The 70,590-nt window shown below is 51.3% G+C and overlaps 1 protein-coding gene across 3 annotated transcripts; it reads left to right on the forward strand.

Annotated features, from left to right (window-relative positions):
- Positions 1-15,548: 15,548 nt before the first annotated feature.
- Positions 15,549-47,387, forward strand: LHX2 (LIM homeobox 2). Of its 3 annotated transcripts, none has more exons than XM_081103773.1 (5): positions 15,549-15,618; positions 30,215-30,417; positions 31,322-31,725; positions 37,274-37,479; positions 46,491-47,387. In XM_081103773.1, exons 2-5 carry the CDS (start codon positions 30,218-30,220, stop codon positions 46,776-46,778), a joined length of 1,098 nt encoding a protein of 365 aa, XP_080959899.1. In that variant the 5' UTR covers positions 15,549-15,618; positions 30,215-30,217; the 3' UTR covers positions 46,779-47,387. The 3 variants fall into 3 exon arrangements, with proteins under 3 accessions (XP_080959899.1, XP_080959900.1, XP_080959898.1); XM_081103774.1 differs by lacking the exon at positions 15,549-15,618 and adding an exon at positions 16,465-16,545; XM_081103772.1 differs by lacking the exon at positions 15,549-15,618 and adding an exon at positions 28,553-28,774.
- Positions 47,388-70,590: the final 23,203 nt, after the last annotated feature.

The following is a 70,590-nucleotide window of genomic DNA, read 5'->3' on the forward strand; positions in this document are numbered from 1 at the left end:
CCATAAAATTATTTTCATTGCTACTTCATAACTGTAAATTTGCTACTGTTATGATCGTAATGTAAATATCTGATATGCAGGATGTATTTTCATTGTTACAAATTGAACATAATTAAAGCATAGTGATTAATTACAAAAACAATATGTAATTATATATGTGTTTTCCGATGGTCTTAGGCAACCCCTGTGAAAGGGTCGTTCGACCCCCAAAGGGGTCGTGACCCACAGATTGAGAACCACTGACTTAGTATAATCTCACCTGAGGAATTCTGTGAATGGCTGTTGGACATTTCTCTCCCACTCAGCTCTGAGGTTTTTAAGGGCACCCAAGGGATCATGTCATGTGTTCATGAGACTATCTCGATGCTTAGCTCATAGTAGGACCTGGCACATAGAAGGAACTCAGTATTGTTTTGTAGGAGCAACTAGAGGAACAAATTACTGAACGGATCAATGCATGCTTGTGTTGGCTTCTGCTGGGCATACTCCTAAAGAGAAATGCTATGTCCCAGGGCGTGCATTTTCAAAGCTGTCAACGGGCTGCAAGGCTGCCCTCTGGAAAAAGTGAACCGGTGTGAGAAAATGAGAGGATCGGTCTCCTGCAAGGAAGACACTTTGGGGGCACATGAGAGCACAGTCGTATTCCATTTAGTCTCATTTACGGTGCGGGGAACCCATTGATGAGTCTTTCCCATCTGCCCTTAAGGAGCTCTCACCTGCTACTGAGAGAAGAAAGGCACCATGAACCGGCTTGGTCCTAACCCCAGCATGTGCTCCAGGTCAGCTCCACCCTGCCTCCAGCCCCTTTGCCTCCCAGCTTGCTGGCAGCCAGCAGTTAAAGACACAGCCTTTGAAATCTCTATCTGACCTGCCACTTTGCTATGGCTGCCCCATGCCCTCTCCTCAAAGGTAGAACAGAAGCAACATCCAATCGTGCTGTAAAACAGGATTATGCCACAGCCACATGGCACTGGGAGCTCAGGCAGCCAGCAGCAACGCCGCCCTGAGCCAGGAGTGAGGTGAGCAAGGAGACAGCCCGCAGGACCTCTCTGCTCATGCCAAGGGATGGCTCGTGCTAAGGGCCAGCTCTGTAGGGTTCCATATGTATGCATGGGTTGAGAAAGCCAGTGTCCTAGATGTATATGCACCTCGTGGCCTGCCCTGCAGTCACCCACCTCTAAGAACACATGACATATTTGAGCTGACTCTTGAAATACCAAGCACCCTGCTGCCATACCTGCAACCTTAAAGGAAGCAATGGGAAGGCCAAGGGCGTCAAAGCCTATGGCTTGGTTGGCGGGCAGGAAACAGATGAATTCCCCCCTCATTTAGGCTGTATCCCTCTCAGATAGTGCATCACATGTTACCTTTCACTTGTTCACTCAACAATGACATGAGCACCTGCTATGTGCCAGGCACTGCTTAGGGCTCCAGTGGCAGAGGACAGATAAGGACTCTGCTCTCATGAACTTTATATTGTGGAAGGAGGGAGCTCATGATAGGGGCATAAGCAAATAAATGAGCTAACTAACTTCAGGTGGAAAGTGAACAGAATGAAACAGGCGTTATTCTACAAAGAGCAGTGGGAGTGCCTTTAGACTGGGTGGTCAGGGGAAGTCTCCCTAGGAAGTAACTTTGGAGCTGGGGCTGGACTGAGGAGAGGGAGCAAGCCCAATGATGAAGGAAACAAAGTTCCAGGAGGAGGAGGAGGGCATGACAGGTGCAAAGGTCCTGAGGCCAAAATGAACTTGGTTTATTGATGCTCTGAAAGATGAACAGAAGTGGAATATTGTGGGCCAGGCACAGATCAGGCAGGCCCTTGGAGTCTGTGGGAAAAGGTTTGGATTATAGTTTAAATACAGCGGGAAGTCATTTCCTACCTTGAATGCAAATTATTGTTGAACAACCATTCATCCATTCGCTCATTCATTCAATCAGTCAGTTGTCCGGTTACTTATTTATTTTCTGCACACAAGTGCAGGCACTGAGGATATAGAAATCAATGACAGACATTCCTCATCCTTGCAAAGCTCATAAGCCTGGCGGGCAAAAACAGTGTGGACACTGAAACTTGCCACCCAAAGGGACAAACTGAGGGATGTTCAAAGTGCTGGGTACCCAGAGCAGGGGCATTTGTTTCTTAAGCTGGAGAATTGGGAAGGCTTCCAAGAGCACATGACGTATTTGAGCTGAATCTTGAAATACCACGCACCCTGCTGCCACATCAAGGTGCTTATTATATATTTATTTAATAAGAGAAAGAAGGAATGGAGGAAGAGAAAGGAGAAGGATTGATGGGGACTTACCAAGTACTGAGGAGAAAAAGAGCATTTGAAGCAGAAATTGAGAGAAAGGGCACTTGAAGCATTTGTGCAGTTTGGGACACGAAACCAAGTGGAGAAGGGGTAATGGAGCCTTGCCAGAAGTCATAGGAGACGTCCCAGAGGTAACATGTGAGCAGAACACATCCCACCTGCTGTTCTGGAACTCCTATTATGCATGCCACATAGTAGGACCACAGTAAACATTGCTGGGTGTGGTGGTATTTAATGCTAGTTGCTACATACTTTGCTTTCTCTTCTTTTGAAGCTTGTGCTAGGATTGCATTTCTCTGCCATGGGTAACGTTAGGTTTGATTATGTGACGTGTCGTGGCCGGAGAAATATGAGCAGAAGTGACATGCATCACCTCTGAACAGAAGCTTTCGAGCTGGTGAGTGATCTGTAGTGTCCCTTTTCCCTCCTCAGCAATCCTAGAAGCACAGAGAAGGAGCCTCCCTCAGCGTGGGTCCCTGCGGAAGGACAGTGAACAGTAGAGGTCCCCAGCCAACCTGCATGTGCTTACAGAGTGGGCCACCGGGGTTCCAGACTGGTTGCTCCCACTGCAGAGCCTACTTGATCCTGACTGGTCGAACGAGTGAGTGAACTGAACCAAGGGAACATTTCTGAGTTAAAGCTGGGCAATGACAGCCTCCTCAGAAGTGACGCACATGGTGAAACTGTCAAGGAATGAATCACCCTGAAGCCAATTAAAAATATTTCTTAAAAAAGAATCTTTGGAACTCACTCTTAATTTAAGCCAGTCAAAGCGAGCTGGAGTATCCCTCTAGCCAAGCTGGCCTCTCCCGCAGGCCTTTGCTTCTCTTCTTTCCCAGGGGCAGCATTTGGAGCCTCCTATGATCATATCTGTAGCCTCTGTCCATTCCATTGGGTTATTCATTCATCCCACAACATTGCTTGTGACCTCGTCTGTGCTGGACCTTGTGCTCAGGGCAGAGAGATGGAGATGGAGAGGGACAGGGATGGGGCGGGGCGGGGGGTGGGGGAGAGAGAGAGAGAGAGAGAGAGAGAGAGAGAGAGAGAGAGAGAATCCAGAGCTCACATATCTGGATTCAAGTCCCAGTCCACCAGTTTTCAGCTGGTGATGTAACTTCTGTGAGCCTGAGTTTCTTTGTCTGTAAAATGGGACCGGCAGTTGTATACACCTGACAATGTTGTAAAGAGAAACAGTCCAAGGAAAGAACTTAGCAAGGTGCTTGGCACATGGGAAGGTTCAACAAATGGTAGATGTGATGGTTATTAACACAGTGTGACATCATCGGGGACAAGAGTGATGAGGGAGGAGGGAGGGAAGGAGGGAATGTTACTTTTCCCAGCTACACTGTAAACTCTTTGGACTCTTAGAGCCTATACGCAGTATGCTTTGGATCTCCTCAAAGGCCCTCATCTCGTGTCCTGGGGGGTGGACTAGCCAGGTAGGTGGAAGGTTTGCATCAGGAATGTCTCTCTGAACACAGGGTCTTGGGTCTATGTCACTGTCACTCTGGCTATAAACCCTGGAACCAGGGATGGGCAGCTTTGAAGTGCAGCTACAAAGGTCCACCTGCCCCTGCCTGAGATGGCCAGGTCTGTACAGGTGACAACAGCCCACCCATTTCAGAGGATGTCTTTAATAAGGGTGTTGGAGATACCCAGTGTGCTCTGGAATGAGTCTGGTTAATGTGGCCACAGAACAGAGGATAATTAGAATAAATTTCTCTTTAGGCCCAAGGAGAAAGGAGCTAGCCTTGGTTATATGCCTACTGTGTGCAGGGCACTGGCACATCCAGAATCTCAAAAATCCTCTCAGCACCCTTGTGAATCAGTCTTCTTCCTTTTTTTTAAAGAGAAAGTAAGATATATATTTTATTTATTTTTAAATATGTTTTTATTATGTTTTTTAGAGGGAAGAAGGAAGAGGGAGAGAGAAACATTGATATAAGAAGGAAACATCCTCAGCTGCCTCTTGCACATCCTCTACCAGGGATTGAGCCTGCAACCTGAGCATGTGCCCTGACCTGGAATTGAACCAGCAACCTTCCGGTGCACGACACTCAACCAACTGAGCCACACCGGCCAAGGCATGAGTCAGTCCTCTTGTCCCTGACTTACAGATGAGGACTGGAGGCTCAGAAGGGGCCAGCCACTGTCACACAGCTCCTAGAAGAGGAGCCAGAGAAGAAGCAAGGTCTACCTGACCCCCAAACCCGATGACTTTTATTTCTATGAACTTGTGGGGAGCATGTTTTGATGGCCTCCGAGGGGATCTCTTCTGCCAGGCGAAGCCCTGTTCACACTCTCTTTCAGAGGATAAATCTGATGACGTCACCCTCCAATCCTTACTCCCAATCTGCTTGAAATCTTGCCAAGGCCTCCCTTGGCCTGCAGATCAAAGCTTTCTTAGGATGGAGGCTCCCTACACCCTTCACTGATGGCCCCACCCTCCCCCAGCCACTCAGCCTCCACCAGGCACCTGGTCCTGATGGATTCACCATTTTCCAGGAATACCTCCAGGCCTTTGCTCACGTTTTCCCTCTGCCTGCAGGACTTCCCTCCACCTAACTCTCTGCATGGGAAACTCTTACGTTTTGCCTTTCCTTTGGCCTCACCTTGCCTGGGAAGCCACCCTTGGGGCTCCCACAAGAACCCCCTCTATCACACAGCCCTCTCATGCTCTCTGTCATTGGCTATTTAGGGCCTTTCTCCTCCACTAGACCATAAAGCCCTTGAAGGTCAAGGTGCTTATCTGCCTCAAACTTCTAGTTCAGGAGCTCATGGATATCCTAAACAGATTTTAATCTCTGTGCATATTATGATTCTCAATAGGGGAGGTTTGAGGGCTATGGGGAGGGCACATTCTTCCAGGCATAGTGGTACCGAACATTCACTAAGGCCCTGCCATGACTTGGGTCATAGCCAAGCACTTTCCTCTCTCATGACTCCATATACTTTGTGAGGAAGGTTCTTTTTTCAATACAAATTTTAACCCCGAGAAACTGAGTCCTGGAGAGCTGAAGAATCTTGTCCAAGGCCTCTCCAGCTGCCAAGTGGCAAATCCAGGACTGTTAACTGAATCTGAATGTATCCTTTTTATGTACTTATTCAATCTATCTAAATTTACTGAGGGCCTGCTCTGTGCCAGGTGGTGTTTTAGGCACTGGAGGTATAGCCAGGAACACCAGATAAGGGTGTGTGTGTGTGCGTGTGTGCGTGTGTGTGTGTGTGTAGCATGAGTGTGCATGAGTGTGAGAATGACTATAAATGTGTGAGTGTGTAGGAGTGAGTGTGTGCGTGTGCATGTGTAGTGGAGGGTGCAGGTAGTGAGCTGTGAGCTGGGTAGGATGGGCAAGACTTCCCAGAAGTGATGCTCAAGCTGAGACCTGAGAATGAGTGGTTATTAGCTCAACATTATTAGCTCAACATTAGGGGGTGGGTGAGTCTCTGGGATGGGGAGCAGGAAGCAGGGGTCTCCTCATGGAGGGCTTTTCCAAGAAGTCACCTTCATGACTTTTTAATGACTTAGCAATCCAGTGCCCTTCAGGGCAGGGAAGAGGATTTCTGGGGGTTCAATACCATAGGGATTTCCTGCACCCACAACCCTGCTACGTGTTCCTCTGTTACAAAACCAGAGAAGTTGGACCCAGAGGCTGGGAGGGAGGCAGCCCCAGCTCTCAGACAGCTCCACAGCGAAGTGAGGTATCTGCTGGGTCCTGGACCAGAAGCCAGGACCTTGGGGGCTGACCTCCTATGCGGGCCTGGCCAAGTCACTTTACCTCTGAGCCAAAGGCTATTCTGTGTGAAATAGAAACCAATCCCCATGCAGGTGCCTAAGAAATGCTTGCCTCTTTATTTCTTCCTGGAGAAAGGAGCTTGTTTGGCCCAAGAGGGTCAGCTCAGAATGGAATAAAACACGTGTTAAACATGCTCTGGTTCTTTGCGACTCCCTTCAGGCAGTAAAGGTGGAGAAGCTGTCCTGGGGTCTTTCCAGGGTGAAAGGGGTCCTTCATAAGGACGGGCTCCCCACTGGCTTCCTGGGGACCCTCTCTGCTAGCCTCTGGCATGCTCTCCCTCTGCCCACTGGTCAAGCAGGCCCCAGCCTTCTGTCTTTCCCCACGTTTCACTCTGCCTCTGCTCCCAGGAGAGCTTGCCAAGCAGGAGCTGCCATTTCTGGCTGTGTGCTCCTGGACAAGTCTCTTTCCCCGTCTGAGAATAGCGGTTAAGGGCGTCGGCTCAAGTTACTTCTTGGCTGTGAGGCCTGGGATGAGGCTCTCTGATACTCGGTTTCCTCATGTGGAAAATGGGGAAATAATTACCACTGTGATTGCTGCCAAGGACCAAATAGATGACAAACGGAATGCAGTCCGCAGGATGTCTGGCACACGGTGAGCCCTCAATGAACAGTGTGTCGCATGTTTTTGTGGTTGTTGTTAGTTTGTTTTGTCTTTGACTTTTAGGATAGGAAGAGCTTTGATTAGAAGTAGGGGAATTGTCAGCTTTGGGGTTTTTTATTGTGGTAAAATATGTGCAACATAAGATTTACCTTTTTAACCATTTTTAAGTGTACAATTCAGTGGCGTTAAGTACATTCTCATTGCTGTGCAAACATCACCCCCCTCCCTCACCACTTCTTCGTCTTCTCAGCCTGAAACTCTACTCATTAAACACTAACTCCCCATTCTCTCTCCTCGCAGCCCCTGACAACCACCATTCTCTTTTTTGTCTCTAGGAATCTGCCCATTCCAGGGACTTCATATAAGTGGAATCATAGAGTACTGGTCCTTTTGTAACTGGCTTAATTCACTTAGCATAATGCCCTCAAGGTTCAACCATGTTGTAACATATGTCAGAATTTCTTTTCTTTTTAAGGCTGAATAATATTCCACTATATGTATCTACCACATTTTGTTTATCTACACACCCATCAACGGACACTGGGTTGTTTCTACATTTTGGCTACTGCAAATAATGCTGCTATGAGCATGGGTGTGCAGACATCTGTTTGGGTCTCTGCCTTTGATTCTTTAAAAATATATATGTTTTCATTGACTTGAGAGAGAGAGGGAGAAAGAGAGAGAGAGAGAGAGAGAGAGAGAGAGAGAGAGAGAGAGAGAGAGAGAAACATTCGTGTGAAAGAAAAACATTGATTAGTTGCCTCCCACATGGACCTGGACCAGAAATTGAACCCGCAACGTGGGCATGTGCCCTGACTGGGAACCAGGGACCTTTCAGTGCATGGGAAGATGCTCCACCAACTGAGCCACAGCAGCCAGTATGCTGCTTTCAGCGCTTTTGGCTATAGACCTAAGAGTGAAATTGCTGGACCATATGGCAAGTCTATGTTTAATTTTTATATAGAGTGTTTTAAGGCCTTCATTTCCTCAGCTTAAACAGGAACACCATGGCCAGATATGGGCTCCTTCTCCACCCCTCCTCCCTTGCCCAGCACAGGGTTGATACAGACTCTGCTCACCAGGCTTTGGTGCCCAGTCCAAGGCTCTACTGAGGAGGGGGTCGTTGGTGTTTTCCTGGCCCTCCACAGCCATCCCTTGTGGGGCAGGTCCCTCCTCTGGTTCCAAGAAGAATTTAGGAGCCACCTCCTGTTTCATGAAGCTCCCTAGCTGAAGCGGAAGCACTGCTGCTTGGAGCACCACCACCTGGGAGGGCTACCTTTTCCTGCTCCAGCCCAGGGGACCCCAGCCTAGGGCATCCTTGTCTTCCCAGCCCCACTGGCCCTCCAGGGTCTGCACCCAAGCAGGTTAGTGTCCTGGTTACAACATTGACTTTGGAATCAGACAGATCGTAAGACCTGGCTCAGGCAGCAGCTGGCTGTGTGACTTTGAGAAAGCCACTTCTTCGCTCTGAGACTCAGTTTTCTCATCTATAAAAGGGGATAATAATAGACTCTGTTAACAGGAAATTGAGCTAATGCATGAACATCCCTGAGCCTTCTGCCTGGCACAGAGCAAGTGGTCAGTCAACAGAGCTGTCATGGCCTGGTCAGCATGAGGCGGAGGGAGCTTTGAGACAGAGGGGAGCTGGGACGGTGAGGTGCTTCTGAGCAGAATCCTCAGGGTCCCAGCTGAGGATTCTTGGGAGGAGATTCCAGGTTGGCCAAGCCAAACCCCTCTCTTCCCCACAAGTCTAGCTCCACTTAAATTCCTTTTCCTTATCATGAGTCGAAGGAGGGAATAGAAGTCCATATTTATGGAATATCATTGGTAGGCCTTATTGTAGTGCAAAGAAAAAGTGTCCATTCTTACCATTTAATTTATCTTTCTTTAATTGAATAGAAGAACTTTTATGAGGAAATTGGTCCTGTTTTCTGCCACTTATATTTACTAAAAGGGCATGTACAGGAGACAGCAATGTGGGGATTGGTTTCCTACCTTCCTTTAAACCCCTGTATCGGAACAAGGCTTCAGTGTCCGCACAGTTCTGTCACATTGTGTGTTGGTCACCTTGACCCACTTTACAGATGGTGAAACTGAGGCTCTGAGAAGTGAAATGGGTGCCATAGTGAATTGGAGATGGAAAGGGCTCTTCCTGTTTTAGGCAATCCCCACTAAGCACATGCTGTGTGCCAGGCATTGAGCTAGGCACAGGGCCTGGGGGATGATGATGCTGTGGTGCAAACCTCTTCCTCCCTCTGTCCTTGGGAGTGGACAAGTTTCCCAAGAGTCAGCGACTTGGCTCTAAATCCAATGACAAGTGTCCTTATGTAGACAGAAGAGAAGACACACACAAGAGGAGGAGGCCATGGGAAGATGGAAGCAGAGATGGAAATTATGCAGCCACAAACCCAGGAATGCCTGGAGCCAGCGGAAGCCCGAAGAGGCAAGGAAGAATTCTCCCCTATGGCCTTCGGAGGGAACCTGGCCCTGCCGACACATTGACTTCAGACTTCTAGCCTCCAGAATGTGAGAGAATACGTTTCTGTTGTTTTAAGCCACCCAGCGCTTGTTGGCTTGTTACGGCAGCACTCAGAAACTAGTGTACTGGTGGGGACCAAAGCCCTGAGCTCCGCCTGCTCTTCATCATAAGCCCTCTGTGTGAGGATCACTCCACCTTCCCTCTGGCCTCCTTGCCTCCGAGCCCACTCACTTCCATCCCTCTGCTACACTGTGACTGCCAGAGAGATGTTACTAAGATACACCACGGTGTTGCATTTCTGTTTGAAGCCTATCCGCCAGAACTTTCTGTTCCAAGGGACAAAAAATTCAACCTATACTGACTTACGTGCAAAGGAATTTATTGGCTCATGAAACCAAAAAGGCCAGGGGCTAGGGCTAGCTTCACCTCAGCTGGATTTAAGGCTCAAGCAATGTCTCTGGAACTCTTTTTGTTCCGTCATGCTGCCTTCTGCTCTGTTGGCTTTGGTTTCAAGCTCTGCATAGCAGTGAGATGGTGATGGCAGCCCTGGCCCCTATGTCCTTTCAGCTTAGACACCAGCAGAAAGGTTCAAAGACTTCTCCCAGGTCCTCAAGCCAAAGCCCTGGATTGGCTCCCATTGGGCCAGATTACCCATTTCTCAACCAATCACTATGGCCACAGGAATGGAATGTGCTGATTGGCTTAGGTCACATGCTCCTTCCCCTGGAGTCGTGGTGGAGTTGTATCTACCACATGGCCTGAGCGGGAAGAAGGGGAAAAAAGGGGGAAGACATAATCTCAAAAGAAAAGTCCCACCTCGATTATAGCAAATAATCGAGCAGCCCCACCCCCCCACCAAAAAAATCAGTAAGGGTTCGCATAGATGCTCTTTAATGGTTCCTACCAAGAAGCATCAAGATCTGAGTCCCTGGTCTCCAGCCTCACCTTAATTCCACTTTGCTTGACATCCCTACACATGTCCTGCCATTTCTTGCCCACATGCTTTTATTTACATGGTTCCCTTTACCCAGAATATTTTCCCCTTTCCCCCTACCTGCATCTGACTAATTCCCACTATTCCTCCAGACTGCTCACCGGGAGGCTCTGTCTCCAGTTTGGATGGACTCCCAAAGCATCCTGAAGTGCATGTATAATGGCCTTTACCCCTTTGGACTGAACTTGACTGCTAATGAGTCCGTCTCCTCTGTTGATCTCTGCACTCCACAAGGGCAGGGATTTATTTTATTTTTATTTAACAAACACATAAAGCCCTTTCCAAGGGCCAACCACCACTCTAAGCTCTTTACAAATATTAACTCATTTAATCCCCATAATAAATGCATGAAGTAGGTTCTATCAACTCTACTTGAAAGATAGGGAAATTGAGGTAGGTTACATCAGGTTTACCTCTGCATTTCTCAGGCCCAGCCTAGGGCTAGGTACATGGTAGGTACTCAAAAAACACAGGGTGGGGCAAAAGTAAGTTCACAGTTGTGAGTACATGAAACACAAACGTTATTCTTGCATTATTATTTATCAATTATTGTATTATTTTCCATACAAACAGCTGTAAACCTACTTTTGCCTCACTCTGTACTAGTATATCTTTCAGGTTGTCTCTCTTGATTGTCCAATCTTACCCAGATGGCTACGTCCTCAGATTTTCCACTTTCCCAAAGTTGCCCACACTCTGGATCTTCCCAGCCTGGAAAGGGGGTTTTGTTGGGCAGCCTCAGCCAGCAGCCAGGCTGGCATCTCTCTGGTTCTGTATCTGGTGTCCAGGCCAGCAACCCAAGGGCTGCTGTGGCACAGGGAAGGAACTCCAATCTGGACCCTTTAGGCCCATGAAACCTCTATGATTAGAGGATGAGCCCCAAAGACCCTCAGGTGGCCCTCTATCCCCTCCCCCACCCCACAGTACCCTCCCTCTCTCCGTATTCCCAGAGCCCAGTCCAGGGGTCCCTCTCTGATAGGCACTTACCTGAACAGACTCCCGAGGACCACTTTGTGGCTCAGAGTTTGAATGTGCATGTCTTGTTTTCCCAAAAGAGACTATTTCATTAAGACCAACAAGCTTCCACTTCTGCAGACCCACCTGGTTCTGTCTCTTTGGTCTCCTCCTCACTCAGCTTGTCCCATCCCTCCTCCATTGCCCTGTTCAAGCCGCCCCTCCTCACAGCTCTTTACTCTGTCCATCCTGCCTGACTGTCCACCCTTGGCCTTGCTCTGCAGCTCTATCCCTTGGTCTCTCACCGTGGTCTCGTTCTGTCTGCCTGTCTCTCTTTCTCCTTGTCTTTCTGCTGGACTCCTCTCCTGTGTCCCTTGGCGTGTGTCTGGCAGTCTGTGTCCTCTGGATATCTGTCTGTCTGTTTCTCTCCAGGCCTCTCTCTCTCCCCCATCTTTGGTTACTTAGGATGTCCTGAAATGGGCCTGGGACCCCTCACTTTCCCATGAGAGTTGGAAGAACCCCTCTGTAGCAGCCTCAGAACCCATACCCAAGACTCTCTCCCATTCTAAGAGCCTCCTCTCTGCTCTCCTTCCTTCTCAGGGCCCCTGTGCCCAGCCCAGGCGACAGGAACCCTCAGGACCACATGGGCAGCGTGGCTGTCTGCGCCCTGAGGACCCAGGCCACGATGGCTTCCCTTAATGAGCACGCCTTCAGTGACACATTCATTATTCCTGTTCCGTCTCTTGGAGTCAAAACTGATTAGTTACACTTACCGCCACAAAGATGTAATGATTTTATTGTTTATCTTCAATTTATTTTGATTAACATCTCCGTTCTTTTCATTGCAAGTGCAATTAGGTGCAATCTAACAGCGACTACTTTAATTTTGTTGAAATTAAGATGAATAAGTGACGGTTTATGGTGCTTTGTTTAACAAATAAATCATAGTTAAGAGGAGTGTATTAGTAATAAATGAAAAAAGACAGCTTAATTAAAATGCATGGAGCCAGCCTCTTGATGTACATCCAAAATCCAAACCGGAATTCCAAAAATCAGAGGGAGCTGAGGGTTAGGGAGACCCTTGCCGCCTCTCACCGTGGTGATCAGAAAATGACAGACAGGATGGTTTGGTTTGGAGGCTGCTATGCAGAGAAGGGCAAGAAGCACTTTATGACCCTCGTGAGATGGTCACCCCTTGTCAGCAAATGCCACTGGGAACCCAGGTAGAAAGCAGATTGGGGAGGACACAGGAAGAGTGTCCCCCCCCCCCCGGGGGACCAGCTGGCAAGGCCACACCCTGAATTCTTCCTGGGAACCCACTGAGGACAGGGGGCAGGTTCCCCACCCCCCATGATTGCCCTGGGAGGTGGGGAGCCCCACAACAAGCCTGGAACCTCAGGACAAGCCCCTCATTGAGATCTCCTCCCCGCTGGGCTGAGAGGGACTTCCCATCTCTTGATTTGGAAACAAAGTGCAAAAAGTCAGCCCTGGAAAGTTTCCCGTGTGAAGTTTAAAAGCGCCTGGACTGAAGAGGCCGGCTTTGAAGCGCGCGCTGGGGCCCCTGGCAGGCTCCGGGGAGTCAGAGGGCGGGCCTCGCCTCAGATCCGCCAGCCAGCCAGCCGCTGCAGGGCTGGGGAATGGGAATCATTTTTTTAAGCTGAAAAATTACTAGTGGAGCCCACTCCTTTGCCACCGCTCTTCCTTTGTTCCCGGGCATCTCCTTCCTCTGCCTTCTCCTCCTCTTTTGCTTCCTTCTTTTAGTGAAGAGGAGCAGGCAGACCTGGGTTCAAATCTAGGTGAAGGCTTTTACTAGCTGTGTGACCTCAGGCCAGTGATTTAACCTCTCTGGACTCCAGCGCTTATTCAAAAAAGGGAGGACAGGGGTGCCCACAAGGCAGGGATGCTGTGAAGGTTGGCCAAGATCTCTGCACAGAAGTGCCCAGCCCCTGCCTGGGTGCAGGAGGAGCTCAATAATCATTAGCTCCCTTCCTCTGTACAGACCCTCTTGTGTCCTCCTGTCTGCATTGCAACTAACCAGATCTTCATAGGCAAGTCTCTTCATCTTTTCCTTTGACTCACTTTAACTCCTACTATCCTTCATCTTCCTGCATTTAAACTTCACTTTTCTTTTCCAACCTCTCAACACATGATACCAAGTGCCCACCTTGTGTCAGGCGCTGTACTGCACCCTGAAGACTATCTTGAGTGAGCAAACCCAGGATAGACCTGCCCTCAAAGAGCTTCCAGGTCTATGCCCCATGTCCCCATGGTACTGTGTCATCACAGTTCTGTGTGTTCAGAAGTGTCTTTCCCACATAACCAGTGCTTTGCGAAGGCAGGGGCAATGCCAGCACAGTCTGATACAGCTGACCCAATGACTACTTACTGTCCAATCAAACAACAAATGCCAGCTGAGGGCATCCCTGTGGGCTGACTGAAAAGGTATAGAGCAGGGGTGGGCAAACTTTCTGACTCGAGGGCCACAATGGGTTCTTAAACTGGACCGGAGGGCCGGAACAAAAGCATGGATGGAGTGTTTGTGTGAACTAATATAAATTCAAAGGAAACATCATTACCTAAAAGGGCACGGTCTTTTTTTTTTTTTTTTTAGTTTTATTCATTTCAAACGGGCCGGATCGGGCCCGCGGGCCGTAGTTTGCCCACGGCTGGTATAGAGAGAACTGAACCTAGTGTGTGCTGTCAGGGGGCCACACTCAGGTGGGTTAAAGCTGCTAAATAGGCAATGCCACTGTGGGGTGGACAGTGCTGTGTCAGAGCAGAAGAGGGGACAAGAGATGACAACTCCCGAGAAGGACAGAAGGCAAAGGATATGAATGGGAACTGAATGTGGCTTCCTCCTTCCAGTTAAGAAATGGTAAAAGCAGGACTCAGGTGGTTCCCACGTGCTGATGCTATGGCTCCGCCCCCTCCATGCCTGGCTCCTCCCACCTCTCAGCCTCGTTCCCCTCCTTCCTTCTGCTCAGCTGTACTGGCACATGCTCCTCACTCTGCCAGGAACACTCTCCCATTAGCAGCCTCTTCCCAATTCATGCCAACCGCAACCCTGGCCCCACACCTGACCTAGGTCTCACCTTGAGAAAGCCCTCCCTGAGCCCCCAGTCCAGGTCAGTTTTTCTGGATATGTGGTCTCACTGCACTCTCTCCTCAATGGTACTTGTACAACTGTCATGTAACAGTTGTAGAATAGCTGTTCACAGCCTGTCTCCCCAGCTAGACTGCAAATTGCTTGAAGGCAGAGACCACACCTGCCTTGTGAATTGCTGTATCCTCAGAGCCCAGCACAAAGCATGGACAACAGCCCTGGCCAGTGGGGCTCAGTTGGCTGGAGCATCATCCTGTGCACCAAAGGGTTGAGGGCTTGATTCCCAGTCAGGGCACATACCCAGGTTTCAGGTTCGATCCCTGGTCAGGACATATCTAGAAGGCAACAGATTATGTTTCTCTGGAGCGTCAATGTCTCTAAATCAATTAAAAAACAAAAAAAGACATGTCCTCAGGTGAGGATTAAAAAGCATGGACAACAAATGCTTGTTGAATAAAATCTGGACAGAATGAATAACCTCCTAGGCATGGGCTCTTCATCCATGTCATGGTTGAACTGAACCACAATCTGTAAAGGAAGGTGGTTACTCTTCTCCTTTTGCAAATGAGGGAACTGAAGCTTTGAGCTGTACGGCTTGCCCAAGGCAAGCCATGGTCTTGAACCCACATCTGTCTGATTCTGAAGCCACACTGCACCCCGGAAGCATCTTTGAAGCTTTTAAGCCGATCACAGGGTGTGTGTGTGTGTGTGTGTGTGTGTGTGTGTGTGTGTGTGAAGCCCAGAAGACTAGGCTTTCTCCTGCTTGTGTCTAAGGACAGGAGTGAGCTATGGCCCCTCCGATTGCTGTCAGTGAAGGGAAGAAACAGCAGGTGGCAGGGCCTGAGACCTCAGACCCAGGCCAGGGATCTGCCCTGGGGTAGGGGTGGGGGCACCACAGATGTTTTTCAGGAGAAACTTTAGGAACCCCAGAAGAAACTGCCCTCGACCTTTCTTGCTGACCTGGCCTTTTGGTACTTGTGTGGCCCTGGAGGCTGGTGACTGGTTTTATGAGGCACACAGGGCACCTGTGAGCCCTGGTAGCCAAGCAGCTGCCGCAGGGACTGCTGCACTGGAGTGAGCATGGCCACCAAGAGGGGGAACCTGAGTCATTTCGCACCTCTGGCCCCCCTCCTCCCAGGACCCCTCCCCACCCCACCACCTGGAGCCGGCAATTGACTATTTTTAGAGATAAGGGAGGGCGTGACCGTGACTCCTCCGAAGTCTCAGGGCAGAGAAAGGGCTAAAGTTGGATTCTGGGGCTGCTGTTGCAAGGAGGGAGAGAGGAAGAGACAGCGGGACTCCTGAGAAAGGGGTGGAGAGTACAGGGAGGTAGAAAGAAAGAAGAGGGGAAGGGAGAACATGGTGAGAGCGACGGAGGGGTAAGAGTGGGCGCCAGGGATCCAAAGAGAGAAAAAGAGGCTCAGTGAGCAGAGGAGCTGTGGACACAGGGAGAGACGGAGAGAGAAGATGAGAGAGAGGGAGGGAGGGAGGGAGGAAGGAGGCAGAGGTGGAGGAGGGGGGAGAGAGAGGGAGAGGGAGAGAAAGAGAGAGAGGCGCTACCGAGACTGGGAGATGGAGAGTGACAGAGGGAGGCAGGCAGAGACGGACAGACCACGGACCGAGGGCCAGAGTAGTGACAGCGACGGAGGGGCGGGCGGCGGGGGAAGCGCGCGGAGCGGGCGCGGGACGGCGGCGGGCGGGGGAGGCCGAGGGATGCGGCCGCCTCCTCCGGGCGCCGCGCCGCCCCCGCCCCGGCCACACGCGCCCGCAGCCTAATGACCGCAGCGCAGCCTGCGACGCGCGGCCCGCGCGGACCCGGGGCGGCCGGCAGCTGGCAGCGCGGGGCCCGCCCGGGAGCCCGAGCGCCGCAGCGAGGGCGGCAGCCCCCCGGCCCGGCGGCCCCGATTGATTCGCCAGCCCCGGCGACCGAACAGCCCCTCTGAGCCGCACGCCCCGTCTTCGCTCCCGGGCGCGGGGCCTCTCTCCCGGCGCCCGGCCCGGCTCCCGGCCGGCCCAGGAGGCTGGAGCGCCCCGCCGGCTCGAGGAGGGAGCCCCCCGCCCCACGGCCCGGGACCCGGCGACCCTACCCGGCTCCCCACATCGCACACCTCCTCCGGCTCGGCCGGACCTGCCCTCGGGCCCTGGGGCTGCCCACGGCCCCGTCGCCCCCTCTGGGCACCGTGCCAGCCCCCGCAGCCCTCACCCTGCCGCTCCCCCCCAGCCCCGCACCCCCGCCCCCCGCCCCCCGGCCCTGGCCCGGGGCCGCCCGCAGAGCCGGCCACACCCGCTTCGGAGGACGCGGAAAGGTAAGGAGGCCCCCGGTCTCGCTCGGAGGGGCCAGGGGGCTGCGCGGGGGGCGCGCCCAGGGACAGGGGGCACCCCGGGACCCAGACCTGGGACTGCGGCTCCCACCGAGCCGGGGACCCGCGAGAGCCCCGCGGCCGGGACGGCTCTGAGGAGTTGCGATCACATAGGGAGGACCTGGCGGGACTTGGGTGAGGCAGTCACCCGTCCTGTCCCAGGACCGCGGGGGATTTCGCGCTCAGGCGCAGATCTCAGACCCATCGTTCATCCTCTGGGAATCCTCCTCGCTCTCCTCCATCCGAGTCTCTCGCAGGACCGTTTGCCTGTGTCTCCTTGAGGAATCACTTCTTTGCCTCCCCCTCTCTCAGCCAGGAGTCTTCTTGCTTCCCCCAATTAAGCATATCCTCTCCCCGCCCCAGTTTAGAAGGATTTTCTTCCTCCTCACTCCCCAAGGTAGAAGGAAATGCTCTCTCCTTACAATTTACAACCATCTTCTTTCTCGCTTTCCCACTGGGAAGGCAGGCGCCCCTTCTCTGCCACCCTTTTCCTGCACTTCATTCTGAGCGCAAATGCCATTTGAGGTTTCAACGATGGGGTGTGCTTTCCTGGTGCAGGGGCCGGCCATGGGGCTTCTCCCCGAAGGCAGGGTACCGGACATCACGTTCGCCTCCAGGCAAAGGGCAGCTGCCCAGGTGGACGGGGCATTTGCTCCCAGGGGCAAGGAAGGAAGACTTTACCCTGAAACAAAGAATTGAGGCCAACCTAGACTGGCCAGCCTCTTCAGAGGTCGGAGAATCCCAGCTCCTGGGCTGAAGGGCCACAGTGAGCCTCCCTCCCGCCGCCACCCCTTTAACTTTAAAATAGTTTAATGAACACAGAGAGAGAAATCATTTTTTCCCCTCTTCGTGGTGAGCAGTCTACAAAGAGAAAGGGGAAAGGAGGGAGAGAGCTTTAACTCTGATCCCCGCAATTAGTTCCCTGGGATTGGGAAGGGGGGGGGCGGGCAGCCTCAGTTCTTCAGATACAAAAGCATTTAGATCGCTTTAGACCGGTTAATCCTGAGTCTGGCTCGGGTCTCTTTTGTTTCCCAACTCCATTGTGGGTTTTGTGCAGTTTCTCTCTGTTCGCGTGATTGACTAGCCAATGGATGGTAATTATCCAAATGTCCCCTCTGTCCTTTGACTGACTTCTCCGTATTATGGGCAACTGTCATGCTTTCTGTCATTCCATATCATATTACACGTATTATCATATGAGGTCTCCCTCCCCCGATATAAAGGAGGGCGCCTCAGCCCAGATGCTGCTGCATTTAGAAGGAAGGGCCCCCCTGAGAAATTTGTCCTGGGCACAGATTCGGAACACAGAGCAGGGGACTCCCGAAATGGGAGGTTCTGCAGGTAATTTGTTTTGCTGACTGGGGGAGGTCTCTGGGGTTGGGGTTAAAAAGATTGTCTTGGGGGCTTGGAGCAGGCTTGCCAGCTGGTATTATTCCTCTGGCCGGACCTTGGAGCAGTTGGGACAGATCTGGCATGCCTTATGGAGAAACGTAGAGCCAGCCTTTTGACCCCAAAATATCAGAAAAGTCTGCAGGACCGGGTCCTTTTGGGGGTACTGGAGCTTAGTGGCACGTGCTCGGGACACCAGCCATGGGATCTCAAAATACACCTCACTACCTGTGGCCTTTCACAGGACAAGTCCTTTGGACTCTTGTCCCTGTTTGCTGCCATGCAGACTGGGGATGGAGGAACCAGCTGTGTCTATTTCAAACCCTCCACTAGCTGATGCTGAAGCTCTGAGGATGCACAAGCTTTTCCAGTGCTTTTGCACAGATAAACTTAGTACCCCTTGGTGCAATTGTGCGTGCCATCACTTAAGAGGGAGGCAGGATTTATAACAAGGAGGCTTTGCAGACAGAGACTCTGGGGTCCTCTGAATCTGTGGGCAGGACTAGCCTTTCTTCTGCTAAAATGGGGAAAAAGTGTTTTATTATTGCAATGAATATGAAGTACCGACCAGATGTACAGCCTCACAGTTAATTACCTTGTTCTTCATCAAATATATGAGCAATAAATTCCCCAGGAAGGGAATGGGTGTGTGTGTCTGTGTGTGTGTGTGTGTGTGTGTGTGTGTGTGTGTAGATAGATGGACAGATAGATGAATACAGGGGACAGAAAAATTCACACTCTTTTCAAGATCACAGAAAAAGACTATTTTGTAGGAAGCTTGATAGACTGCTTCAAGATGCTTTTAATTTTTTCATGATCAAATATACATGATCAAGCTGTGCAAGTTAGGGTGTGAGGTGCACTGACAGTCAATGGCTATTGATCAGGCGGTTAAGTATTCTGCTGTTTTATAAATATAGATAGATCCCAGGTGATTTAAAGAATCGGCTAGTTAAGAAACTGGCATTCTACATTTCTTTGGAGAAGGGGAAATGTCTGGTCCATTACAAAATACCCAAATCATTGTTTATTCCCCCACCCCACCCCACCCCACCCCCCAAGAATCTTAGAAAATGTGAACTTCATTTGTGGGGGTTTTCAAGAATAGAGTAAAAATATGCCAAATATTTTGTTTGAGGTCTGCCCAAAACAGTTAATTTACGTGTGTTCTTCCCAGGCTGGGAGTTTACTTCTCTCTGTTTCTCTGTCTGTCTCTCTCACACACACACTGAAAACCATAATTTTGACCCAGACTGTCGTGCTGCTGAAGAGCCGGGGAGGGTGTCATTTCTGGGAGTGGGGTCTAAGGTCCTGAAAAACCCTTCTGGTTAGAATGAGGGTGAACTGGCCACATGGCCTTTCCCAACTAACTAATTTCTCACTAATCTAAAGATCTATTTAGAAAGGTGTGGAGGGGCTGGGGGATAGAGATTTAAAGATAACCTCTAATTGGTGTGGAAAAATTCACTTGACACCTAGAAAACCTCTCTATTTCTCTTTTCTTCTTCCCCCACCCCTATCACTCTTCTCCTACACTCTTCCTTATCTCTTTCTCTCATTTTTTTTTTCCTTCTAGAAATTTAAAGTGGACTTTGAAAGGAAGAAGCAATGAGAAACAGTTGGGAAAAGGGAGGAGAGAAAGCGAACTTTCAATTTTTTTTATTGTGTTGCATGGCAATCTCATTTGTAATCGCCTAATTAGCTATTCTTTAGAAAGATCCTGTTCAGGAAAATCAGCCTTTATCCTGATAGGAGAAATGTAAGCCTGCAGACAATTTATAGTTATGTTTCTGTTTCACATCTCAAAAAGACAGAAAGTGTAGATTTTAGATTTATTAATTTGCAAAAAAGTCTTTTCTATTTAAAGTCCTTCAGTGGAGGAGGTGAGGCATTCCCATGGATAAGTCCCCCCTGGAAATGAAACTGAAATTGGCATCCCTCAAAAAAAAGTTGATCCACGTAGAAATGGATGAATCAGACCTGATTGGATGGACATGCCCTTTCACCTCATTGTCTCTGACCTATCACTTAATTAATCTCTCCCAGATGCAGAGCTGTTGACAATGGCAAAGATAAGCAGTATTTTGAACAAAGCAGGAAGCTCATGAAAGAACAAGACACAGTGAGGTTTGAGGCTCTTAAAAATGTATAAATCATCAGCATGTAGATGGAGTGTTTGTTAAAACACAACTGGATCTCAGAGATGGTTCCATTTTTGCTATAAACTTTGCCTTTCTTTAACCATTAATTTCTATCTACATTCATTTTCTGCCTCTCCCCTCCCTGTCTCTGATTTCCTTCCTTCTGCCACTCCCTCTCTCTGGATTCAGACTATCCTTGGTTAGTGTCCTGAAAATTATCCTCTGCTTCCCAGACTTGTCCTTAGCTCTTCAGATCATCTTTATAGCGTTAGGACAATCAAGGTGGTCAGCTTCGAAGGCTTAGGGTGACAAAATATTGACTGCATTTCCTAGTACCTTATGAAGGAGGACATTTGTGCTGAAGGCACCTTGGTGACATACAGGGAATAGTTCATTAATTAAAAGACCTGCTAATTGCTGCTTGAATGACTGTACAGAGAGAATGAAATGACTTTGTAAAAGATGACAATTGGAGGAGTAAATGGTTGTTGGTGTTGTTGTTTTGTTTTTTTGCTTAAAACATCTTTAAGAACAGGTCCTAGAAAATGTGTTGCTTTTACTCATGCCTCTATCGTCAACTATTCAATTGAGCTTCAATTAATGATAATATATGGTCTGGGATCCTTAGCTGGGCTGACTGATGGAAGAGCTTTGTTGAATTTGGTGCAGGTGGCACTGTTTAATAAGCACAGGAAAGAGTGAATAATGTAGTGCTCGCAAAGAGAAGTAAATGCAAAATAGATCGCTCTAATTATGGCAGCCCCCAGAAATAGAGATACAAGCTGAAATGGCCAACTGGCTGGGAAAATCCAAATAGAGCTGATTGTCCCCTGCCTTTTTTACTTTCAAGCACTGACACCATAGCTTAAAAGTAAATTTGGATGAGCTCATCTGACTCGACACAAGCTCAAATTCCAAACGTGGGTCTGGTGACCTATCAATGTTTGCCTTAACTGTCTAGAATCCTTTACCAGATAGTACAATTCAGCTCGAAAATGAGGCTATCTGAACATTTCTTCCTGCAAGAGATCATACAAGCTCATTACCACTGGTCTCTGCTTTATCGCAAAGTGTCAGGAGATTTTGTTTTTGTTTTGTTTGAATTTCTTTATGCCCAAGAAAATGAGTCTATAGAAAATCAAAGTGTGAAGACTTAAAGCAAACAGAATTTCCCATATACCTGCAAGGGCCCATAATGATTTTCATTCATGCAAAGATAATTGATGGGACATTAGTTGTTTTAATTAATGGAAGAATAAAATGGGGGAGGGGCCAGGGACTGGGCTTCAGCTGAAGCATATGTGGGAAATGACTGTTCCTTACCGAAAGAGACAATGCCGCCTTCCCCAATAGCAGTGGAGATTTGCTAGTCGGGCCAGTGGAAAGTTGGGCTGGAAACCTCCTGCTGGAAATGAGGGGTGAGAGATGGTGGCCACTCATATTCCCTCCCCTGCAATCTCACCAGTCCCCTTGCACACGTACCCGTCCTACATCACCTCACAGGGGAGGAACCTTCTGGCTTCCAAGGAAGGTGCAATTTGTGCTAGGAACCTAGTATCTTTTGTGATCTTAAAATAGTGCCAGCGGCTGGGAAGCCCAAAATTGACCTTCTCTAGCCCACATTAAGGAAAGGTTGGGGCTAAATACGTGTGAGCTTCCCGAACAGGGCTGAGACACGAAATGGATGTGCTAGGTATAGGGTGCTCTGTACAGCAATGTCTCCAGTTGAGTGTCTAGAGCAGCGGTTCTCAACCTGGGGGTCGAACGACCCTTTCACAGGGGTCGCCTAAATACATCCTGTATATCAGATATTTACATTACGATTCATAACAGTAGCAAAATTACAGTTCTGAAGTAGCAACGAAAATAATTCTATGGTTGGGGGTCACCACACATGAGGAACCGTATTAAAGGGTCGCGGCGTTAGGAAGGTTGAGAACCACTGTCTAGAGCCTCTGTCCTCTGATTGGGAACCCAGGGAGGAGCCAAGTCCAGCGTCTTTAGCCAAAAACCCTTCTTTTTGTTCTGCGAAAATGTTTACCAAACCCACGTCCAGTCTAGCCAGCGCTGGCTGGGCAGTCCTGTCAATTAGTGTATGTAAAGCTCATAAAAAGTTTATGAGAAACCTTTGCTTAGAAATAGAGTTTAGGGGTGTCCTGCTGTCAGAGAGGGATGGCAGAGGTGCCTCTGAATAAGGGACTGTGGTAGGAAATGTTTCCAGTCTCCAGTGCATGGAGATACAAGAATTGTCAACTCAGCCACAGTTCAGCTGCTTGCTCCTCATCCCCACTTTTCTCATACAATATAGTCCTGATTCTTCCTTCAGTAAAATGTGGTTCTCTGTGTGAGAAAATGTATTGCTATTATTTGTACTTCAACCTAAAAGACAACCAGATTAGCAAAATGGCTCTTGTAGGACTGGGTAGTTTCTGGGTTAGATTAAAAAGAAATTACCCTTAAGGAATGGCTGTAGTTATACCAGCTGATTTACTTTTTTTTTTTTTTTTGGCTTCCAGGGCACTGTATATCTTTGCATGGAAATTAGTAGGTGGGGAGATGCAATTAGCTATTGTGTATTTTGTCACAATTCTTCTTTAAGAATAATCTGATCTGACAGATTTATATTGTTGACAATGTGATTTAAGCAAGACCCAGATACAAACTTTCCCCACCCTAATCAATAATGGTAAATCCTTTTGCTGAGGTGAACAATCTCTGACCTGGTATTCATATTTCTTTTACCAATTCCCTGTAATAAAATTGAACATTTTGTCACCACTTTGAGAAACACTGCCAAACACCTTAAAACACATGTCACACGCCAGCAGCCCCTCATTTCCCTCCTCCGGGAGTTTCTACATCTGGAATCATAATCACAGATAAAAACCTTGACAAAATTGCATCTGAGCACATTCCTCTCCGCAGCCCTTACTTTCTCATAACATTTAATACAATATTAATACCTGCTACCGAAAGGCAGGGGGGAGGAAAAGGGCTGCCAACCTCCACATTTCCCGATGCATCATGTTCAAACCTGAAATTCACACTTCGTGTTTCATTTTAAGTTCAGTGCATTTAACAGGGCCCTAGAGAGAGGGCCCTGGTTAGTTCCCCAACCTGCTCAACTGACGCCCAGGGAGGCAGTTTCAGAATTGTTCAGATTGCTGCAGGGAGAAGAGGAGGAGGTACTGGGCTCCTCTCTGCCTGAGAGGGGCCAAGCCACTTATGTACGGGATATGGGATTCTTTTTTGAAACAACTAAGGCCCCACTGTCCATAGTGGTGACCAGCAGACTGACCAAGGCAATGAGCTGATTTCATAAAGAGATAGCCATGCCCGAGCTGATTTTGCTGCTGACGGACAGCCCTTCACATCAATCTAAAACACCCCTCCCTTTGCTGAACAAAACCTATAGGCCTGGGAGGGGGGGTCCTTATGGACAATATAGGGCTTTTCTGCCGCCCCTGTGACTCAACTCCCCCCCCCCTTCTTTTCTTGGAGTACATTCCTGCACAGTGGCCAGGAATCGCCACTCCTCTGCCATAAAAACAGGAGACAGAGGTTAGAGAGAAAGGAAAGGTGTAGGAAGGGTATCCCACTGAGGGGAGGGGGTCTTGGGGGCACTTGTGATACCCTGAAAGTGGACTTCCAGATGTTGGTGGCTTTGATCAGTCCCTGCCATTCTCTAACTAGCGTCAAAAACAGACCATAGTAATGCCAGGGAGCCCAACCAGCAACGGCCCCTCCCTTTTAAAAATTTAAGGGGTCCAGGTAGCCATCACCTCTAGTAGCAGCCTCCCTGTGGAGGGACACACACACACACACACACACACACACACACACACATCCCTAAGCAAGCCCCACTTCATGAGCAAGGAGTATAATTTGCTGAATGGTGCAACCTGAAGGGAGGACAGGAGGCATTGCACTCAGAGAACTGAGGCAGGCAACTGGCCTGTGACTGCAGCCAAGAGCTTAAAGAACAGTCCTTTCTGCTTCCAGGCAGAGAAGAGACATTGTTTTTGCCTCTTTCTTCTTTGCAGTTCATATCCAAGAGGCTTCCCGGACCCCAATCCCCAGCACCGTCCTCAGAGTGTCAGGTCATCTCGTGCCAGTGCCCAAAGGCAAGCAGGTCTGGGCCGGGGAGGGCGGCTCTCCCGGTGCGGAATCCTTCCCTGGTGGCTCCCCAAATCTGGCGGTCTTTCTGCCCGCCTTTCCCTCCGGGGAGCCTCCGGAGAGGCTCAAAAAAATCTGGGCGCCCGCTCGCTCGCTTGTCAAGAAGCAAACTGTCTTCACATTCTCCAAGAGCAACATCCCTGCCTAGGAAGAGGAAGGAAGAGGCAAAATAAATAAAACCAGTTAATGTTGTAGTTAACTTGCAAATCAAGTAAATCTGTTGGTGCCGTATTTGAGAAATAAACCATCAGAGCGTCACAGCAAACACACACTTCTGAACGTCTTCATTTTGATTTAATGGTATATCAGCGTCAACTATCGCTTCCTCTGCTGGTACACACGGCCTGATGCCGCGGGAGGAGGATGCCCATGTTTATCACCGAGTGAGATGACTAATTACACCTTGTCAATCACCGGCTATGAAGACATAAAACCGGCGCGCACAATGAAGTAGTTGCCTGCAGCGTCAATTAGTTGGCGATTCGGAGGTTATTGCGTGGCCCTGCTTTGGCCGCCTCTAATAACGGGGCAGAGCTCCCGGAACAGCGCGCTGATCAATCACCCTCCAGCCGCGGCCCCGGCCCCGGCCCCGGCCCCCGGCCCCGCCTTCCCCTCCCAGCTTGGCCTCACTTTCTCTGGGCAGCATGTGCTTCCTCCCTCGGCGGCCCCGGCTCGGTGGCGCCGGCAGCCCCGGGAGCCCCGGGAGCCCCGGGAAGTTGGTGCGCGGCGGCCCCGCAGCCGGCAGCCGGGAGCCCCGCAGCCTTCGGGGAGCGCCGGGACTGGTGGCCCCTTTGTTGGAGGAGGCGTGGAGGGAGCGCTTTTGTTCTGAGTTAGTCACGGTGGCCGGCTGGAGGCTGCTGCCTCATTATGCGCCGGGTCTGCTCGTCTGCGAGGAAGCAGATGGTGGGGAGGTAGGCAGCGGCGAGAGTAGCCAGACCTGAATTCTGTTCACCTGTCACCTCCCACAAAAGGCAGGTTCGAGCGACCTCGGGGTTCTTTTCCCCACGTCTGGGGGAGGAGCGTCGAGGGGCCGCGGTTTCCGGCACCTCGCGAGGATCCGTTCACCTGCCGGTGCCTGCTCCCCCCACCGCTGCCTTCCCGACGGCCGCGGCTCCTCGCACCGTGTAAATGTCACTCACGCGTCAGGACGTGTGCTTACAGCCTGTTCCTCTCCTTGTTTGGTCTCCGCGGACAGGGTGTGGCGATGGTGCCACGTACCGCCGCTGCTGGGGGAGATGAGCAAAGTTACCGGCCTCTGAACCCTGGACCGGGCACTCAGATTCGGCCCCGCGGCGGGAGATGGGTTCGAGCTTCTTGCGGACCAGAGCGCGTCCCAGCCTGGCACCCAGAGATGCACGGGCGGGTGCGCCGGGTGGGAATCCTGACTGCCAGGGGATTTGCAGTCGGTCAGCGCTGGGTGTGGGCTGTTGGTCAGAGAGGTGGCGACGAAATCCTGTACTTACACGTCCGTGGCGGGGGTGGGAGGGGGGGGTGAAGAGCCGCAGTGTGTGTTTTCCAGGTTTCTTGGGGAGCCCTCGCCAAGAGTTACCGAGTCCTCCTCTTCCTCTCCCCTACCCCCCCACATACACACCCCAGCTCCTGAGGCAGCCCCTTGAGTTCTCCAGCCAGGGCTCACCAAGGACAAACGCTCCAGCGTTGTTACAATTTTTTTCTACCCCTTGGGCGACCTCCAGATGAACCCTGGTACTCCCAGATTAGTTGTTCATTCCCAACTTTCTTTGAAAGAAAGTGCCCCAGATGCCTCAGTAAAACATGCCTGTGTAGGAGTCCGCGTGCCCAGGTGCAGGCCGCATGCAGGAGCCAAAGTACAGGTCTGTGTGAACACGCACGCACACATGCCGTTTTTGGGTTTAGGGTCCTGCCCTCACGTTGGGGCATCTGTACTTGTAACTTCAAGAGTTTTTGCAAATATGCAAATCATGGCCTCCTAGAAAGTGCATACAGGGATTTAGGTAGGATCACCTGAGCATGCACTTGTACTGTAACCCCTTTACAGACGCCTGCCTCTGCTTGGCACTGGACACTTACACTTGATGTGCACGTGTAGACCCTAGCTTCACCTTCCTGCTGGCCGTTTTTTTTTTTTTTTTTTTTTTGCCAATGGAGATGATCGTGTAAATTTGCACACAGGAACATGAGTGCATGTGCTTAGGCATTACAAGCACACATCTACTCATGTCTAAAAGTTATGTATGCTGTGTGGAAAGTATAATTTTGGGCTGCCTCAACTTTGTGCCCTTATGTAAAATAAACTGCATGGGTCCTCACTAGCCCCTTTCCTCCTCCTGGCAAGCAAGTCACTTCAGACTGACCCACCTCCAAAGCAGACCCAGGAGATGGGACTCTGTAATTGACTTGTTCACTCCGTTTTCCTCTACAATCACTTTTTACTTTCTAAATCCAACTTCACCACACACCTGGGTATGGCCCCTGAGTCCCCAAGGGATTCTACGTTGAGGCTGAAGTCTGGGGGCTGGTGAGAGGAACAGTTGGGATTACCCTTACCCGGAAGGACAGGTTGTTGGTCTTTGGAGAAGTGGTGCAGCCAAGCAGTTGGGTGGGTGCAGGTTAACAGCTGAGTCTATGGCATGATGCACCCAGTAGCTGGAGAATGGGCCTGTGGTCTTTAAGAACCTTGTTGATGCCTAACATATCTCAGAGTGGGCAAGTTTTTAATAGGAGATGGAGAGGGGAAAAGGGGAGCAATGAAAGAATTTGCTTAGTGTCTGCTATGTTCCAGGCATTTTATGTCTATGATCTCTTTTGTTCATCACGCCCATGTGAAGGGGATTGTCTCCCATGGGAAAGATCAGACCAGCTAAGGGAAGTTAAGTCATTTGTCTAAGGTTAAGTTTGTGCGTAAATTGCAGAACTTGGATTCAAACCCATGCCTTTCTTAGTTCCTAAAGTCTGGAGAGGGAGAGAGTGGGAAGAGCGAAAAGAAATCGGCCCTAGTTCTCTAGGAGTGAGGATATGCTGGTTGGCCCTCCTCCCCGGGGAGTCGCAGCTCCCGAGGTCTCTCGCCTCTCTGCTCTGCTGGGTCCTCAGGAGGCCTGCGCAGCCTCCGGCAGTCCGCCGCGGCGCGGAGGCTGGCCCTTAGGCCGAACTGGGCGGGAAGCAGCCCAAGGCTCTGGGAGCTCTACCCCAGGCCTGCCTTCCCAGGCCTTTCCAGCCGGTGCCCCAGGCGGCGGCTCCGCTCAGAGGGAGGACGGGAGTGAGACCTCTTCAAGCATCCTCTAGATGTGCCTTCTCAGGATAGAGACGGCAGGGAGAGAGGGTTTAATTTTCCTTCCCAAAGAAATCACAGGAAAACTGTTCGCCGCTTAAAAACTCCACCACCACCCACCCCACCCCCGCTCTACCTCCTCCCTCCCTCCCACTCCTCCCCTCCAGCCTCGCCCACCAGCTCCCACCATCTCGTGGCTGTTTTCCTCCTCCTGCTTCTCCCCTCCCTCTCGGGTCTCCCGCCTTCCCGGAGCACGCGCTGCCACAGCCCGGGGTGCGGGGCGGCCAATGGCGCGGCGGCAGGACGTGATGTCAGGCGCGGCTGTAGAAAAGGCGCGGACGCTTGGCTGGCGCGGACTGCAGAGCCGGGGCTGGGCTCGGCGCGCTCTTGGAGAGCTTTGCGCGCGGCTGGGCCTGTGGCCGGCGACTCCTCCTCCCACTCTGCTCCTCCTCCTTTTTCTCCTCCTCCTCTACCACCTCCTTCCCCCCCCCCTCCTCCTTCTCCTCCACCTCCTCCTCCTCCTCTTCCTCCTCCTCTTCAATTCTCCGGGTAGCTCGGCTCGGCTCGCAGGCTTCGGAGCAACCCCTACTTTAGTCGCCCACCCAGCGTCTAAGCGGGTCGTCTTGGGCTGGGGACGCACCCCAGGGAGTGGAGAGGTCCTGGCATCTGGGTCGCCGCGGGCACCTAGCTGCTCCCGGGTGAGCCCCGACCGCAGCCGTCGCCGCCTGGGGCAGACTTTGCGCTCCTGCTTTGCGCCCGGGGCGCCGAAGCCTGGTCGGCAATGCCCGCGGCGTGAAAGCGCCCGCGGCGGGCGCCGACCTCTGCCCGGTCTCCCTCCTCCTTCCCCTCAGCCCCTTGCCCTTGTGACCCCGGCTTTGGCGCCGCCGCCCAGGCGCCCCGCGATGTAGCTGCCCCTGCGCCTCGGCGGGAGGCGTCCTGGCCCTCGGGCTCCCGGCCTGGGGGCGCAGCCGAGCTCGGGCGGGGCCGGGGCCGCGGTGGAGATGCACCCGGCCCGTTAGCGCCGGGAGCGCCTGGCAGCTGAGGCGGGGGGCAAGCCCTCCCGCGGAGGAGCCGCGCCCCCGGCCCCGCCGGTCCCGCCGCGATGCTGTTCCACAGTTTGTCGGGCCCCGAGGTGCACGGGGTCATCGACGAGATGGACCGCAGGGCCAAGAGCGAGGCTCCCGCCATCAGCTCCGCCATCGACCGCGGCGACACGGAGACGGTAGGCGCACGGCTGCGGATCGGGCCGAAAGCTGGGACGGGGCCTTGTGAGTCTGCGCCTCTGCTCCCCTAAGTTTGGGGGCACTTTGGGGAGCTTCCTTCGTGCCGCACGGGACTGGGCGCTGGGGATCCGCGGACAGGATGCAAGGCCTGTAGCTCCCCGCTCGGGGGAAACCAGGCTGCTGGGGAGGCGAGGGGAAAAGGTTGAGACCGAAATTTTAGACTCAGAGGGTGGAGGAGAGCAGTTCTCCCGAAGTAAGAGCGAAGTCCTACCCGCGGCCCGAGATGGCTCTCTTCTCACTTGGCGGGGCCCTCTGGTCACCAGCCCCGAGCTCTCCTCCACCACTTGGCCCTGGCTGCTGGCGCCACCGAGAAGGGCTCCAGCCGGCTCGGGCCGATCCCGCTTCTTGGCCATCAGGCGTCCTCCCGAGCGCAATTTCGGGGAGTGAAGTCTTCTGGGCCACCGCTTTCTGTTGATCTTGACCTGGGCTTTCTGATCCATTGGTCTCGGCCAGGCCAGGGCTCGTAGTTCAGGCTCCGAGGCCTGGCTCTGCAGAAGCTGAGTCCATTCGAATCTCCACACCTGGCTATGCCAGCCCAGCCCCAAATAGTCAGTTCCTTGCCTCAGTCCTCCCTGGGGGCCAGATGAGCAGACGTTGCCCAAGTCGGGCCCAGAAGTGACCTTTAGAGGCAGAGGAGGTGGGAACACGGGAAGTTTCTCTGCACAGAAAGCATGAGCAGCAGTGCCAGTGCCGCTGTCTTCACAGCGAGCTCTTCTTCCCCGGGGTTAAACCATCTCAGCCTGTCAGTTTGGTTAGCCGACAGTTTGGATTGGGCCTATCCTGCACTCAGAGACTTTGAGGGTGGCTCTGCACCCCCCCCCCCACCGCCCCCCAATCACCTCTCAGGATCCCGGGACCTGGGGCCTGCCCTAACCTAAACCTTTGGCTTAAGGATCCAGAGATCACTGGGGCTGGGCGCCAGGGACTCTGTGTCTCTGGAGAGGAGTCTGTGTGTAGGGTGACTTTTAATGGTCATCTTACGCCTTTTCCTGGGGGCCCAGCCAAGTGGCTTCTGTAAGAAACAGTTTTGGAGGTCTTGACTGGGATAGCCACCACTACGTCAGCCCCCAAACATAGCCTGAGACTTTCTGGGAAAAGGGCAGAAGGTACAGAAAAGGGGTAAAGTGGGGGAGATCTATCCACGCCAGCAACCCGGCCTGTGGCCTGCCTGGGCCGTGTAGGCGGACTTGGGTTCTGAACCTTCTGGATATGGGCATTTTGGGGTGGAGGAAGCACACTGCACACCCTTGGCATTTTTCTTGGAGTTTAGGGTTAGCCCGTTGCGATGGGAACTTTGGGTGCTGGTTTCTCCTTGGCGGCAGCTGCTTCTGGGCAGGCTGACGCGGGCGCTGCGGTCTCCCACCTCCCTCCCTCCGCAGACCATGCCGTCCATCAGCAGTGACCGAGCTGCGCTGTGTGCGGGCTGTGGGGGCAAGATCTCGGACCGCTACTACCTGCTGGCGGTGGACAAACAGTGGCACATGCGCTGCCTCAAGTGCTGCGAGTGCAAGCTCAACCTGGAGTCGGAGCTCACCTGTTTCAGCAAGGATGGAAGCATCTACTGCAAGGAAGACTACTACAGGTAGCCCCCCACCTCGGGACCCACTGCCCTCAGAACTCCCCATCTCAGATGAAATCTCGTCTCTTTTCCCTCCAGTCCCAAGGGAGGGTTCTCTTCTCCAAGCCAGCACGGAGAGTTGGGTGACAACCTTTATACACAGTAATTTGGGGGACACGCTTGGAAATGTCTGTGAGGTGTAGGGACCCAGAGAAAAGCAGAAGCTGCCCTCTCTGAGTTTAGACCATAAATAGGCTTGGGTTTGGGGGGGTCCTTGCACCCCTCTCCCTTTTAAGTTTCTTGGGTCAACCAGAGGGAACAGAAACTAGCACCCTCCCTCCTCCCAACCGAGGTGGCCTGGGCTGGCGGGGAACAAAGTTGGGGAGAGAGCTGGGCAATTGGATGGGGGCATTTCCCGATCATTCCGGGAGATGGGAGTCCAGGATTAAAGAACCAAAATCATCACTAACAGGTACCAGGTTTCTTGTTTCTCCTCTCTGGGTTTAGGGTTAGAGTCTGTTTATATATTTCTCTCCTCTTTCTCTCCTTGTCTTTGAGTTTCTTAACAAATTACAAAGGTCTGTAGGATTCCCGGGCGCTGGGGTGGAGGGCAAGGTTAGAGTTGGAGGAAGGGTAAGTGGGGAATTTCTCCCCCGTCTCCCAAGCAAGGGCTTTCGTAGGGCTTGCTCGGGCTCTGGGTTAAGTAGAAGCCTTTGGAGGCTTGAAAGTGATGAAGGGGCACTGTGTTACAGGGTAGCATCAGACCTAGGCCAAAATGTATTCCCTCTTCCCTCATCCTCCAAGTTAGACCCAGGCTGCCCATCCTGAGGAGGGGATTTTCCCCATTGGCAGCAGCGGCACCTGGAGGAGGAATATGGGGGTACCCAACCGTGTGTCCCCACAGTCCCTCCCCTGATGGTCCCTACAGGCGGTTCTCAGTGCAGCGCTGCGCCCGCTGCCACCTGGGCATCTCGGCCTCGGAGATGGTGATGCGGGCTCGGGACTTGGTTTATCACCTCAACTGCTTCACGTGCACCACGTGTAACAAGATGCTGACCACGGGTGACCACTTCGGCATGAAGGACAGCCTGGTCTACTGCCGCTTGCACTTCGAGGCGCTGCTGCAGGGCGAGTACCCCGCGCACTTCAACCACGCTGACGTGGCGGCTGCGGCAGCTGCGGCCGCTGCGGCCAAGAGCGCGGGGCTGGGTGCAGCCGGAGCCAACCCGCTGGGTCTTCCCTACTACAACGGCGTGGGCACAGTGCAGAAGGGGCGGCCGAGAAAGCGCAAGAGCCCAGGCCCCGGGGCGGATCTGGCGGCCTACAACGCCGGTGAGTGCCAGGCGCACGGAGCGTGCGTCCCGGTCCGGTTGGGGGAAAGTGCGTGGCGTCCATCGCTCCCCTCCGCCTGGATGAATCTCGGTGTGCTGTGTGCACGTATATATACAGCACTCGGGGCACGCTGCCCCTGAACTTCCCAGGCCGGAGCACCCTAGGATTTGGCTGGCGGGATCTTAGCCTCGCATGCCCCTGGCTGGAGCAGGACCAGAGAATGCTTTAGTGTCTTGCTGTCCCTGGCGCAGAAATTTTTTAGAGGCGGCTTTTTGGTTTGGGCCTTATCCTCACCCTGCTGGGCAGAAAGTAAGTACAACGATGGAGAAAGCAAGGTGGAGCCCACGCCAAACAGGCTCGGGGTTTGCGCCGCTGAGGGCGGGAGCTGGGGCGTTGAATGAACCAGGCAGCGCAGCCAGGGACCCAAGAGAAAAGACTGGCAGGGAGTGGTCTGGGGAACAGAGATCCGATTGCCCTGCAGCCGGTCCTGTAAAATGTCCTGAGGGCGGCAGGCCCGGAAACTGGGCCCCGGAGCCCTTTGCGCCAGGGCGGGTCGTCGTAATCCGCCGGAGCCTTCTGCTCAGCCAGGTCTCGGTTTCCCCTTGCTCTCCTTCCTCTGAGTTCCGGGCGCCAGCGGGGCGCTGGGTTAAGAGCCTGGACCCTCAGAAGCCGGCGCCTGGGGAGGAGACCCGAGAAGGCCTGGCTGTGCTTCGGGGTAGGGTGGAGGGCTTGTTTCGCATTTCCGGCGTCTTTGAACCCCGCGCCGTGAGGGAGAGACGCACCCCCTCCCGCACCCTTCCCCAGGCAGGACAGCCGCGGAGGTTCTGGGGCCCAGCACATTGAACCGTCAACATCTGCCCGAAGTCTGCACGGGCCGGGGACGGTTTATGACACCCCGGGCTTCCGAACTAGACAGAGTTTACTTGCAATTATTTTCTTTCTTTCGTTTGCGACAGAATCGGATTCGGAGATTTTGTTTTCCTCCTCCTGTTCCCCTTAGTCTAATGCACCGGTGGAAACAAAACAAAGCAAAACAAGCCGAGGACCCTGCGTAGAGGGCAGTGGTGGGGAAGGAGCGAGGGTTATTTTGATCTTTAAAAAGCGGAGCTGGCTAGGGAGGAAAATATGGGGCGGGTGGGGGTTCCCCTGTTCGCTCCAACGAAATTGGTTGTTGTGTGTGTGTGTGTGTGTGTGTGTGTGTGTGTGTCCGTGCGGAGCTGGAGGAAAGTGCAGCGCCCCTAGCCTGGTAGCTGGCGAGGTGACCGAGGAGGTCCGCCGCTGGGTTATAGATTTGTTGAAGGCCCTACCAGAAACACTGCTGTCCGAAACTTCCATCCCTCATCTCCAGCCACCCTGAAAATAGACCAAAGCGAGTCCGGATCAGGTCCCCCAAACAAAGCCGCGCCTATTCAGCAAGTGAGGTCGGCCTCTGCAGACGCCGGGCCCCAGGGCGCGCGGAGGGCAGGGAGCGGGATTGTGTTTTCCCCAGTACGCAGGTTCACCACGGGCTTTGGATTTGAAAGGTAGAAGTTCAGAGATTTTGTGTGTGTGTGTGCTTTTTGCTGTTCAGCCACCTTCCCTGGTGAGGCCGCCACACCAAGCAGGAGAGAGGTGGCTGGAGACTGAGTTTTAGGAGAGCTGGCACCTCTACAAGACATTCCCCACCCCTGCCATTTCTTTTTCTCCTTGGCTCCTCTCCCTTTTTTTCCTACAGTCTCTCTCGGTCCTTCTCTCTCTCTCTCTCTCTCTCTCTCTCTCTCTCTCTCTCTCTCTCTCTCTTCCCCTCCCCCCCGCCCCCCGTGTGTCTCCCCGGTTCCCTGTTCCCCTCTCCGCTCTCCCGGTGTGCACGTCTCTGGCCTAGCTTGGCCGGGGCTCCCTGTGCTGGCGCGCACGCGGGCGCATCTCTAGTGGCCGTGTGGCTCGCTTATCGGGGCTCCGGGACCAGGTTGGGAAAGAGGGTGCCTCCTGGGCCACACCGCCCGGCCAGGCTGGCCAGGTTTGGCTGTTGTCTTCCTCCCTCCCTTCTGGGCACAGGCAGGAGGCAAATGGCAGCGGTGGGGGAAGGGGAGCCCTGGGAAAGGGGCAGCGTGGAGGTGCAACCGCGGGCGGTGTGTACGGGGCAAGTGTCGGTGTCTGAGTGTTTCCGACCGTGAGGACGTGAGCTTGTTTGCGCGCGTGTCCGGCACCCAGCCCTACGGCCCCCCTGCAAAGCCCGCGGTTCTGGGGGGACAGTGAGGTGGCGGGGCCGCAGCGCCGCGCTAAAGCACAGTGAGCTCCGGCCGAGGGGGAGGGGGCGCCGTCGGTGCGCGGGTCCCGCCGCCGCGGGAAGGGCAGCTGCAGCCGCGGGGCCGCAGGTCGGAAAGTCCTTCCGGGGCGGTGGCCACGGCGGCCCTCCTCGGGCTGTCCCTCCGGTCCGAGAGCGCAGCCCCGGTCCCGGCGGTGGAACTGAAACCTGCCCCCAGCCGCGAGCCGGGCTGCCGGCCGGCGGGGGAGACGGGCACGGTGGCCGCAGCCGGCGAGGGGCCCGGGCCGCGCACTTGGCGCCGGGCTCGGAGCTCCACGGCCGCGGGGGCCCGCGCGGACCTGCCGGACGCCAGGCCTCCCCCTGCCCGGCTTTGTGTGTGTGTGTGCGCCTGGCGGCGTAATTACTGATTTGATTCCAATCCATTATTTAGACAATTGAACCTACAATCTCGTCTTTAGTAAAATGAGGCGAAGTCAGATTTGATTACAGGTTCAGCCCCAGCGACAAGAGCTCGAAACCCGATGGGTTAATAACAGATCACGAGTAAATTATTCATGATTTTACGAGCTCTTTAGCTCCATTGAATCGGCCTAATTGAGAGGAAAAAAAAATAAAAAAGAAGAGAGAAAGCCAGGTCCTCCCCCTCCCCGCGGCCCCTTGCTCCTCCCCATCCGATCCTGGGGAATCTGGACTTGCCCCGGGCACTGGGGGCGGCAGTGAGGGGGTCTGGGGCACCCGCCAAATCTGGGCTTAGCTGCCACTTCCCCCGCGGCCTCGTTTCCCCAGCACAGCCCTGTGCCCCAGCTGCTGGCCGGCCTCGGCGGCTCCCTTTCCCCCTTCCCTCCTTTTCCCTTTTCGCACTCCCAGCGGGTAACAGCTTCAGAACAGGCCTCCCTGATCTCCTTGAACCCGGGATTCAGTTCAGTCGCCCGGACCCTCCACACATTCCCCCCGTTTCTGGGCCTCACTGTCCCCTCAGGCTCTCTCTCTGTGTCTCTCCTAATTTCTTTCTGTCTTTGTAGCGGTCTCTGCTTCTCCACGTCTCCACTGCTTTCCTTTCCTCTGTCTCTCCTCTTTCTTTCCTGGCTCTGTCCATCTTTCTCTTCCTACCCCTCTCCTTTTCTCGCTCTTCATTCTGTCAGTCTTTCTACCCCTATGTCTTTCTCTCCTTTCTCTGCCCTTTCTCCCTCCCACACACCCCCGCCCCCAACACACACCCTGATGTAGGCCACTCTCGGGGCACGTCCCTTGGGTGCATGGGGCGCCAGGGTCCCCACGGAACTCATTAACAGCAGCAAGGCCCAGGCAGGAGCTGGGCGGAGGGATAGGCCCAGAGATCCCCTGTGGGAAGGCCTGCCCTACCCCACCCCCACCCCCCCAGGAGCTGGGGACTGAGGGCAAGAAGAGGGTCGCTGGCCCCCAAGAGGGGGCAGGGCAGTTTCCATGAATCCCGTTTGGAGTCATTTTCTGATCCCCTTTAAATCCTTGGACTCATGTTCTTCACTCTGGGCACTGTTAGTGGGAGTACAGTCCGGATGGGGGATTTGGGTGCCTGGGTGCCTGTGGGAAGGGACCCCTACGGTTAGGAACAAGACCTGAATTTTGCAAATTTTTTCTGCAAGAGACTACTCTCACTTGGGCAGAGGGAGGAGTAACTCACCAGGAGAGCGAGAGTACTTCTGAGGTCATGTCGTGTGGTCAGATAAAATGCAGGGCGCCCGGTTAAACTTGAATTTGGGGTAAACAACAAATAAATATTTAGTCTAAGTGTATCCCATGTAATATTTGAATTTTAAATAAACAACAAATACTTTTTTTAGTGTAAGTGTATGTCATGTAGTATTTGAATTTTTAGTATAGCTATGTTCCACGCAATATTTGAGACACACTTATACTAAAAAATTGTCCATTGTTTATCTGAAATTCAAACTTAACTGAGCACAATGTTTGTTAAATCTGGTGGCTCTATTGTGGGCATGTGATGGGGCACAAAATATATTCCCAGTTGTCCACTTTCAGGGGACTGAATCTATGAAGCTTCCCCCAAAGTAAGACCTTATGTGTGTAATAACTCCGGATGTGACGAGGGGATCTTGGAGAGGATCCTGCTTGTCTCAATCAGCCGCCAGGTTGCCAAGCAACTTCCTGAGGCTTGAGGTTTCCACCCTGTCCCTTACCCCCAGTGCCTTCCAGGCATTGGGAGCCAGGCCCCAGCTGGGCCCCTTCTGGATGGGGAAGGGCTCCCCAAAGAGTCATGCTTCATCTTTGCCTGCCTTTGTGCTGTAGTGGAGAGAAAAGGCAAGGACTACAGTGGTGAATCTGGGCTCAGCCAGACACGTGGTTTCGTGTCCCTTAGCATTAGTTTTCTCATCTGTAAAATGGGGAGAATAGCAATAGCCACCCATTGAGCAGTTGGGAAGGTCCGTGGTGTTTATAAAGCCAAAGGCGTACCCTAGGTGTCGAATACATATTAATTTCTTCCTCCAACTTCCTTCCCTTTCCAGTTAGGACTCTGCCACTCTATGAGATTTCCAAAGATCACTTAACTTCCCTGCCTCATTACCCCACTTGTAAAACTGGCAACAATTGCCTCACAGGGCAGCGGTGAGGATTAAACTACAAGATACCATATCTGACCTGAAGCCCAGTGCCCGCAGCCCAGGAGTCCGTACAGTACTTTTGATAAGGGCCAAATGAAAGCAGGTGGAGAGATGTCAGTTAGCAACTTCCAGGTACCTGCCCCAGACACTGTTGGGGGAGACCCGAGACAGCCCCGCCTTAGGAAGTGCAGGGGGGAACGAGAAGACCCTGGGCTCCCGAGTCTCTTTGATGCTGGGTCTTCATCAAGTGACTTTCCCTTCTGAATCTCAGTTGTAATGTCAGTAAAAAAGGCGAAAATACTGCCTGGCTCATAGGGTTTTGAAGATTCAATGAAAATGTGCCTATGAAGTCCTTTAGCACATCCTCTGGAGTTCTGGAGTTGAATAAGTCACCAACAGGTTATAATAGTTGTTATTATTCATATTATTATTATTACTGCAACATGGTGGCTCCATGTGGGGTTTGGATTCTCCTAGAGCTGGTTTTGAATCAGCATTTCCTAGCTGAGTGACCCTGAGCAGGTCACTCTCCCCGGCCTCCAATTCCCCTATAAATCTATGAAATGGGGATAAGATCGCTATCGCAGTGTGGTCCCGAGGCTGGAAACATTTGGTGTCGGCGGGCGGGGCGGGTGTGGACTAGGCAGTGTGTGGGAGGAGCGAGTCAGGAGGTTCACCTGCCGCCTCTGCGTGCCCTCCTTAGCGCTAAGCTGCAACGAGAACGACGCGGAGCACCTGGACCGGGACCAGCCGTACCCAAGCAGCCAGAAGACGAAGCGCATGCGCACCTCCTTCAAGCACCACCAGCTTCGGACCATGAAGTCTTACTTTGCCATTAACCACAACCCCGACGCCAAGGACTTGAAGCAGCTCGCCCAAAAGACCGGCCTCACCAAGCGGGTCCTCCAGGTCAGCTGGGGCCTGGGGTGGGGGTGGGGTATCTGCCGCTGCCAAGACCTGGGGCAGAACCACTCAGCAGGCTATGGGCCTTGGGAGGACCTTCTCCCTAAGCCTGCCTTCCTGTTTTGTTTACCTTCCCCCGTTCTCTTTCTCCATCTCTTCAGTCTGTCTCTATTCGTATTTCAATCTTTTTTTTTCTAACTTTACATCTTCTCTCTCCTTCAATTTTTGCCTCTCAATTTTTTCTGGGTTTTTATGTGTGTGTGTCTCCCTCTGCCCTCTTTGTCTCCACACTCAGTCTTTTTTCTTTCTTGTAAACAATTGATATTTGCTATTTATTATTCAAGTGACACTCATATGTGTTTATATTGTAGAGGGCTCAAACATTTCAGATAAATCCAGAGCCCCACCCCACCCCCCATCCCAGGAGGCCCATCCAAGGCAACTACTATTAGCTATTAATTCCTTCTGCCTCTTGCTCCTCTCTTGCTCTCTCTAGTTTCTCTCTTTCAGTGTCTCTAGATTCTTCTTCTGTCTCTTTGTTGTTTTTAAGACTCTCCCAGAAGCAAGGCTTGGTGAGGAAGGTGGATGTGGGCAGATGCCCTGGGCAGGCCAGGGGGCCTCTCCCGGGTCTGCCCACGGGGAGCTGGAGGAAGTCCATGGGCACCTCTGAAACTCCGCGGAATGGCACTTGCCTATGAGGGTGCTTCCTTTTCTTTTCTATTGAATTTATTGGGGTGACGTTGGCTAATAAAATTATATAGGTTTCAGGTGTACAATTCTATAATATGAGGGTGCTTTCTTGATAGAGAGGATCCAGAGCCTTCACCAGATTTTCAAAGGGTCTGTCTGTCCATCATCCCAGAGATGTTAAAAAACTCCAGTTTGGAAGTTCCAGGCTCCTGTGTGACTCATAGAGTGGTGGCCCCACGTCTTAAGGCTTCAGCTCCTCCTCTTACTTACTGGGCAAGTCACTGCCCTCCTCACATGTGAAACCGACACAAAAAATGATGTATGCGGCAGGCTTATTGGAAGAGCTATTGAGATGATGTCTACCACAGCGGCTGACCCTTAACTGCCCAGTGGATAGTGGCTAAGAATAACGTTAACTGGGCTAACCAACTGATGGCTACTAACAGTATGAAGGATTGTTCTGGTCGCCGGACTTCAGTGTCCCCACTCGCACAATAAGGTGGGAGCACATCCCCCTTTATAGTAAGCCTAACCGATGTATTCCTCAGAATGTGTGCTTGTAAAGAGGGCAGTGCACATTTTGGGATATGAAAATTGACAGAGGAAGTGATCCTGTGTCCCACCGGAGGGGAGGTGCTGGGATTAGAGTCCAGGCCAATCTGATCCATCCTCTAGCCCCAGGTTGTCAGGGATTGAGGGGGGAGGCAGGGGAGGCGACACCAAGGGAATGAGGGTGACGGTGATGGACAAGGAGGGCTGCCCAGCCGCCCTAAGTTTTCCTTCGAATTCGTCAGGAGGGAAAAAGGAAAAATAAAGCCTTTTGGGGGTGATGGCAGCAGTTTGGGGATGAGACTGGTCATGGGTGAGGATCCGCAGTTCTCTGGGGAGCCGGGAGTCTGGGGCAGCTTTGTCTCTGTGGCTCTGTGACTAGGGATGGGGCGACGGCTGGCCAATGGGGTGCTGATGCGCCTCTCTGGGCCCCCCTGCTGCCACCCCCACCCCTGGGCTTCCCTGGCATGCCTTGCCCTTTCTGTTTGAGTCTGTTTGCCTGAGGGTCTCAATGGCCAGGGCTTAAGACAGGCAGGATGTTGCTGCCCCAGTCCGAACCCAGACCCCTCCCTTCTGTTTCCCTTGGACTTGACCTTCTTGGGGTTAGATCAAGGGACCTTCCTTGGCCCCTCTTCCCGTTTCTCAGCCTGGACGAGTTTGGACTGAAGGTCGGAGGCCTCCGCCTTTTCTCTGGCTAGTAGGATACTTTGTTCCTCAACCCTATTTAGATGGCTGTTTTGTGAGTCAACACTATTTGATGGCTGTTTTGTGAGTCAACCCCTGGGCGCAGGCCGGGGAAGGAGCAGGGACTTAGAATCAGGCAGAGCTGGGTTCAGGAATACCTGGGTTGGTTCTGCTCCTCCACTCACTGGCTGTGTGTCTTGGACAAATTAGTTACCCTCTCTGAGCCGTAGCTTTCGCACATGCCTCTCTGTTACCCAGGTTACATGAAATAGAGCCAGTGCCCATAGCTGAGTCTGAGTTTGGAACCAGCAGGAACCAGTCTCTGCTGGCCTCGGTGAGGCAGGAGGCTTGGTTATGTGATTTAGGAGCAAATTGGATTTTCAGCATAGTTATCTCTCATTCTTTCATCTGAGCAAATGTCTATTAGCACCAAGCCCTGGGGATACAGAGGTGAATGAACCACAGCCCTGCTCCTGAAGAAAATCACCCATGAGGTGTAGAGACAGACCCACATTCAATTTATCAAAATGTGATTAGTTGTGGGGGTTGTTCTGTGGGAGACCAGGGGAGGGACCACCTCTCCTATGTGAGAGGAATGGTTCACCTGAGGGACCTGGGTGAATGCTTGCCTTATCCCCTCTTCCCCTCAAATCCTGAGCCAGCCCCCCCCCCCCCCACATCTGCATGCCACCTCTACTATGGGGACTCAGAACTAGTTGAGGAAAAAAAAACACTAATAGTTATTATGTGTCTACTAATCAATACATGTTTATGAGCTCTATTGTGTGTCAGGAACGTTGAAAGGCCTGTGAAACACATTTGCCTATTGAGTCCTTACTGTCAGGCATTATGATCCCTCCTCCCCCACTGTGCAGATGAGAACATTGAGCCCCAAATGATTTCCACTTGCCCCAAATCCTCTAACAGCACGACTGTTGATGATGATGCAGTCGTTTGCAAAGCATTATCTTTCCAGCCACTCATCTATCTTACCTTAATATTTTCCTGCCCATTTTATAGATGAGAAGCTTAAGGCCTAGTGAGAAGAAATGACGTGCTTGAGGTTGCAGGAGCCAGGTATTGGCAGGGTAGAACTCTCCCAGGTGGCCTGACTGCTGATGAGCCAGCTGGTGGAGATGGGATGAGAACAGATTTGGGGGAGGCAGCTGGTGGTGTGGCTTTGGTTCAGATCCTTTCTGACTTACCAGCAGTATTATTTGGGTGCTTGAACTTCTCCTCCCTGAGCCTTATCTGTGAAATGGAGGGGATAATAGTTGGCACCTGAGGATTGAGGCAGTGAGTGGGAGGGCTCCAGCATGGTGCCTGCTGGTATAAAGTAGATGCCTGTGAAATGGTGCCTCATCACTTGACTATACCAGCTGGATGGTACTAGGTCTTGGGTACCCCCTGCAGGTTGTGGTCCACCTCAACTCTTCAGAGAGTGCATGGCAGGGACAGGTTGAGGTTGAAGCTGTGTTCCCAAAGGTGGGCGATGTAGGGGTGTGTGTGTGTGTGTGTGTGTGTGTGTGTGTGTGTGTGTTTCCAGCCTATTATTGCATCTGTAATGTATAAGCATAACCAACGTAGTAGTCCTGGGCTGCATTATCTCTGCAGAAATTTAGAGTCAGCTGATGTGAGGTCTAGGCTCAGCTCTTCCATTTACTCTCTGAGTGATTCTGAGCAAGTGACTTAACCTCTCCGGCCTCAGTGGCCTCAGCTATAAAATGGAGGTAATAATAGTACTTCACTAGGAGGTTGCAGGGAGTAAATGAGATAAAGTGTCATTTATAGGATGTATATTAGGGACTCAAATGCACATAATTTCATATACATTGGCATATCAGGTTTCAGTCTACCAACCTCTTTTGCTACATTTAAAAAAAATAATTATCTTCATTTTGCAGATGAGGAAATGAAGTTCAGAGAGGCTAGGACCCTGGCCCAGAGTCTCACAGCTAGTAAGTGATGAAACCAGGATCTGATTCCCTAGCTCTTTCCCATGTAGCACAGTGCGAGGATTGTGATCCGCACCTGAATCTAGCTGCAGAATGCAGCAGGCTAGATGAGGGAGAGGGGAGGAGTGGGTCTTAGACACCACCTCTTGGTAGGAAAGCAGGAATCCTGTGCATAAAAAGGAAGCCATAAGTGCATAAAAAGTGCTTAAGTTTGTGATCTTTAGCAGCATGACAACAATAATACTGACTTTCCATCAGTGGGCAAGGTGATTGGGAGACAGAATGGCCCCTTCGACAGAGGTCCATTAAGAAATTAAGCTTTGCAAATGCTTGGAGACCATTCCTCAGCACATTGATCCCTTTCTGAGTCCCCTCCCTCCCGGGGGAGGGCCACATGATGGTGAGTGAGTGATTTGGATGGGTGAAGGTCTCCTTAGGTGTTCCTGGTGTGCCTTTGAAAGAAAATACATTTTAACCACCAACAGTTTAAAAACATCCTTGGGATGAGGAGTTAGTCATCATTAATCTGTGTGAGAACTCGAGGTGAGAACGCTAGCTTTCCCCCGTTCACTTGCTTATTCAACAAATACACTGGCCTTCTGCCATGTGCTGGGTAGGCGGGAGGCGCCGGGCGTCAGCAGTGACCCAGAGCGTGAGCACACACTCCAGAGGGCAGACAGAGGTGCACCAAGGTATAGAAATCATTAAAATGGCGATAAGATTAATCTCTATATTTTTCTCTACATGTGGTATATCTAATAATAAACATATTTTTTAAATGATTTTGGGGACCAAATAAGTTTGGAGAATGCTAAAGGTTAACTGTGTCGCTGTGTTGGAGATCAGAGCACATTAGCATTAATACGGGCACTGAGAAATCTTGGAGAGATTCAACTTGGTCTAATCTAACATTTTCCACATGGATGTGGCCACAGAACCCTTATTTAACTCTTGACTGAAATGAAATAGAAAAAAGCTCATGGAAAGAAAAACACAGGGCTGCAATGAGAGCGTATAAGGCAGGGACCTGACTTGGTAAAGGAGGTCGTCAGGAATGGTCTCCCTGAGGAGGTGAGGTTTAAACTAGGGCCAGTCAATTCATTCCTTTGGCCTCAGCTTCCCCACCTGTAAAATGAGGAGAGTGAGCATTGTTTGGACAGGGCTGTGGGGAGCGTCCAATCTAGTCACAGATGGTTGAAGCTGGGTGGAGTTTCATAGGTAACTTGGCTTGAAACTCTCATTTTAGAAGAGTGGAAACCAAAGCTCAGAGAGGTAGAGTGACTCATCTAAAGCCCCACAGCAAAGAAATTGAGGTCCTGGCTGGAACCGAGGGTTCATGATATCCAGCCTAGTGCTTATTATTTTTGTTTCCTTAACGCCTTTTTAAAATTTTACAAAATAATAGAACCACCATATAGACAGATTAGAAAAATAGGAAAAAATTACCCATATAAGAGCATGGAAAATCAGTAATCCGGTGTGCAGATTAGAGGTGAAGTAGTGGCTAAGGGCACGAGCCCAGCCTGCCCAAAATCACATCTCAGCCCCAACTCTTTGGTTGGGCTCTGCCTCAGTTTCCTCACCTGGCAATAATATTAGTACCTACCTTATAAGGCGTTATTATTATGAGTTTAATATGTGTAAAGTGCTTAGAACTTAGCTTAGACAATGCCTGGCACTTAGTGACTAATACTCATCATTATTACTTTTGTTGTGAAGTTTCAATACATAATTTTTTAATTCTTTTTTTCTCACGTGGCATTTGTCATAAGACATTTCCTCTTCCACTGGGTGGAGTGGCTGCGTCATGACTTCCACTTGCCCATCTGGTGGGACCCTTGGGATGCAGCCATTGGTTTGATGCTATTAAAAAATGCCACAGTGGACGTCTTTGGGCGTGAAGCTTTTACTTTTCTTCTGGTTTTCTCAGAGACCCAGGAGGGGATTTTTGGGGCAAAGTAGGTTTCTCACTGTCCCTCCTGTCTCATTGAGGAAAGAATCCTGGGGAAAGGGATTTGTGAGGCGAAACACAGCCTGCAGGGACAGTTGGTGCCTGAGGAGGGGGCACATAGCAGTGTGCGGTTCCTCATCCACTCAGGACTTACTGCGGGTGCCCTGTGTGTGCCCCAGGCTAGGCGTTCGCACAAATGAAGAGAGCGGACTGTCGGTTTCAGGAAATGGGTGGCAGAGCAGATCATCTCCTTCCTTGTTGCAGCTGCCCTGGAATCCCAGCCTGTTAGAACCCCAAGAGGCCGTAGCGATCATGTGGTGTGGTCTAACCCTCTGGTTGTACAGGTGGGGAAACTGAGGTAGGCCAAAGGTAAGGGACTCACCCAAGGTCACTTGGCTGGTCAGTAGCAGAACCAGAACTAGAAGCTACATCCAGCTCTCTTTCTACTGCACCACAGTTGCTTTCTTCATTCATTCATTCATTCATTTGCTTGCTGACTCAGGAAGAGGAGGTAAGGAGAGCATGGATTTTTTTTTTTATGGCAGAGAGTCCTGGATTCCTGGATTCCAATCTCAGGTTGGCCTCTGTGTGACCTCGGGCAAGTGACTTCACCTCTCTGAGCCTCACTGGCTTTAAATCTATAAAAGGGAATAATGACAGTAGTGTTCCCTACCTGGCTTATCATGGAGATCACCTGTGACTGTACATGTTAGATGGAGGCGTGCTGCCTGGCACATAGTAAGAGACCCATAAATGTTGTGTTGTTATTACTGTTAACCAATGCATATTACTGATTCTTAAGCTTTGCCAGTCCCTGTGCCATGACGTGAAGATGACTCAGACAGCGTCCCTGTCCCAACAGCCACCCAGGAGGGGACTTTTTGAAATATCTGGGAAAGAATTCTGGCGAAGCCCCGCTTAAGGTGAAAAGCAAACCCGACACAATCCCCACAGCAGCTCCCTTTCGGCTGAGTTGTTGATTATCACCCAGCGGATGCCCAGTGCCTCTGATCCAGTGCGGCAGGCCGAGGAGGCACTGTGGACTGTGGATGATGGTGTCATTGTTTACAACCACTGTTAGGGCAACAGCAGAGAAACAGCAAACAGCCCACAGCTAAACGGCCAGTTCCAGCCCTTACCGAGGGCTTGGAGCCCTGGACCCCTGGACCCCCGAGCCACTTGCCACCCCCAGGGCTCCTCGTTCCAGCTGCTGCTTGGACAGACAGACACACAGGCCAGGAAAGTGGCAAAAGTTGGCACCAAGACTCCAGCCTTCCTCACCTGCCTGCCACAGGACTGGGGAGGTCACCTCCGCCCTCTGAGGGCCTCTGGGGCTTTCTCCATCAGCCATTCCCCAGACCAGCCAGAAGCGGAGTCTCGCCCTGCAGATGTCTGGAGGCCGGGCAGGGAAGGACCTCCCCACTGCGAGGAGAGCATGTGGAGGTGGTTTAGAAGCACTGGACTTATTTGCAAGCCTCCAAGAGGTGATGGGCTTGTTCTGGGCGAAAGGCCAGGGAAAATGCGCTTTCTTCCTGGGAAGACCCAGTGTGCTGGGGAGAGAGCTTTGTTTCCTGACTTCACAGGGCCCGTGTCTCCCTCCTCACTCCAGGATTCCGGCGGCTGTGCTTTTAATTGAGCCCAAATTGTATTAGGCCACCAAAAAGGCGGGTGTGAAGCCACAGGCTCCTGTAGCTGGGGTGGTCCCCAGAGGAGGGTGGGGCCAGGCATCGGCCCTTCCCACCCGTCTGAGACACTGGGAAGACAGGCAGATGCAGGCACATCTGGCAATTCGCAACTGGACACCCGAGAATCTGCAGAATCCCCCAAGGCCCTGTGTTTTATGGGGAGGCTTCTGGCGGGTGATTTCCTCACGCAAAGGGAAGTGAGGGGGCCCTGCCTTTTGGGCTTCTTTCTTTGGAGACACAGCCCCCCAAGCCTATCCCCACCCCCACAACGGCGTAGATTTCCTAGGCCTTTGAGGACCCCTGGTTACAGCCAGATCTCTGTGCACTTAGACTGGTGGGCATATTTGGGGTGAGGGAGGGGCCTGTGTAGGTGAATTTAATGCTTGGCCTTCATGCCTGCGTACAGGCTCCTGTACAAAGGTATGTGTGTGGATGGGGGCATGTGTCTGCAACTCAGGAAAAAGTGAAAGTTAGCCCTTATTCTGTCCCTTTGGTTTTCTTTTCATACCAAGCTCGGTTCCAACTGTGCAACCCACCCCTCCTCCCTCATGAATGGGCCTGGGACGTGGCGGGTTGGAGATGGGAACCTACGGGTCACATCCTCCCTGGCCTTGCTCTCCTCTCGGCTGCTCCCCTCTGCCCACTCTGCCCTGAGACCTGAAACCCAGGGCCCAGGGAAGTGGTGGCTTCTCCAGCTAATGGCGGTGGGGAGTCGACTGGTGTGCTTTTCTTCCTCTTAGTAACTCTTTGTGGATTCACTCCTGTGCTCTTTACACCATTCTAGTATTTCCCAGACTTAGTGATCCTGAAACATGGTAAACATTGTGCCAACCAGAACTCGTGGGATCTATTGTGTGCTTGAAGGTGACGGCTGAAAAAAAAACACCAAATCTCTCAACCGTTGTGAGGAACAATCAAGATTTGGTTTGACCGAATCTTCCAGAACAGCACTGTCTGAAAGAAATACAACATGACCACATATGTAATTTTACCTTTAAAAATTTCTAGCAGCCACATTAAAAAAAAAAACTGGTAGCATGAACTTTAAGAATATATTTCATTGATCCCAGCATATCCAAAATGTTATCATTTCAACATGTAACCAGTATAAAAATTATTATTGAGATATTTTACTTTTTTTCATATTAAATCTTTAACAGTTTGTATATTTTCACCTACAGACTAGTCACATTTGGGCTAGTCGGATGTCACACGCTCAATAGCCATATGTGGCTAGTGGCTACCATATTGGAGAGAGTGGCTCAGCTCTGGAACCTTCTAACAGAAAGGGAAACTCAGTAATAGCCCATGAGAGAAAAGGAAATTTTTATTTTATTAAGAACAAAATCTTACCAGCCCGACTTTTTATTCTCCCCTCCAAAAAACACACACAACACCAATGAGTGATTAGGTCTCTGAGTTAGGCAGTCCGGGGAATGCTCTGCTCTCCCCTCCTGCCTGGCCGCCTCCCCCTAACCAGCCCTTCCCTCTCCCCCCACACAGGTCTGGTTTCAGAACGCCAGGGCCAAGTTCAGGCGCAACCTCTTACGGCAGGAAAACACGGGCGTGGACAAGTCCACAGAGGCGGCGCTGCAGACAGGGACGCCGTCGGGGCCAGCCTCGGAGCTCTCCAACGCCTCGCTCAGCCCCTCCAGCACGCCCACCACCCTCACAGACTTGACTAGCCCCACCCTGCCAACTGTGACGCCCGTCTTAACTTCTGTGCCTGGCAACCTGGAGGGCCACGAGCCTCACAGCCCCTCACAAACGACTCTTACCAACCTTTTCTAATGACTCGCGCCCCATCCCCCCCCCCCCACCCGACCTTGGCCCCACAATTTCTTTAAAAAAGAAATTATCTTTAGTTGAATTCCAAGTGTATTTTAAAATAGAGGCTTTGAGCAACTAACTAACCACATTTTAGGATCTCGCCTGGAAACAGAGGAAGACAATAATTGCGCGTCCGGCTAACGCAGCGGTGTGGACCGAGGAATTACTTGGAAGATCTATCTGCAACACAACATTTGTGTCACTGTACAGTTTTGTGGACTGAGCGAGGAAGAACAACAAATAATTTAAGTTGGCTAGAGCTTCTGTATTTTCAAAGACTGCCACGTGCCTTAGGAATACCGTTTTATCTCCATACTTCGGACGACTTGTTCATTTTTCTCTCCCTCTTTTTCTCTCTGTATATTTATGACCAGAGCAAAAATGTAAAAAAAGAAAAAAAAAGTTTGTTACTTTGAATAGTCCTAAAAAGAAAAAAGGAAAAAAAAAAAAAGGAAAAATCAAACCCCCTCCAAACGGTCGCTTTGTTGTTTTAGAATTTTAAGGTGGAAGTCTGTTCGAATATCAGAATTTGTAAAATCTAACCAGTAATAAAACCACTTATTGAAACTAGTTGGTGCTGCGGCTGTTTAGTGGGATGTGAAATTCACACGACTTAAGAGTCTTATTGAAGCCTAGAGATAAATTCCAGCCCCTCCCTATTTATGCTATTTATAATACTTTGTAGATACTCATTTGTAATACTCATGGGGCTGTTGAGACCCAGAGATGACGTTGGGACAGTCCCTGCCCTCAAGGACTTTAGAGTGGAGGCAGAGGCCGACACAGATCATCTTCACACAGCGTGATAGGGGCTAAGTGAAGTGTATGTAAATAAAAGTATCTCTTTTTCTTTCCTTTCTTTCCTTAATATTAAACACCCTCCACTGGTTACTTGCCCTATAGAGGTCAGAGGTTGTCACACCTGCCTTTTCTGCTCTTCTCTGGGCTGGTGACAGGCTATAAGGGAGGCTTTTCCCTCGGAGGAGTAAACACTGTCACCACAGGGCGGCTTAAACCCGTTTTATTTATTTTTTAAATATATTTTTATTGATTTCAGAGAAGAAGGGAGAGGGAGAGAGAAACATCAATGATGAGAGAGAATCATCCATCGACTACACCCCACCCCCCTGCCACACACACACACACACACACACACTCCTACTTGGGATGGATCGATCCTGCAATCTGGGCATGTGTCCTGACTGGGAATTGAACCCTGACCTCCTGGTTCATAGTTCAATGCTCAACCACTGAGCCACACTGGCTGGACAAACCTAGATTTCTTAATGATCGACAGAACATTTAAAAAATCTCTCAAGAGGGCAAAAGCAAATGTATTTGGTTCCTTTACTCACATTTCAAACTCAGAAACCCAGAGAAAATACATATCCCACGAGAGTGGGGGTTTAGAGGCAGGCAGAATGAGGTTGTAGGCTCTATGTTGAGCAGTGTGAGTTGAGGAGAGTCATTTCACCGCTCTGGGCCTTCGTTTCCCCGGCTGGAAGGTGAAGATAATGACCCTTGCGTGACAGTTGTAGTGAGGGCATAGTAAGGTGTGATGGCCCCGCAGGAAACCTGGCATATATTAGGGGCTCAGTATATTTTATTGACGGATGGGTGATGTGATAAATGTGGAGGTGGAGAACAGGAATGCGTGCATCCAGGCCCTGCCTATCATTGCTGAACGCATCAAGCAGGTGTGGTGCCCATCCACTGGGCATTTTTATTGTTAATCCTCACCCGAGGATATTTTTTCCATTGATTTTTAGAAAGAGTGGAAGGCAGGGAGGGAGGAAAAGAGGGAGGGAGGGAGGGAAGGAGGGAAAGAGAGAGAGAGAGAGAGAGAGAGAGAGAGAGAGAGAGAGAGAGATACATACATGGATTGGTCGCCTTCTGGCATGCATCCGGACTAGGGCTGGGGATGGAACCTGCAACCCAGGTAGGTGCCCTTGACCAGAAATTGCACCAATGACACTTCAGGGTGCAGGCCAAGGCTCTACCACTGAGCAACACTGGCCAGGGCCACTGAGCCCCTTATACCCCTCATTTCTCACCCTGAGCCCTGCTTCAGAGTACTCTGTTACCAGCTTCATTGAATGCCAGCAGCTACCTAGAAAGATGTCCCCTGGTGGCCCATCAATTTGAAAATCCGGAGGGAACATCATAGCTGCCTTGAGAAACAGGCAGGGGAGTTTGGCAGGGGAGCAGTCCAGCCCAGGACTGGGGTCTCTTTCCTTCCTTTCGTCTGCCGTCATTGGTAGGACAGGGTGGGAGGAGGATAGGAATGGACCGAGTGCTTAAAGCCTGGACTGACTCACTTCCTAAAATGTTAAACACACACACACACACACACACACACACACACACACACACACTGCTATTGTTGTTATTGCTATTTAATGCCTGGCAAGTAGTAGGAATTCAATAACTTTTTTGTAAACTTTGATATTGATGTATAACGTGCATAAAGGGCACGTATCTGAAGTGAACAGCTTGAATAATGTTTCCCAAATGAACACACCCATGTGACCCCCACCCAAACCAAGATGTAAGACATTACAGCACCCACAGGGCTCCCTTGGGCCCCCTCCCAGGGAACCCCTCCCAAGTCCCTAATCTAACTTCTAGCACCATGGGTAATTTTACCTGGTTTTGATCAATACACTTTTTTTTCTGAATAAATTCAGGATTGTCTCAGATTAGACAACTCGCCTGGGGTCAGGCAGGATTTGAATCAAGGCTTTTTGCCTCCAGACTTCAACCTCAAACAGAAACCTACATAGTCACACAGCTAAGCATGGGGTTAAGAGCCTCAACTTTTCCACCTGTCAAATAGGGTAATAGAATCTGTACCTCACTGATAACTGAGGGAATGTGAGCAGAGGGGCCTGTGGACAGACACACAGATACCCCACGACTGCAGGTGCTCCCAGGGACCCATCTCTGTGCCCACAGACATGCACACACATGTACACTCGGAGGCATTCATGGATGATGGGGAGACCCCCAGGCTGAGGTGCTCACACCCAGACAGCCCCACACAAAGACACACACAAACGCTCGCAGACAGACATAAACAGGCCCAGATGCTCACAAATATATCCAGACAGACACCCAGACCACCCCACCCAGGGAGACCTGCACACAAACCCAGACGTGCACACGTGCAAACTTTTGCAGGCACCCAGACGCCCCCGCATCGCCTGGCTGTGCCCCCTGCTCAGGCCCGGACAGAGCCGGGTCCGATCCCTATCTCCTCTGTCAGCACTGCCACCCAGACGGAGCAAGCCCTGGAATGATGCCCGGGGGTCTCCCGCCGCCTACGCAGGAGCCAGTTTAGAAGCAGGGCTTGCTGCTGGGCCAGGGCTGGGGGGACTGTGGAGGGGGCATTGCCCTCTGCAGAGCCAGAGACTGAGGGACACACACACACAGAGAAACTCAGAAAGTGGCCGTGACCGGGAGATAGGGAGAGAGGCAGGCAGACTGTGGCAAAGTCTGGGAGACAGAAAAAAAGTGGGAGACAGACGTAAAGGGACCGTGACAAAGGTGCACACAGAGGCAGAGACACAGAGGGCAGAGGCAGAGAGTAGACTGAGGCAGAGAGACAAGAACAGCAACAGAGTAGTGACGAGGCAGAGACAGGGGTAGGGACCAAGATTAAGAGATGGTGTCATAGACACAGGGGGAGACACGATGAGACAGAGAGAAAGGCAGGTTGACGTGAAGAAGAGAAGGCCCAGAGGTAAGGGGACCCCCTGGGACAGACTCAGGGCTGAGGGAGGCCGAGGCCGAGACAGAGAAACAGGGACGGTCACTTTGGGGCTGCAAAGAGAGCCACGCGGGGGGAGAGGGTGAAACCAAATGACAAGTGAGAGACCCAGACTGAGGAAGAGCGGGCACAGGAAGGCAGGCGCTTGGTGGGGAAGGGGTGGAGGCTGCCAGCTCTGTCCTCTGGCGATGGGAGTGAGGGAGAAGGTGCCACCTGTGGCTCCCCACCTCCCTGCACACTGGCTGCAGCGGGGACCAAGGGCCATCTCTGGGACCCTTGGGGCTCCGATATGCTGTGGAGATGGGGAGCCTCCTGGTTCTCGGGACCCACGCGCAGGTCTCGCCTTAGGCGGTCTGCGGGGACTGGGGTCTTGAATGTGGCTTTCCCGTGTCCTGTCTCCTTTTCCCCGGATCTGGGGCAGACGGAGGAGACCTTCCACAGTCTTCTCTGGATGTTGGCAAGGCGCTTAGCCACTCTGAACCTCAGTATCTGAATCTGTAAAGTGGGGCCAATGGTATCCACCTTGCAGGGGCATTGCTAGGATTCCCCGAGAGAATATGTACCTGCTACATTTGGCATTTGACTAAATATGAGGGGGTAGGGGGTCATGGAGATGTGAGCAATTGTCTCGAGAAGCTGGGAGAGTCTCCAAGGAGATGATAATGGCGGTTGGATGATCTAGAATGAACCAAAGGTGCCTGGGTAGAGACGGGAGCAGGGCGAGCATTTGGGCAGAGGACACGTCCCGGGCACAGGCAGGATACAGAGCATGTTCGGGAGCGCAGAGCAGTTTAACAGCTGGGGTGGCCCCTGGACAGGTGGGCGAGGCTCAGCTTACAAATGGCCTGAAATCTGAAACGTGGTCCTGGGGGCTTTGGGGAGCTGCCCCTGACCCCGTGTTCTTTCCTGGCTGCAGGCCATTCAATGCTCAGGTTGGAGTCCCACGTGGCAAAACCAGCTTCCTGGGGAGGAAGGGTTTGCCTCTGTGGCCTGTGTGTCCTGCTGGGGTGGACACCTCCAGGCTCCATCTGCCAGCTGAGGGCCCACAGAGAGCCACCCTGGCCCCTGCGGTCCCTGGGGACACCAGGACTGCCAGCAGGCCCTCCATACCTTCCTTACCACCTTTCCCTCTCTGTCCCTCCCTCTCTCCTTGGCCCTTGCTGGGCACTGGGCACTGGGGCCTGGGGCCTGGAGGTGATTTGGCCAACACCCCCTCCCTTTGGCTCCCGGGCTCTCTGGGAGACAGATGTGTCACCAGCCAGCCCCTGTCCAGCAGGAGGGAAGCCTGGGGTGAGGGGAGGGAGAGTCTGGCTCTGCATGTGGTAAAAGCCCTACGCACTTGCAAGGCCTTTAAAGTCGTGATCTCGCTGCGTCCTCCCCACAGCTCTATGGAGCGTGGCTTGCCACTCCATTCCGCAGAGAAGGAAGCCAAGGGGAAGTCATTCGCCCAGGATCACAAAGCTTGGAGGCCCCGGCAATATTTTCATTTGCAATTCAATTCAATTCAGCTACCATGTTTCAGTCCCTCCACTGTGCCAGGCACTGTGGCTCAGGGCACCTAGGCAGTTCAGGCCCATCCTGGGGTCTTGCAGGAACAAACCAGACATGAGTGCAGCTGGGACTGGGGGCTCAAGGGGAGCCCAGAAGAGGCTAGTAACAAGAGATGATGTTTGGGGGGACTTTCTGAGCTGGAAGATCAGGGAACTGACCTAGAAGTGTTTGAGGCTGCAGGGGTTAAGGGAGAGGGCTGAAGCAGGTGCTCAGGTGGTGGTATTTTTCCACCAGCGAGCAGCACCCATGTGGGCAGCAGAGAATTGCTGCCCAATCTTTGGAGCTGGAAGCAGCCTGAGAGTGCCCCTAGCCAGAGCTGTGCTTCAGAACCACTCCAGCAGCTTTTCCAAAACACCCTGACAGGCTCCCCACCACTCTCTGGGGAGGAGCCCATGCTGGTGTGTCTTATGAAAAGCTTTTTGTTATGAACAATTTCAAACATATACAAAGTAAACAGAAGTGTATGATGAACCTCCAAGTACTCACTGGCCAGCTCTCACAATTATCAGGTTTTACTCATTCTCATAACATCTATTAATCCACGTCCCCCCCCCCCCCCCGCCCCCGCCCCGCCCACTCCCAATCTGATGGTGATGCTTACCCATGCATTTTCATTAGGGATGAGCAGCGTAAGCTCAGAAATGGGGAGGGACTTACCTATGGGTACCCAGTCAGGAAGCAGCAGAGCTGGGGCCATTCTGCTAAAGGACGTATTGAGTGCCAGGCCCTGTGCCAGTTACCAGTGAATAAGATGGTCCCTGCCCTCATGGACTCAGAATCTAATGGGGATACAAATATCAAACAGCCTCAAAAGTAATGTCTTAACATGCCTGTGATGAGGCATAAATGGGACCAGGAGAGCATATACACAGGCAAGGGAAATGGCGGCTTCCTGGAGAAAGGTTTCACTGAGAGATCAGATAAGTGAGTGGGAATTAACTCAGCAAGGAGAAGGGGAGGGGGGGGGGGGGAGGCATAACAGCATGTGCAAAGGTCCTGAGGCCCAGCAAGTCCAAGGCACCAAAAGGTGACCAGTGTGGCTGGAGCTCTCAGAGCAAGAACCAGGGTGGTTGGAGGAGGGGCTAGAGACATGGCCAGGGGCTTTCCAGGCAGCAAGCCTGGGTCTTCATTCTAAGAGCAACGGGAAGCTAGGAGTGAGGAGTGAGGACAGAGGGCACAGAGGTGGGTGTGAGGAGGCCCTTGAGGTCAGCCAGATGATGAGACATCTGACTGGATGGAGACAGAGGAGATGGACTGGCCATGTCGGGAAGGAGAGCAGAGAAGGGATGGAGCCACAGCTGAATGGGTGGCAGAGCCCTTCCCTGCCTTGGGGAAAAGATCATCAGGAAGAGGATAGAGGAAGGTAATCAGGGATTTGGGGTTTGGACTTGCTGAGTTGCGTGTGTGGGTTTTTTTGTTGTTGTTGCTTAAAATCTTCACCCAAGGATATGTTTATTGATTTTAGAGACAGAGGAAGGGGGAGGGGGGAGAGAGAGAGAGAGAGAGAGAGAGAGACAGAGAGAGAGAGACAGAGAGAGAGAGAGAGACATTGATGTGAGAAACATTGACCGGTTGCCTCCCATATGCGCCTAGCCAAGAATAGAACCTGAAACCTTTTTGGTGTACAGGACAACACTCCAAACAAGAGCCATGGGACCGGGGCCTGTTGAGTTTTTGATGCCTTTAAGACATGAAAGTTCTGCCCTAGCTGGTTTGGCTAAGTGGAGAGAGCATCAACCTGCAGACCGAAGGGTCTCAGGTTTGATTCCGGTCAGGGGCACATGCCCAGGTTGTGGACTTGATCCCCAGTAGGGGACATGCAGGAGGCAGCCAATCAATGATTCTCTCTCATAATTGATGTTTCTCTCTCTCTCCCTTCTCCTTTCCTCTCTGAAATCAATAAAGATATATTAAAAAGAAAAAAAAAAAAAGACAGGAAAGTTCTGGCCCACCCTCCTAGCAGGGGGCTCTGGGACACATGAAAAGGACCTGGAACATTTACCCATTGCTTCTCCTCTTTGAGCTCCCCAGCTCTCCTGGGCAAGTTGGTCCTTAAGCTGGTATCTGGCTCACAAGCTGGTCCCTGCCCACCTCTCTGGTGCAGGACTTGGGACCCACCCATCTCTGGGCTTAAAGCCAGCCAGGTGCACCAAACTCCTCAATGCCTTCCACGCTGGGTGGGCCTCTGCCGGGAGCCCTCCCCCTCCTCTTCCCCTCAAACACTCTTGCTCAATGGCCCCCTCCTCTCCGGAGCCTTCCCTGCTTAGCCCTCTCCCTGCCTGTCCCTGCTGTAACTTCTGCCCTTGTCATCCTACAGGACTGCGGACTCCTCCCCCTCACCTCCACCCACAACAGGGCAGCCGGTGCTGGCCTGTTCCGGCCTGGGTCAGTGTGTCCAGCACAGTGCTGGGCACAGGGTGCCTCGTAACACCTCTTCAGTAAGTGAGCACATTGATGATGAACCTGGGGGTGCATGTTTGGGGACTATTTTACTCCTTTCCCTGCTACTTTCAACTCCACGACTCAGGGTCTGTCTTCACCTTTTTATTATACCCAGCACAGTGCCTGGCAGCGGGTGAACCCTTAACAACAGTGTCCTCAATCCTGGAGAGAGTAAGTGGGCATTCACTGTGGTTGAGGGTCTCGTCCAGCCGTGGGCAAACTACGGCCCGCGGGCCGGATCCGGCCCGTTTGAAATGAATAAAACTAAAAAAAAAAAAAGACCGTACCCTTGTATGTAATGATGTTTACTTTGAATTTAGATTAGTTCACACAAACACTCCATCCATGCTTTTGTTCCGGCCCTCCGGTCCAGTTTAAGAACCCATTGTGGCCCTTGAGTCAAAAAGTTTGCCCACCCCTGGTCCATAGAGCTCTGGCCCCAGACCTGTCCTGCCACTTACTGCTGCAGGGATCCTGGGCAAATGACTTAACCTCTCTGAGCTTCCAGCACTTTAAACCTGCAGCCCTGGGGCATGGTAGCAGCCACTGCGCAGGGCTCTGTGGGCACCCAGGGCTGTGACTCCTGCAGCGGTGAGCAGAGTGCTCCTGGGAGCTGGTGCGATTTATTCGAGTCAGTCTCTCACCCAGGCACCCTTATGAGTCTTTGCTCCAGAAGATGCGAGGAAAGGGCGGGGGCGGGGGGGGGGGCCTCCAGTGTGGGATGGCCCCAGAGGAGCCTGGGGTGGGGGTGGCCTTCGGGGCGGTTCCGGGCAGAGGGGGTGGCTGCGGGCCTGGAGCTGTCAGAGGAGGACCCTGGGGACTGGGGAGGGGGCGGAAACCGGAGCCGGAGCCGAGGTGGGATCCGGCGGGGTGAGGAGCCCAGACATCCTGTGGGGGCGCCCTGCCGGGCCTAGCGAAGCTCTCCGGGGGAGCCGGCTGGGGCCGCGGGGACTGGAGGGTGTGGGGCGACGGAGCCCCCGCAGGGGCCGTGCGGGAGCGCGCCCCCTGGCGGTGCACCTCGGCACTGCCAAGACTTCGCAGCCCTCCCTCCTCACTCATCTGAAGTCTGCGCTGATGAAATTCCACGAGGGACCTCAGAGTGGAGGTCTATTCGGGGCTCTGGGCGTTTTCCAAGCCTCAAAATGGGAGTAATAATTCCCAGTTCCTAATGTGTGCCAGGTACTGCGTTAGGCTGAGTTGAGTGGCTGTGGCAGCACAGAAACACGCAACATAGGGATTGGCACACAGTAGGTCCCCCCAAATGCCTCCTTTCCTTCAGGCTCGTTCCTGCGGGCCTCTGGGCAGGGCTCATGGGGGCTCAAGCCTGAGGGGCTCCCTGGGTATGGGAGGGGATGAGTGGGTGCAGGTCCAGGCACCCATCCTGGGCTCCCCAGGGGCTCACTCTGCCCTCCAGTGGCCTCCACGAGAATTGGAGGCTGTCTGTGTGGTGTGTGATGGGGGTGGGAGGCTGTGGGTGTGCACTGAGGTGTGGGGGGTGTAGGTCAGGGGGCGTGCTCTGGTCTTTGTGTATCTGGTCACGTTGGTGTGGGTGTTAATGTGGGGCGCCTATATGTATTTGTTGAGATGCGTGTGTGTGTGTGATCAGGTGTGTGGGTATGTGTTCAGGGGTGTGTGTACGTCTGTGTGTTCACACAGGGTGAGTGTTCAGGTGTGCACAGGTGTTCAAGGTGGTGTCCGCTCGTGTGCTGAAGGTTGGGGTGTGTGTTAGGGCTTAAAGAGTGACCTGGGCCTGTACAAAGGGGATAAAAAACCCGAACCATGTTTCCAGCTAACAGAGGGAGGCCAGCCCTGGTCCTGTGTCCCTCAGGGACTGTATCCCTCTCAGCACCACTATTTTTCTTTCCTCTACTCCCCCCCACCCCCGCCACCCCCCAGACCTGAGCCCAGCTCTCTATACCTCATTCTGGAGATGAGGAAACCAGGCTGAGAGCCAGGAGGGACTGGCCCCAGGAAACTTGCCCAGAAAGCCGCGGAGCCAGGGTACTGGCCGGACTCCCGACTCCAGCCTGAATTCTTTCCTCTCCCAGGAGGGCAGTGTGCACCCTGGGGCCAGGGTGGGGACGGGTTTCTGGGCCGGGCTGCGTGGGGAGCAGGGCACAAAGGCCCAGTGTCTGCCCCTGCCTCCCCCTCCTGGCCCTGCCCTGCTCCGGGAGCCAGCCAGGTGGGTGTCCAGCGCCAGGCTGGGCAAGGGCTGCCTGTGGTATCTGCTCACCTGAGGGCCCAGCCCAGTGCTGGACCCACCTGCCCCCCACCCCACGGCTGACTCTCCTTGGGTGCGACAAGGAAACAAAGCTTTGCCCACACTTGGGGCTCCTGGCGCCAGCTCTCAGCTGGCACCCACCCAGGCCCAAAGCGCTCCAGCTTGCCCTGCACTGAGAAGGGATTGATGGGTAATTAAGATCGTGAGATATCAGCACAACATATTAATAAAATCATAAGAATGGCTACTGTTTGCTGAGGCCTGACTGTGTGTCCTTGCTAAGCTCTTTGTACAGGTTCTGGGGAGGCAGCAATGCCAGGTGGTTAGGGCCTTGTGCTCCGGTGCCAGCCAGCTGCCAGGGTTATTTCCCAGCTGTGCGACTGTGGCGAGTTGCTTAGAACTCTCTGCCTCAATTTCCCCAGCTGTAAAATGAATGGATATGAGTTAATATATAAAAGTCACTAAAAACCCCTGTCTGGCCGTAACCGTTTTGGCTCAGTGGATAGAGCATCAGCCTGTGTACTGAAAGGTCCCAGGTTCGATTCCGGCCAAGGGCATGTACCTTGGATGCGGGCACATCCCCAGTAGGGGGTGTGCAGGAGGCAGCTGATCGATGTTTCTCTCTCATCGATGTTTCTAACTCTCTATCCCTCTCCCTTCCTCTCTGTAAAAAATCAATAAAATATATTAAAAAAAATAACCCCTGTCTGACATGCAATAAGTATGCGGCAAGGATTAGCTCCTATCAGTATGGTCTTGGCTCCTCATGGAGACCTAGAAGGTAGGTATTGTGATTCCAACTCTACGGATGAAGAAACTGAGGTTGAGCCATTAGCCATAGGTCACAAAACAGGGGGTGTCCCGGCCGGGTTCTGAGACCGGTCCTGATGCCAAAGCCTGTGCCTGAGGCTGCATTCCCCCACTGGCATTGCCAGGATAGTTTGCAGCTGATAGGGTTAACCCTCTGATGGTCTACAGTGGTCAGCAAACTGCGGCTCGCCAGCCACATGCGGCTCTTTGGCCCCTTGAGTGTGGCTCTTCCACAAAATACCAACTTCTGCGCATGGGCCATGAAGTTTCAATCGCACTGTACATGCGCGCCCACACGTGGTATTTTGTGGAAGAGCCACACTCAAGGGGCCAAAGAGTCGCATGTGGCTGGCTAGCTGCAGTTTGCCGACCACTTTCTAGACTCTAGAAAGTGCTTCCACATGATTGACTTGTTTGACTCTCATCAGAGCCTTAATATGGGTATGCCAGGGCAAGATGAATGTTTAATATTAGCATCTCCCTTGATAAGTGGAGGCCCAGAGAGAGATAGTGCCTTGTCCAAGGTTACACAGCAAGGGAGTGACAGAGCCAGCGTTTGCTTCCAGGTCTTTCCATTATTAAACGGCATCATTTTCTGTAATTATGGTCTTGGGGTGTATTTGTTGTGCATCAGGCACCTGCCTCCCTCCAGGCAAAGATGGATATGAGGTGGGGGTGGGGGTAAGATTTGTGCTCAGTTGTCTTATTTCACCCTTCCAGCAGCTCTGAGCACGTCTGCCTTCACTCTTCTTCACTTTTAAAAGCAAGAGAGGAGGCTTCCGATGTAGGTGAGAGTTACCCCGAATTTCCTACTAGCATAGGCCCACTTTCCTGGTTCCCATACCTACATCCCCACCCCGACCCCCATCCACCCCTCCTCTTCCAGAGCAGGGCCAGGCATGCAGCAAGCACTCAATGGACTGGTGCTGATGGATGCCTGGATGGCCCCTCCTGGACTCTAGGCGGGACGGGGATGGGGCCTGAGCCGGTTCCCCTGGAGGCCCCGGCTGGTGCTAGAGCCCGCAGGGGAGAGGTTAAGAACAAGCATTAATTAAATGCCTCCAGCATGCTAGGCGCACATGCAGGGTGGCCTGGACGTGGCGATGGAGGTCTGGGTGGCCCCCTGAGAGCTGGTCTTCCAACACAGGGGACCCCCAGAATTCCACCCGAGCCCTGGGGAGCTGTCAGAACGAAGCCTCTCTGGGGTGAGCCAGTGTCTGGGGCCTGAGGCTCCAGCAGGCCAGGAAACGCCTGCTGGTGCATTTGTTTTTCCATCAACAACAGGCTTACGTAAACTCCTCGCCCGCTCCGGCTCCAAGGCCCCCAGCGCCCACGAGGCAGCCTTATCTGATGGGGGCTCTGCCAGAGCCAGGGTTCCCTGCGTGCCCCGGCACAGGCCCTGCAAAGAGGGGCCTGGTGGTGGGTGGGGGGCGGCGCTTGACATCCCAGACTCCTGTCCTCTCCCCAATCCCAGGCCAGGAAAGTGTAGGGTTCCTTTCCCCCAAAATATGCAAGGGGAGGCGGTCTCTCTCCGGTGTCCCCCCTTCTGCATCCCAGATTCCCAGTCCCCTGTCCTGCGTCCTGCATAGGCCTTTACCTGCGCCCCATGGAGGGAGAGAAGCTGCCTGTGGTGAGATGCTGGGGTGGCCCAGCTACCAGGGTCACCTGGCTCCTAACCCCAGCTTTGTGCTGGTCCAGTGCTGCTCAGAGTACAGCGTGCTTGGGAGCAAAGCTTGGTTCACCAGCCTCACCCCCAGAGGTTCTGATTTAATAGGGCTGGGGTGCCTCCTAGGAATCAGCAATTTAAAAAACACACACACACAACTTTTTATTTGGAAGAAAATTCAAAATTACAGAAAGTTGCAATGATACAGTAAACTCCCAGATACTCCTCCTAGATTCAACAGTTGTTAAAACTTTTGCAACTTTTGCTTTCTTTCTCCACATACACACATCTTTGACGTGTCAATATTATTATTCCCATTCTACAGTTGAGAAAACTAGGGTTAGATGGCTGAAATAACTTGTCCAAGAAAGTGCTGGAGCTAAAAACTTCTACTTTTTAAATGACATCTTGGGGTTTACTATATTGGGGGTTTTTGGAATGATTAACACTTGCACATGAATTATATTGTAACTAGGGGCCTGGTGCATGAAATTCATGCATGGGTAGGGTCCCTAGGCCTGGCTGGCGCTCAGGGCCAATCGTGGCCAGGACCTCCCCTTCCCCTGCTGCAGGCTGCCGGCTGGGGTCTTCCTTCATTCCGCGCCGCCCCCTGGTGGTCAGTGCATATCATAGTGAGCAATCAAACTACCAGTCTCCCAGTCGAACTTCCGAGGGGACACTTTGCATTTTAGCCTTTTATATATATAGCTTCCTTACTTAAAGGCAGGTCTCTGTTGCTTGTCTCCTGTATATCTTTGCAGAGACATTCTATTCCTAAGAAAACATGTTCACAAAATATTTTTTAAACAAATAGGATTGCATTGTCCATGCTGTTCTGCACTTTGCTACCCCCACTTGCCCTTAGCTATGTATTACAGAAATTTTTCCACATTGCATTATAAAACTGCTTTATTCTTATAAAACAGTGAATGGCATTCCCGGATGTATTTCACTAGTCCTCTGCTGACAGGAAATTAGGCTATTTCCAATTTATTATTATTATAAACAGAACTGCAATAAATAGCTGCATCCATACATTAATTTGCACACATGCGAGTATGTTTGTATGGTAAATTCCTAGAAATGGGATTGCTGGGTTAAAGGGTATGTACATTTTTAATTTACTTAGATATTGCCAAATCGCTCTTTAGGGAGGTTGTACCAATTTGCCCTCCCACTTGCAATGAATAGGAGTGCTTGTTTCCCACACCCTTGCCAACACAGCATGTTATCAAACTTTTTGATCTTTGTCAATCTGTTAGATATAAAATGATATGTCATAGCTGTAATTTCATTTCTCCTGCTGCAAGGGAGGTTGACCGTGTTTTCATATGACTAAGAATCATTTACATTTCCTTTCCTGGGAACTGTTTGTTTATATCCTTTGCCTCTCTTTAATTAGGTTGGGGTTTTTTTTTCTTTCTGATAGTAGGAGCTCTTAAAATAGCATGGATATCAGCCCTTTGTCAATAACATATGATATGTCTATAATACATATGTCTTTTGACTTTGTTTATAGTATTTTTCATGGATAATTGAAAATAATTTTATGTGGCCAAATTTGTCAATCTTTTAATTTATGGACTCACTAAAATGTTTTTATATTTTAAAAGGCCTTCCTTACTCTAAGAATGCTTTTGAAATTACTCTCCTGTTTTATTTATTCTAGAATTTACTTTGGTGTGAGGTAGGGGTTCAGCTGTTTCAATAGATGGCTATTGAGTTATTCCAACACTATTTATTGACTAATCCATCTTTTCGCTGTTGATTAGCAAAGCCACTTTAGTCATGTACAAAAGTTACTAATGCAATAACTAAATTCCTACAGGCGTTGAGTTATTGCATTAGTTCTCCAGGTTGCAGCTGGAGCTGGGCACATAGGGATGAAGGGAGAGAAGTGGTTGAGGTTGGTTGCTGGAAGAGCTGAAATTTCTTTAAAAACCTTTGCACTTGTCAACTCCTAATGGTGACCATGTACTTTTTTGTTTTGTTTTTTAGGTTATATATATCCACTATTTTTTTTTAATTTTTTGAATGTGGCATAACATACATACAGTAAAGTGTGTATATAGGTGTATGGTTTGGTCATTTTTAAAAAACTGTGTATGTATACCCATGTAACCATACCCAGATCAATGTGTAGACATTTCCCAGGGAGTTCCATTTCGCCCCTTCCCAGTCTATATCTGCCCCCATAGGTAACCATTATCCTGTCTTCTACTGTCTTGAATAGTTTTGCCTGTCCTTGAACTTCTGGCATAATACTCCTTTGTGTCTGGTCTCCTTGGCTCAGCACAATAAAGGTGAGATAATAAAAATATCATTCATGTGGTTGTGCACACCGATGGTTCATTCCTTTCTTACTGCTGTGCAGTACCCCATTGTAGAAACACACCACGACTCCCTTATCCAGCCTCCTGCCGATGGCATTTGGATTGTTTCCAGTTTGGGGCCATTATGAGCAAGGCTGCTGTGAACAAGCATGTCAGGCCTTTTGGTGGCCACCAGCACTTGTGTCTTGAGTACACACCCAAGAGTGAAGTTGCTGGATCAGAGGGTAGGTGTATATTTAGCAAAGCAACTACTACTTTTGTTATAAAAGAAATTTGAAAGAAAGAATAGTGCTTTGTTATCACTTTAAAAGGAGTATGTAGAGAGTGTCATATGGGAGGTGAAGCCAGAGCTCTCTGGGACCCCACTTCCACCTTTTGGGGTGTGTGGCTTGGATTCCAGAGGGGAAGGTTAAGCACAGGTTGGGGGTGGGACAGGGCGGGTGTGAGCAGTGCCTGGGCCCACTCAGTCTGCCTTCCAGGGACCAGGTCTGCCAAGATGCTGTCTCCAAGGGGCACTCTGTAAAGAGGTTGATTTGGGCCTCACTCTTTCCATCTGTGCAATGGGCTGGGGAATAGTGGACTCAGTAGCCTCTGAGGCTTCTGAGGCTTTGGGGTCTTTGGGCATCTGCCTGGCAGCCTCTTCTTTAAGCTCCTTTCCTCAGACCCCCTCACATCCCCAAGGCTGCTGTCTGTGGCAATGCTGACTCTGGTAGGTTGTAAGGGGTGGGGAAGGTCCCTGAGCCCTAAAGCTTCTGCCAAGGTGAACTCTGCGATAGAGGCCCCAGAAGCCTCCTCTCATCCCCAACCTGGCCCCAGCTGTGCCTCGTGCTCCCTGTGAACAGGAAAGGGGCTGGGAGGAGGGGTGAGGTGCGCCGGCCTCAGCTGTTTCCATGAAGTCCGAGCAGCTGCTGCTTAGAGTTTGGCAAATTGTTCTCCTAGGGCCGTGGTTCTCAACCTTCTGGCCCTTTAAATACAGTTCCTCATGTGGTGACCCAACCATAAAATTATTTTCGCTGCTACGTCATAACTGTCATGTTGCTACTGTTATGAATCGTCATGTAAATATCTGATATGCAGGATGGTCTTAGGCGACCCCTGTGAAAGGGTCGTTCGACTGCCAAAGGGGTCGCGACCCACAGGTTGAGAACCGCTGTCCTAGGGAAATGCTGGGCAGTCAGATCAGCCCCAGCAGAGCTCAGGACTTGCCCCTGTACCCGGAAGCTAAGCAGAAGTGCCTACCAGCCTAACCAAATACTCCTCGGTCTGGGGGAAATATGTAGCAGTGTATTTAACTGACTCAGCAGTGTGGTGGTACTGCTCACAGGGCCAGCTGAAGATGCCCGCTCAACCCCGAGTAACACCAGTCCACAGGCGAAGTCACTTATTTTTGGGGGTGGGCGGTGGGGGCGTGGAACTAAACTAAAGACCTCAGAACATCTCTGGGTTCCCATCCTGGCCCTGCCCTTTCCTGAGCTACAGGTCCTCTGGGGGGATATTCACTCCCTTTGTGGTTTGTTGGGAGAATTAAATGAGATCATGTCTATAAAGTGCTTCTCTCAGTGCCTGACGCACAGTGGGCCATCAGCAATACTTACTGAGGGCCTCTACAGCAATTCTCACAGCCCTGGAGGACGGTTGGGATGGAGTGGAGTGAGGTGGGGTGGGTATAAGTTCCAGGAGGTGGGGCTTTGGCCAAGGATGGCTTCTGTAAACAAAACACACAAGCGTTAGCCACAGCTTGAAACATCACATGACCTTTCGGAGTCCTGTCTGAGTGTACTTTCTGGCTTTTCTTTGACTGTGTTTAGGAAACCCTGACTCACACCCAGATCCTTCTCTTCCTTTATCGACCACACTCACTGTCCAGCTCTTCTAGATGTTGGACTCAAGCCCGGAGTAAACAGCCAATCAGACTGTATTAGAAGTCGCAGTGATACTACTACTAACATCAGTTCAACTGATAACTGTTGTATGTCTGCCCATTTGCCTGTTTCCACATGATAAGAAGTAGCTGCATGAATTGTTTGGAAGGTATAGTTACTAGTAGGATGGTGTCTCTGTCCATTCAGGCTGCTATAATAAAATATCATAGACTGGGTAGCTAATAAACAGCAAAAAGTTATTTCTCACGGTTCCAGAGGCTGGATGTTCAAGATCGAGGTGCTGGCGGCAGATCCAGTGTCTGGTAGGACCCTAGTTCTGATTCATAGATGACTGTCTTGAGGGTGTGTCGTGTCCTCACATGGCAGAAGGGGTGAGGGAGCTCTCTGGGGTCTCCTTTATGAGGGCACTAATCCAATTCATGAGGGCTCCACCTCAGGACCTAATCACCTCCCAAAGGCCCCACCTCCGAACACCATCACACTGGGGGGGTCTAGGCTTCAACATATGAACTTTGGGGAGACACACTCAGTCTGCAGCACTCAGTGTCCACCCCATTACTTGGAATGGCTCAAGGGGTGGGGACGTGGGGCAGGGTCGGGGAGCTTTGGTGTCCTCCAAAGCGTCTCAAATCAGTGGTCAGGGACGGGCCACTTGCTTGCTGGTTGGGAGGCCACGTGTATGTGTATAAAAATGGCCCAGAGGAAACAAATGGGTTTTAGATGTGAGCTCCAAGTCAGCAGTCGCTAGGGCAGTTACTGGAGGCGGCTATTAACTTGTGATCACGCTGCTTGAACACTGGCAACTCCGAGTAGCTCCAGGATGAAATGAGGCAGAAATTGATTTTATTTCTCTGTGGTAATTGTCTCCCTCGTTATGCAGGAGAAGCCAGTTAGTAATATTACCAGAACCAACATCAATTAAACACGTTGTCTGTGCTAGGCACTTCTATGCATTTTATCTCCCTAAACTCCTGGAAATGACCCCAAATATGGGTGTGATTATTAGCTCAGAGAGAATAAGACTAACTCAGCTAGTAAGTGGCACATCCAGGATTTAAACCCAGGTTTGCCTGTCAGATAGCAAAGTCCACGCTCTAAACACGTAGCCAACACTTTGCCCTGCCTTGGGGCCCTGGAACGCACCAAGTCCAAAGCTCCCTATTCTCCTGGCTGGAACCAGAATGTCAGGAAAGGAAGCTGCTGGATGCAAGAGCAACATAGAAAATCTACAGTTAATTCATACAATCAATGCAGTATCAGTTAAAATTCCAATTTCTCATTAAACTTGTTCATCTGATTCTAAAATTCACACAGAAAGGTGAAAATGTCAGAATAGTTAAGACAATCCTGAAATAGACCGAGGAAGGAGTCTTACTCTAACAAATATCCTGATTTATTACAAAGCTTTGATAGTGAATACATCCTGATGATTAACACAGGGATGGACAAATAAATCAAGGGAACAGAAAAGAGAGCCCAGAAGTAGATTCAAGTTAGATAGGATCTTGGTGTGTGATCAAAAGGCATTACAAATCTGGGAAAGAATAGACTATTCAGAATTGGAGTTTGGAGAAGCTTTATGTATGGAAAAACATAAAATTACACCTATCTCACACCAACACAAAAATAAACTTGAGGTGAATTAATGACTTAATTGTGAAAAACAGTCTTAAAATTTTGTTGAAGAAAAGTGGGAGAATTTCTTTCTGGCTCAGGACAGAGAAGGAGTTCTTAAGCAAGTTACAAAAGCTAAAAAAAAAAAAATGTTAACGTTAAGCTCAACCAAATTAAGTACTTTTGTGCAATAAAAAGCATTTGCAAAGTTAAAATGTGAGCAAGAGTCAATGGGAAGACATTTTCAGAATTCATAACAGACACATATAAAGAACTCCCACAAATCAATGAGAAATAGACAAACAACCCAATGGAAAAATAAGGAGAAGATATGAAGAATTCACAAAAAAGGAAACAGGAATGGTGAATAAGTATAAAAAAAGATGCCGCCTGGCCAGCGTGGCTCAGTGGTTGGGCGTTGACCTATGAACCAGGAGGTCACAGTTCAATTCCCCGTCAGGGCACATGCCCGGGTTGCGAGCTTGATCCCCAGTGTGTGGCATGAAGGAGGCAGCCGATCAATGATTCTCTCTCATCACTGAAGTTTCTATGTCTCTCTCTTCCTTCCTCTATGGTATCAATAAAAATATATTTTTTTAAAAAAAGAAAAGATGCTTAGCCATACTACATATCAAATAAATGCAAATTAAACATTTCACACACATCAGATTGGCAAAAGTTAGAAGATCTGACACTATTAATGTTGGCAAGGACATTGGAAAATGTGAGCTCTCAGATACTGTAATTTGGCGATATCTACAAAAGTCGGAAATATGCATAGCAAGTGACCAGTAGTTCTGTTCCTAAGAATGGACCCTAGAGAAATCCTCGCACAACAGTCAAGGAAACATCACGGATGTTAAACTTGGAAATCACTTACATATCTATCAGTAGAGTAATTAAATAAATCAACGTTATACCTATTTGTATAGTAGTATAACATCCTGTAAACTAAATGGCCTTGAGTTACACATATCCACATTGGGTAAATATAAAAAAGTATAATTTTGGTTGTAAGTGTTATAGGTTGAATTGTGTCCCCTCAAAAGATATGTTACAGTCCTAATCCCTGGTACCTATGAATGTGGCTTTATTTGGCAATAGGGTCTTTGTAGATGTAATCAAGTTAAGGTGAAGTCATTAGGACGGGCCCTAATTCGATATGACGGGTGTCCTTATAAGAAGAGAGAAATTGGACGCAGACACACACAGAGAGGAGAACACAATGTGAAGAATGAGGCACAGAAGGAACATGCCACTTGGCGACAAAAGCAGACACTGGAATGATGCAACTGCAAGCCGAGGACCTCCAAGGATTGACAGCCACCACTTGTGGGCCCTAACAAGAAAGATTTGTTTGATATGAACCCTGAGAAGGAATTTATCTGTTGAGATGAATGCCCCATGGTCAACCAAGCGCCCGAATTTTAGGAGTAATGAGAGTCTAGTGGCCATTTGCTGGCAGGGGATCCTCAAATACTCCGGGTACCAGGAAGACCCGCACGTTGAACTCTGTGCCTCCCCAGTTATGCCCTGCTTGTTTACGCTGCCTGAGTCAACCGCTGCAGGGAAGCCCTGGTTTCACCTTTCAACCAATGGACTGAGACCTGCCCCGTCCAATCAGACTACACAGATTGTATCCTCATTTGCATCTATATTAACCATCACAGCTGCACAATTTGGACCAATCAGAGCAGTATAATTTATAAACCTCATTTGCATAAAATTGGAAACTTTCTCTATGAAAGGCAGCCTCCCTTTTGTCCCAGTGGAGCACAATTTAGGTTGCTACCTGAGTCTGCATCCTCTGGGCGGCAGCTCCTTTTGCTCAAATAAATGCTTTTTTTATTCTTTATTATAGTCTAAATATAATATTAGTTTACACACTGGATGTCAGAAGAGGCCAGAGGAATTCTACCCAGAATCTCAGAGGGAGAATGGCCCTACCTATACCCTGAGTTCAGACTTCTAGCTTCCAAAATGGTGAGAGAATAAATTCTAGTTGTTTTGAGCCACTTCGTTTGTGGCAAACCTCTGAAACTACTATATAAAGTAGGTTGAAAATGATAAGTATAATATGACACCGTTTATGTAAAATTTTAAAACACACTCAACAATATTGTGTATTGCTTATGAATGTAAAAAATGGACCAGGAGGATACATACCAAATTCCTGATGGTCGCTGCTTCTGTGCAAGGAAAGGACATGGAACTGGCAGTGGTATAAAAAGGACTTTAGTTTAAAAACCTTCAACATCTGTTTCTTTTCTTAAAAATGTCTAAAGCAAAAATGACACATCGTCTACATTTGTCAGCTCGGGGTGGTAGGGATGCGTGGGTATTTGTGCTGTTTTAGCCCCTGGGTTCTCTGTTGTCACTGAATGTGTATCTGTGACCATATAAGTATCTGTGTACATATGTAAATTTCAAATCTTGCTTAATGGGTGTGTGTTTCCCATGCTCCTCCTTGCTCTGGCCACCTTGCCAACATCTTCTGCTGTACAAACTCTCATGGTGCCCCCTGGCATGCTGGGAGCAGCCTTGTTGGGCCTAAACCCGGTGGCCTTGGGGGACAAGCACAGCTTGATGGAGTATCAGAGACCTGCATTCTTCCTGCCTCTCCCTAGGGTAGCTCTTGAATTTTCTGGGTAACAAACACCTCCAGAGTGGGAGGCCACGGGGGTGTGGACCTGGCAGAGGCAGGGGCAGGGACTGTCTCCCTCAGGCTCAGTCTACTCTGAATGATTTGATTCCTAGAAGCCAGGGCCACAGATGGCAGGAGTAAATGTCTCCCCAAGAAAGCAGCATGACCCAGCGCCGGGCAGGGACAAAGCTTGGGCTGAGCAGGGCCTGTCCCCACTGCTCACTGTCTCCTTTGAGACCATGGGCAAGAGGCTCCCACCTCTAAGCCATACACCAAGTGAGGGGCATGAATGAGAACAGGCTGACCCACAGCACACGGCGCCACGTCACACTCCTGTGTCCAGGCAAGACATCACTAATCAATCAGCGCGTTCTCTGTCTGAGTCCCATAGAGCCTCAAAGCTTCATTCCTTGTGAAGCAGACCTCGGAGACCAGTCAGCCCTAGCTACATGGAGGAGGAAACCAACCCTTATGTGGATGAGCCCTCAAGGTCTTTCTGACTAGAATGTTCTGGAATCCCAACCCCTGGGTGGCAGTGAAACATCCTGGAACCTTTCTGTTACCTCATCTGGAAAACGGGAACAAGATCCCTCTGAGGTCTGCTATTAGACTAATGGAGTAGGAGGCGGGAAATGCGCTCACAGTGCGCGATACTGAGCATATGGGGAGGACATTTGTGCTCCAGAAAGTGCAGAAGAGGTTGGCACAGTAACTGGTGGGGGCGGGGGTGGGGGGAGGGAACTGGATTCCAAGTCCACCTTTGGTGTCTTTTCTCTCCGTCTCCCCAGGTTGCGAGGGGCAGCCTAGATGCCCTGGGCTCCCAAGCGCACTGTGCAGGATACACACCCAAACTCTGCAAGGTTGAAAGTAGTGATGATGATGATACTGTTGGTAGCAAACAGATATAGCTCCATGTATCATGCATTCTTATTTTTTTTAAAAAATATATTTTATTGATTTTTTACAGAGAGGAAGGGAGAGAGATAGAGAGTTAGAAACATCGATGAGAGAGAAACATCGATCAGCTGCCTCCTGCACATCTCCCACTGGGGATGTGCCCGCAACCCAGGTACATGCCCTTGACCGGAATCAAACCTGGGACCTTTCAGTCCTCAGGCTGATGCTCTATCCACTGAGCCAAACCGGTTTCAGCGCGTTCTTATTTTTTAAGCATGAATTCACTTTACCCTCACAACGACCCATCAGACAGGGACTGTTACCTCCATTTTCTAGATGAGAGAAATTAGAGCTCAGGGCTGTAAGTCGCCTGCCCAAGCTCATACGGCTGTGGAGAGTTTGGACTTAGGCTGTCCCCAGTGTCAGTCCTTCCTGCCCTTCATAAGGTGGCTGCCCCCACTCCCATTTAACAGGTGAGAAGACTGAGCCTGGAAGAGGACAAGTGCCCAAGTTGCCCAGGCCTCCGAGTAAGCAGAGGTGTTTGTCGCCCCGCTGCCTGGCTTTCCCCCGCTCCATCCCAATTTCCCCGGGATATGCGTGCTCTGAGGAAAAATAGCAGAGTGTAGGGGCACCATGTTGGGGTTTGTTTGAGCTTGCAGGCATCCCATACGGAACCCAAGCCCACTGTCTGCTGGGAAGGGATGAGGCTGCCACCTGGAAGGGTGGAGGTCTCTGGTGGGCCCATGGAGCGGCCTCTTCGGGGCTGAGCAGGGGGCAAGTCTGGAGATTGCCAATGTGGCTGGGCCCCGCCTTAGGGTGTAGGAGTCTGCAGGGCTGACCACCTTCTGCCCTCTTGGACCAGGAGAGCAGATGAAGTGGGGCCCTTTCTGGGCGGTGTCCTGATTGTGGCTATATAAGCCTCCTCCTCAGAGCCCAGATCGGTGGCTCCTCCCACAGGGTTATTTAGACCTGTTTCTATGTGGAGCAGATGTCCCCATGGATCCACGCTGGTGAGACTGGGCCTGGCTTCTGAGCACAGTTATTAGAGGAAACTTCAGGGGGTTGGCCAGGCTGGCGCTCAGCCCATGTCAGAAACATGTGCATGCACGCACGTACACAGACACACAGATTCACACTCACACACACTCACAGCTCTGACTCACACTCTCATGCCAACACGGACAGACTCTCTCCATCACCACACACTCTCCTCCTCCCCCACACACTCATTCTCACGTCCACACCCGCACACTCAGTCTCCAGCTCACGCTCTGTACACCCACCCACCAGAGACGGTGGGGGTGGAAGGATCCTGGCTCAGGGACACTCATGCCTGGTTTCCAACCCCAGGACTTCTCACCGTGTAACCGTGAACAAGGCACCTCTTCTCTCCCAGCCTTTCTCTCCTCATCTGTAAAGTGGGCATAATAATTCAGTGAAGTCTCTCAACTAAGCCATTTGGTCCAAATAGTTGATCAGGTAACCAAGAGTTTGGGTAAGAAAGGCAACCATTGAAAAAGGACTCATAGCCCGAGCCAGTTTGGCTCGGTGGATGGAGCATCGGCCCGGGGACTGAAGGGTCCCAGGTTCAATTCCAGTCAAGGGCACAGACCTCGGTTGCAGGCTCAACCCTCGGCCCTGGCCGGGGGCCCATGCAGGAGGCAACCAATCCATGTGTCTTTCTCAAGTCGATGTTTCTCTCTCTCCATCTCTCCCCCTCCCTTCTACTCTCTCTCAAAGAAAGAGTCAATGGAAAAATATCCTCTGGTGAGGATTAACAACAACAACACACAAACAAACAAATACATTGCACAGAAAATGTGGATTAAAAAAATAAAAAAGACTCATAAATACCTTAGACATTTTGTTCTAACGTAAAACAGTCGGAGTGGGCCAGCGCTGCTGCTGCGAGTTCCTGGGCTCTGGCTGGAACTCGGCTTTGT

The sequence above is a fragment of the Myotis nattereri genome (genome assembly GCF_964212035.1).
Source record: "Myotis nattereri genome assembly, chromosome: 12".
Classification (NCBI taxonomy): Eukaryota; Metazoa; Chordata; class Mammalia; order Chiroptera; family Vespertilionidae; genus Myotis; species Myotis nattereri.

Excerpts from the sequence above, each read along its gene's own strand:
- LHX2 (XM_081103772.1), top strand. The coding sequence starts at position 28,655 with ATGCTGTTCCACAGTTTGTCGGGCCCCGAGGTGCACGGGGTCATCGAC. Across the intron at positions 30,418-31,321 it reads TGCAAGGAAGACTACTACAG|GCGGTTCTCAGTGCAGCGCT; the intron begins GTAGCCCCCCAC and ends TGGTCCCTACAG. Across the intron at positions 31,726-37,273 it reads TCTGGCGGCCTACAACGCCG|CGCTAAGCTGCAACGAGAAC; the intron begins GTGAGTGCCAGG and ends TGCCCTCCTTAG.